Here is a 72089-nt window from a genome sequence, read left to right on the forward strand (position 1 = left end):
GACTTTTGTGTATTTATTTGATATTAATTTTAGAGGCCTTACGTATTTTAAAATACATGAGAATTGTCATGTTCATCTCGAGTCTTAGAATACACAAGAATGTCGTCGATGAAAACAATCACAAACTTATCCAAGTAGGGTCGAAATAGACGATTCATGAGGTCCATGAATGCAGCAGGTGCATTTGTCAATCCAAATGGCATAACAACAAATTCATAAAGACCATAGCGAGTGCGGAAAGCTGTTTTACGAATATCTTCTTTTCGAACCCTTACCTGATGATAACCAGACCTTAAGTCGATCTTTGAGAAGTACAGTGCCCCAACAAGTTAATCAAACAATTGGTCAATCCTTGCCAAAGGATACTTGTTCTTTATTGTCACCAAATTCAACCTTCGATAATCAGTGCATAATCTTAAGGTCCCATCTTGTTTCCTTACAAATAGAACCGGTGTTCCCCAAGGTGAAGTACTTTATCTTACAAATCCTTTATGAAGTAACTCTTCTAATTGCACCTTAAGTTCCTTCAATTCCATCGGTGACATCCTATATGTTGGCAAAGAGATGGGTTCAGTTCCTGGTACCAAATCAATTTTGAACTCCACTTCTCGATGTGGCGGAAAACCTAGTAAGTCTTCTGGAAACACTTCAGGAAATTCATCAACTACCGGGATCATCCTCCACTCATTAGTATTCTCTTCAATAGACACGATGAGTGCATAACATAATAATACCTTATTGTTCTGGAAACAATTCTTCAATAATAAACTCGGTGTTGTGCAACTTTCATTCACCCTTAGAGAGATTTCCATCCTTTCTGGGGTCACAATTCTGACTTTTCTCCTTCCACAATCAATTTGGGCTTGGTATTTTCTTAACCAATCCCTTCCTAGACTCAGTTCATACTTCATCTTTTCTAAATGGTACAAGTCTACTGTAAGAACTTGATCTTTCACCATTAACTTACACCCCATAAATATTTGATTTATAGATATTTTCCCCAGCAACGGTACACTTAGGGTCAAAGGTTTCGTCACTGGTTCAGATTTCAACCCTAAAGAACTAGCCAACCATACATATATAAATGAATGTGATGCATCAGTATCAAACAATATTCTGGCTTTGGTATTTGAGAAGAGAATCGTACCATTCAGCACCATCTTGTTATTTGCGATAGCTTCATCATCTTCAGTCAAAGCATACACTTTGCCACTTTCTTTTTGATGTGAGAATTACTTGACACACAAATTAAACCCTATTGATGACAATTGTAGTAATGATGCAAGTAGGGATCGTTCTAGACCGGGGATTAACTAGGGATGCTAATCAACAAATATAAGACTCAAGAATATAAGAAGAAACTTAAAAACACAAAAGTAGGCTTTAAAACACTAAACTAGACTCAAAGAGTTCAAAACACTTTAAGGCACAAACTAAACAAACTTAAACACACTTCGATACAAGAAAGTAAATGGGAGGTATTGGTTTGGATGAGATTGAGATAACAACAAAAAGTAAAACTAAATAGATGGTTTATGGATTAGCTAGAGATCCATTCTTCACACATGACACACTTGTACATGAATTGATTTCCAATTGCTTTTCAATAGATTATGAAACTCAACACCCCAAATTAACCGTGATGCACGAATTAATCCTCAGATTTTCCTTGATTTATTGAATTGGATGAATGCATACGAAAATCCAAATTATTCTCCAAAAGTCCTCTACATGAATGCATAATAGAGATACAATCAAAGATCATTACGTTCTATGAAAATCATAAGTGTTAACGAGGCATTCGTAACTATGAATGCATGATACGTTTGCCAAGAATTCAATTAACGCGATTGTGACTAGCAACCTTCACTACCAATGAATATAAACTTGTAACGATTAGGTGAAACTCATTTATATCCTAGCATCAAATTCATGCATGAAAACTAAGTATGCATCCATAATCAACATATAAGAATTAGTTTTGAAGAAAGTAGTTAATTGAATTGCATTCACAACTTATTAAATCACAATTGGAAGAAATCAATTCATATCTCAAACATGTTCATGGCTTCGAACTTCACCCTAGCTAAGTAAGGGTTTAGTTCCTCATACTTGCAATTAAACAAAAACAATTGATATTAAACATAGAGAAACAAAGTAGAAGACACCTAGAATGCTCCAACAACTCCAATGGAATGGCTAGCACAACTCCAAGCACTCCTCCTTCTTTGCAAGCCTTGGAACTAATGGAAATGTGTATGAATGGCTGTGTGTCTTCCTTGAAGGCTGAATGGTGTTTATATAGAGGTTGAAAATGTCAAGCAATGCAAGGTAATGGACAAGGCACTCACGGCAATGGAAGGATGTGAAGCTGCCAGCTCCATTTTGCATGTGTGTGTGCTGTTTTTTGTGCTCTTTCCACCTAGAAACAATCATTCCAAAGCCACCCAAAGTTATAAGTGGAAGACCAACCAGAAATCCACCTCATAGTGGTCCAATTTCTATCATTCCTTGCTGTCCATTCACTACCAATGTTGTAGAAATTTGCCAACTCCATTCCATTGCCGTGTGTGTGTGTGTGTGTTGTCCTCATCACTTCCCACTCTTCCATTCTTTAATTTCTGATTCCTTGCTGCCCATGTGGTGTGTGTTTTGCTGTTTTCTTTCCTTCTTGCTGCCCATGTGGTGTTTATACTTGCACATGCATGTTCTTCATCCATTTAGCTAGCAATAAACACATTTTCTGCCATCACATGGCAGCTATGATGTTTGAAGTTGTAGGCCAACACTTTGCACACACACATGCAGATTTCTAGCCCTTTGAATCATCAAATTCGTCCATCCTCATGTCTCCATGTTTGCACCATCCAATCTTGGCCCAAAAATGCTCCAAAGTGCTCCAAAATGCACCTTCTTGCATCCTTGGCCCAAAGAACCTACAAACACACAAAAATGGCTTAAACTACTAACATAACTAAGAACTAAGAACATAAATGCACGAAAACAAACATACTAAGTCGCATAAATATGCTCCTATCAAATTCCCCCACACTTAGCTTTTGCTAGTCCTCGAGCAAAACAAAGAAACAAAACATAAGAACAAAACAAAACCTAAACCTTCCAACATTTACCTTAGGGATTTTCAATGCAACATGACATGCAAAAGATCATCATAACCACATATTTTGGCCTTCCCTGCCCTTGAGCACATACTTAATCATAGTCACCACATACTAGTTCACATATAACCAATTAAAACGATGTTTTGAATGTAGTAACATGCCTTAGAGAATTTGCTCAATTCCTTACAAGATACACTCTTATTTTCACTCCGATTTTCTGACTACTCACCCTACACTAGGTGTATGTGAGAAGATTGATGTAAACATGAAAACGAACACTCACATATGTTTATAGCAAAGAAAGTAATTTCTGGAGTTATTAAGCATGTATAGATATGATCTCATGACTGGAATGCTACTACTTAGATGCGAGAACCAGGGACACCATATGCTCGTACCAATCCCAAACTCCACATATTGAAACACATAACACTCAAGATTGAAGTTAAGGGTTGTAACGGGGTTAGGGGTGATTGGCTAACAATGAAAGGTAAGGAAACAAACGTTTTTAAAGCATAATAAGCAAAGTAATGAAATTGATGCTTAGAATTCCCTTTGAATGCAGCAACTAACTTTAAACACAATGGGGTTATTCATTCAACTTTTTAGGGCCGATTTCAACTTTTTGGACCCTTTCTACAACAAACAACACTTGTGAGCCTTTCCTCACTTATTTCAAACTCTTTTTCTTTTCTTTTTCTCTTTTTCTTTTCTAACCCGTGCCTTATTACTTTCTTTTGGCACACAAAACACAAAAAATCTCATTCCCCCACACTTGTTTTCTGCATAAGGACAATCAAAAGGAATTCATTTTAAGTCATGCTTCATTATGCTTTAAAAACAAGGGTATGGATAGTCCTAATCTAGGCTAGGTAAGGGAAATGTGGTTTAACAAAGAAAACAGGCTAAACAAGGCTCAACGGGGTTAAACTTAAACAAATATGCACGGGATAAGCTTTTTGGCTCTAGTTCACTACACAACTTCATCTTGAATATGTGTGATGCAAATCAATGTCATGCTTTGAATGGAACGGGCATAAGTTCTAGTATTTGGAACTAAATGATGAAACGCCTTCTAAGTAGCAACCAAGCAAAGAATGATTAGATCATGCAACGACTTTAGAAAACAAAAATGCACAGATTAATAACTCTCCAAAGAACGTATTAGGCTCAAGTCTCTCAAGGTTGTAGTGTTAGTTTGAGTTCCTTCCTTCAAGCATGTTACAAAAACTGATTTTTTTCTTTGTGATTACATGTGAATTCGTAAACTATAACTATAACCAAGCATAAATCAAGAGCATATCAAACTTCCATCCATGTTTATAACTTTCTTTAACAGTCATGCAATTAACAAACCAAATCCTCATTATTGTGTTGGAAGGTACCCTAAGACACAAACAAACACACAAAAACAACTCTTTTTGGCTTTTTCAAAACAATTTTTTTTTCAAACTTTTGTCAAATTTTCGGATTTTTATGTCAAAACATACTAACATGCTTAAAAACAGCAAGAAACAACATTGTAAGTGATAGGTGAATAAAATCCCACGAAAATCATGCAACAGCAACTTGTTTACCCCCCCCACACTTAAATCTAACATTGTCCTCAATGTTTCAAACATAAACTTACACAAAAGCAAACAAACAAACAACGAGGAAACATGATAAACATGGCAAAGTAAAAGCAACAGAGATGAGGGTTAAAGAACGCAAACACCTGGTTTTGGAGTCGGAAATTCCTAGGTCTTCTTTATTTCCATGGGTTGCCTCCCAAGAAGCCCTTTCTTTAACGTCGTGCAGCCGGACGTCTATCATTCATCAATGATCTTTGGTGCCCACGGCATGGAGGGATAGATCCTCCACCACATGCTCCTCAAACAGGTCGTAATAGGGCTTCAATCGATGCCCATTAACCTTGATTTCATGTCCTGTTTTCAAGCTTTGGACTTGGACTGCACCATGAGGAAAGACATTAGTAACAATAAATGGCCCAATCCACTTGGAACGTAACTTACCGGGGAATAACCGAAGGCGAGAGTCAAATAGGAGCACTTTCTGCCCCTTGGAGAATGTTTTGGTACGAAGCATCTTGTCATGATACGCCTTGGTCTTGTCCTTGTAAATTCGAGCGTTCTCATAAGCGTCATGCCTAATCTCCTCGAGTTCATTTAGTTGGAGCTTTCTATGCACCCCGGCTGCATCTATGTCCATGTTGAAGGTCTTCACAGCCCAATGCGCCCTATGTTCCAATTCAACGGGCAAATGACATGGTTTACCATAAATGAGGCGAAAAGGTGACATACCTAGAGGGGTTTTGTAGGCCGTACGATAGGCCCACAATGCATCGTCCAAGCGCAAACTCCAATCTCTCCTTGAAGGCCCCACGGTTTTCTCAAGAATTTGCTTGATCTCCCGATTTGAAACTTCCGCTTGCCCATTGGTTTGAGGATGATAAGGGGTGGATACCTTATGCGTCACTTTGTACTTCTTGAGCAAAGCTTCAATGGTTCGATTACAAAAGTGAGAGCCTCCATCACTAATGAGAACTCTAGGCATGCCAAACCTAGCAAAGATATTAGTTTTCACAAAATCTGCAACAACCTTTGAATCGTTAGTTCGGGTGGCTTTGGCTTCTACCCATTTGGAAACATAATCAACAGCTAGCAAGATATAAGTGAAACCAAAAGATGGAGGGAAAGGACCCATGAAATCTATACCCCAAACATCAAAGATTTCAACACTAAAAATGGGGGTTTGCGGCATTTGTTGTTTAGGACCAATATTGCCCGTTCTTTGGCATCTATCACAAGACATGCAAAATGTTCTAGCGTCCCTAAAGATGGTATACCAATAGAAACCACATTCTAACACCTTAAGTGCTGTTCTTTGAGTGCCAAAGTGTCCCCCACAAGCATAAGTGTGACAAAAGGTTAGAATAACATTAAACTCAGAATCGTGTACACACCTACGTATAACTTGGTCAGGGCAATATTTCCATAAATACGGGTCATCCCACACATAAAACCGTGCCTCTTTCTTCAATTTATCACATTGGTGTTTAAGTAATTCACTAGGAACATGTTTAGACACCAAATAATTCACCAAATCAGCATACCACGGTTCACTTACCTTGACGGACATCAGTTGTTCATCTGGGAATGTCTCTATGATAGGCACGACATCCTCCTCATGCACCATACGGCTCAAGTGGTCAGCCACCACGTTTCACTTCCCTTCTTATCCCGGATTTCGATATCGAACTCTTAGAGAAGAAGCATCCAACGAATGAGTCGTGGTTTGGCTTCCTTCTTGGTGAATAAATACTTCAATGCTGCATGGTCAGTATAAATAATAACTTTAGTACCAAGCAAATAAGAACGGAATTTATCTAAAGCAAATACAACAGCAAGAAGTTCTTTTTCAGTGGTAGAATAATTCAATTGTGCATCATTTAAAGTCCGAGAGGCATAATAGATAACATGCGGCCTCTTTTCCTTCCTTTGCCCCAAAACAGCTCCTAATGCATAATCGGAAGCATCACACATAAGCTCAAAAGGAAAGCTCCAATCCGGTGGAACTATGATAGGGGCCGAAGTTAGCATTTCTTTGAGGTGATTGAACGCCTTCTCACACTCCTCGTTGAAGTCAAATGCCACATCTTTCTGGAGGAGACGGCAAAGAGGGTTTGAGATCTTGGAGAAGTCCTTGATAAATCGCCTATAAAATCCTGCATGACCAAGAAACGAACGAATCTCTCGAACCGAAGTAGGAGAGGGTAAGTAGCGTATAAGATCTATTTTTGATTTATCCACTTCAATTCCTCTTTCTGAAACAATATGCCCTAGAACTATGCCTTGTCTAACCATAAAGTGACATTTTTCCCAATTAAGCACAAGGTTAGTTTCTACACATCGTTTCAAAATTTTTGTGAGATTTTCCAAACAACCATCAAATGAATCACCAAACACACTGAAATCATCCATAAATACCTCAATAATCTTTTCCACAAAATCTGAAAAGATACTTACCATACACCTTTGAAACGTGGCCGGAGCATTGCATAAACCAAAAGGCATGCGACGATAAGCAAAAGTACCAAAGGGGCATGTAAAAGTTGTCTTTTCTTGGTCATCCAGCGCTATGACAATCTGATTATATCCAGAATAACCATCAAGGAAACAATAAAAAGAATGACCGGCTAACCTTTCAAGCATTTGATCAATGAACGGCAAAGGGAAGTGGTCCTTCCTTGTGGTGGCGTTGAGCTTCCTATAATCAATGCACACTCTCCAACCTGTTTGGATACGGGTTGGCATAAGCTCATTCTCGGCATTTTTCACCACTGTCACTCCGGACTTCTTTGGAACACATTGCACCGGTGATACCCAACGACTATCAGAGATCGGATAAATTACTCCACAATCAAGAAGTTTGATAATCTCCTTTTTCACAACTTCCATCATTGGAGGGTTGAGACGGCGCTGAGCCTCTCGAGTTGGTTTAGCCCCCTCCTCTAGAAGTATGCGATGCATGCACGTAGTCGGGCTAATTCCCCTAATATCGGCCAAAGTCCACCCAATGGCCGTCTTGTGCTCTTTCAACACTCGAATCAACTTCTCCTCCTCTATGGTCGTGAGTGATGAGGAGACAATGACGGGCAATGTCTCGTTATCTCCCAGAAAGACGTACTTTAAATGATCGGGCAACGGTTTAAGCTCAAGTACGGGTGCCTGAGTTACTGAGTGTAACAACTTATTAGTAGAGACTGAAATTGAAATTGGGTTAGAAGGCTTACCATGATATTAAGGTAGTGACTCAAGGGCAGCCACTATCTCGGCCTCCTCCACACTTCTAGGCACGGCAAAACCAGATTTTTGCCCAATTCCTTGTGCAATTGTTGTTTCAAGTGTATCCCTCTCCAAACAATCGAGAAAATCCTGCGCCAAATCATCAATTATATCAATAGAAAAGCAAGAATGATCGTCTTTAGGAAATTTAATACTTTCAGAAAGATTGAAATCAATGACTTCCCCATCAAATTCCATCGTTAAAGTTCCTTTAAACACATCTATCTTGGTGCGGGCTGTTTTCATGAAGGGCCTCCCTAATAGAATCGGCAATGGGGTGGAATGGGGTGAATCTTCCATGTCAAGCACATAGAAATCCGCTGGAAAAATCAAGTTACCAACCTGCACCAAAACATCTTCCAAAGCACCCTTTGGATATGCATTAGAACGATCGGCTAATTGAATTATCACACCATCATTTTTAAGCTCACCTAAGTTCATAGATGCATAAATAGAGTATGGCATAACATTAATTGAAGCCCCTAAGTCTAACATGCATTGTTCAAACTTAGTATTACCAATAACGCACGGAATTGTAAAACTACCCGGATCTTTGCATTTAGGGGGTAATTTCCTTTGTAACACAGCAGAGACATTTTCACTTACTTGAACCACCTCTTTGTTCAAAATCCTTCTCCTTGTTGTACAAAGTTCTTTCAAAAACTTAGCATACCTCGGGACTTGCTTAATCGCATCAAGGAGCGGGATATTGACTTGAACTTTCCGAAAGGTATCTAGAATGTCCTTCTCAGCTTCTTCCTTCTTTGATTGCCTAAACCTGCCAGGAAAGGGCACATTTAGTGGAATAGAACTAGAAAAAGTTGAATTGGGACTTACCTTGGTGGTTTGGGACGGTTTAGGAGGACTAGATGAATTCGGCAAGGTTTGGTCATCCTTGGCCTTGGGCTTTGCTCCCTGTGCTTCTTCTTGCAGCAACTTGTCCTCCTCGTCTTGACTTGATTTGGATGTATTTGAGTCCGTTCCAACCTGTTTACCACTTTTTAACATGATGGCCTTAGCGGTTTCAAATCCTCCCTTTGGGTTCATAACGGTTGAACTAGGCAATCTGCCTTGTTCTCTAATTTGCCCCATAAATTCTGCAATTTGACCCATTTGCTTCTCCAAATTGTCCACCCGTTTGTCTTGGATTTGTCTCTCCTTATTTTGAGTTTGTACTTCCTGCGTCAAAGTAGTAAGTAACTTAACAACTTGATCATTATCCAAAGACATACCTGAGGTTGTTGGGGCAGATTGCACTTGGTTTTGATTGGGGACGAATGGCTTTGTATAAAAGCCCGGTGGTTGCTGCCTAAATCCTCCTTGTTGTTGGGGTTGTTGAGGATCCCGCCATTTGAAATTTGGATGGTCCCTCCACCCCGGATTGTAGGTATTAGAGTATGGATCATGGCGTGGTTGATTTTGGTTCCCAAAACCCACGGCATTGGCAGATTCCCAACCGCCATTCTCAATCAATTGAGGGCATTGATCATTGGCATGTCCTTGCATAGAGCACACGCCACACACACTTGGTCCATGAATCTTCATTCCCTCAGCCAACTGAGAAACAATAGAAGTAAGGTTAGCTAATTGGGATTGAATTTCGGGCATAGAACTTACCTCATTCACTTGTGGCCATGGGGGGTCTCTTTGTCCAACACCTTCGTATTGTTGTGCATTATGTGCTCGGTTGGCAATTAGAACTTTTGCAGCCCCCGGAGTTTTATCCACCAACGCACATCCCGCCGAGGCATCAAGCATTTGGCGTTCCATGGGAAGGAGTCCTTCGTAGAAGTATTGAATGAGCAGCTCCTCCTTCATTTGATGCTGTGGACAAGAAGCAACAAGTGATTTAAAACGTTCATAATAAGAAGGAAATGATTCACCTCGATCTTGTTGGATGCCACTAATCCGTTTCCTCAAGAGAATGACTCTTGAAGTTGGGAAAAACTTCTCCAAGAAAGCTCTTTTCATACTATCCCAAGATGTAACCGTTCCGGGTGCTAACTCGTAAAGCCAATCCTTCGCCTTTTCCAAAAGTGAGAATGGAAAAGCCTTCATCATCAGAACGTTCCCGTCGACATTTATGGGTGTCATGCTCGAACAAACAACCTCGAATTCCTTGAGATGCTTGTTGGGCTCTTCCATGGAAAGCCCATGGTATTTCGGAATGTGGTGCAACAAGCTTGACTTCAACTCGAATTCATCGGTCTTGCCTTGGGCAGCCGTGGGGTATTGAATGCATAATGGTGCAGCATTGGTCAACCCCGAGGCCGAAAGCTCTTTAATGGTCCGATTGTCTGCTGCCATAACTTCTTCTTTCACTTCTTCAAACTCAGATTCGGCCTCTGAACTTGAACTAGGTTCACTAGGTTCGGGATGCCTCCTCTTTCTTCTCAAATCACGTTCAAAATCGTTGTTAAAGTCCAAGATATGCACAGTTTGAGAACTCCGCGTCATGCATTAGTACCTAAACCAAGAAAACAAAACAAAATAAGAAACTAGGTAAATTACACTAAAAACACACGGCAAAAACACAAGGGATTAGCAATTTTGCTAATCCCCGGCAACGGCGCCAAAATTTGATGTGAGAATTACTTGACACACAAATTAAACCCTATTGATGACAATTGTAGTAATGATGCAAGTAGGGATCGTTCTAGACCGGGGATTAACTAGGGATGCTAATCAACAAATATAAGACTCAAGAATATAAGAAGAAACTTAAAAACACAAAAGTAGGCTTTAAAACACTAAACTAGACTCAAAGAGTTCAAAACACTTTAAGGCACAAACTAAACAAACTTAAACACACTTAGATACAAGAAAGTAAATGGGAGGTATTGGTTTGGATGAGATTGAGATAACAACAAAAAGTAAAACTAAATAGATGGTTTATGGATTAGCTAGAGATCCATTCTTCACACATGACACACTTGTACATGAATTGATTTCCAATTGCTTTTCAATAGATTATGAAACTCAACACCCCAGATTAACCGTGATGCACGAATTAATCCTCAGATTTTCCTTGATTTATTGAATTGGATGAATGCATACGACAATCCAAATTATTCTCCAAAAGTCCTCTACATGAATGCATAATAGAGATACAATCAAAGATCATTACGTTCTATGAAAATCATAAGTGTTAATGAGGCATTCGTAACTATGAATGCATGATACGTTTGCCAAGAATTCAATTAACGCGATTGTGACTAGCAACCTTCACTACCAATGAATATAAACTTGTAATGATTAGGTGAAACTCATTTATATCCTAGCATCAAATTCATGCATGAAAACTAAGTATGCATCCGTAATCAACATACAAGAATTAGTTTTGAAGAAAGTAGTTAATTGAATTGCATTCACAACTTATTAAATCACAATTGGAAGAAATCAATTCATATCTCAAACATGTTCATGGCTTCGAACTTCACCCTAGCTAAGTAAGGGTTTAGTTCCTCATACTTGCAATTAAACAAAAACAATTGATATTAAACATAGAGAAACAAAGTAGAAGACACCTAGAATGCTCCAACAACTCCAATGGAATGGCTAGCACAACTCCAAGCACTCCTCCTTCTTTGCAAGCCTTGGAACTAATGGAAATGTGTATGAATGGCTGTGTGTCTTCCTTGAAGGCTGAATGGTGTTTATATAGAGGTTGAAAATGTCAAGCAATGCAAGTTAATGGACAAGGCACTCACGGCAATGGAAGGATGTGAAGCTGCCAGCTCCATTTTGCATGTGTGTGTGCTGTTTTTGTGCTCTTTCCACCTAGAAACAATCATTCCAAAGCCACCCAAAGTTATAAGTGGAAGACCAACCAGAAATCCACCTCATAGTGGTCCAATTTCTGTCATTCCTTGCTGTCCATTCACTACCAATGTTGTAGAAATCTGCCAACTCCATTCCATTGTCGTGTGTGTGTGTGTGTGTTGTCCTCATCACTTCCCACTCTTCCATTCTTTAATTTCTGATTCCTTGCTGCCCATGTGGTGTGTGTTTTGCTGTTTTCTTTCCTTCTTGCTGCCCATGTGGTGTTTATACTTGCACATGCATGTTCTTCATCCATTTAGCTAGCAATAAACACATTTTCTGCCATCACATGGCAGCTATGATGTTTGAAGTTGTAGGCCAACACTTTGCACACACACATGCGATTTCTAGCCCTTTGAATCATCAAATTCGTCCATCCTCATGTCTCCATGTTTGCACCATCCAATCTTGGCCCAAAAATGCTCCAAAGTGCTCCAAAATGCACCTTCTTGCATCCTTGGCCCAAAGAACCTACAAACACACAAAAATGGCTTAAACTACTAACATAACTAAGAACTAAGAACATAAATGCACGAAAACAAACATACTAAGTCGCATAAATATGCTCCTATCACTTTTACAGGTGCACGATTTCGAGTTCTTCGACCTTGGTTCCCTTGGTTAGTCTTCTGAGATGCCTGCTGATTACGTTGTGGTTGCTGAACTGTTTCCGTTTTAGCTCCTTGCTGAACTTGAGGTTGATTAACAACTACAGAACCAGAGCCTTCTCTTTTGGGAGATTTTAGGCTGATATGCCCAAATTCACAACAAGAATAACATTCGAGGCCAGCTGGCCTTTTGCTTGGTCTTCCACTGCCACTTGAACTTTCAGATTCTTTTCTCACCTTCTTTTTACCCTTGTTTCCCACAGATCCACCAGCTGAGGCTTTCTTCTTCAAAAAGATGAGATGATCTTGCTCAAGTGCATAAGCAGCATCTACAATCTCCCTATAAGTCTTTGTGCCTTGACCCATTATATACCTTCTGATGCCATCTTTCAAGCCCAACATAAACTTTACTACTTTCGTATTTTCATCAGCTACTAGAGCCTTAGCATATTTTCCCAACTCTATATACTTAGAGACATATTCAGCCACTGTCATATTGCCTTGCTCCAGCTCAAAGAATTCTTTAATTCTTGTTTGTTTCAGAGCAACCGGAAAGTATCGATCATAAAAATGTTGCTCGAAATCATCCCAAGTCATTTCTTTATCTGTATTTTGATCACAGATAGTATCCCACCATGAGTCGGCTTCACCTTCCATTACATGAGTAGCTAACTGAATTCGATTCTTAGCTGGCACTTTCAAAATATCAAGCTTCTTTTTTATGTTCTTGATCCATGTCTCCGCCTTGTCAAAATCAGGTGTATAGCAAAACTTCGTAGGCTTCAATTTCAAGAAACGATCAAGATAGGTAGCTTCTCGCTCACTTTCTTTTTTTTCCTCATTTCGTTGGTTTGTTAGTTGACTAGCCAAAAAGGCTTGAAATAACTCAGCCATTTGTTGTGCATTAACTTATGGGTTTGGCTAGACGTTCGGTAAATCGACATGATGCTCTTCAGGGGAACTTTGTTGTGTGCAAGGGTTGTCTTCAGGTTGTGGCGACATCTTGTCAACAAAATCAATAAACTAAAACAAAAAGCATGACTCAAGAAAATGTATATCACAAGAAAACAAATGTATCAAAAAAATAAAATTGTGAAATACCAAATATTTTTATTTTTTATTTTTATTAAAACATGTTATAAGCCATGCTCTGATACCATTTTTGTCTGTAAAACCCCAGACATACATATTTAGCTTTCTGGAGCTTGAAAAGGTTTGTTTGGGTTAAAGTGAGTGTGTAAAAAAAAAAATGGAGAACACGTGTTTGTAAGATGGTCCTTCATCTTTTGGTGTTCGTTGCCCTGTTTCCAAAATGGTAAAAGGGAAGAAATAGCTATGGGTTCTCTTTGGGTGTCGAAGAAAGAAAAAAATGCATAAGTTAAGTTCTAAACATCAAAACTACAGTCCATTTTTGCCTCTATGATCACAACATTGAGCACTACGGATGAAGGTAAGAATTCAAAGCTTATTTGTAGATTCGAAATTATATTTTGGTTGGGGATTTCATGTTAATAACTTTGAAAAATTCATGTTTGAAGTGCTATATGGTTGAATTGAGAGTTTTGGAAGTCTCAAGGCTGGTCGAACAGTATTACTGAAAAAGATTGAGGTAAAATTTTACTTGATTTGGAGTTATAGAATTCAATTGTGTAGTGGTTGTTGGATGGCGTTTGATATATGGCTCCTGAATGGGTTTCATGGAAAGGTCGATTAAACTGCGATTCATGTGATTAAATATGGATCTAGTTATTTTGGGGATATACATGCACTGTGCAAATGGAATTGAGACATGTTAGCTTATGTTGGTGCATGTGAATTGTGTATTGATATGTTCCTTTTCAAATTAGGTACTTTCTTGGCTTAAGCAAGATCAAGAGATAGGAGTGAACAATTGTGAAATGAGTTATTACCTGAAGCTTGGAAAATCAGGTGAGGGGACTGACACCCTGGTTAGTGGTTTTCGGTATGTATTATGTATGTAAATGTGGATATGTGCAAGCTATGCATTGAATTTTATTGTTGTGTTAGAACTGCATGTTAGGGAAAAGAGTTTGATTTTTCTAGCATGCGATTTATGTCGTTCTAAATTGTAATGACGACCTAAGAGTGAAGGGGGCTGTGTGACTACCTTGGACTTCAATCCCCTAAACCTCCAGAGGGTCCTATACAAACGGACTCGTACCATTAACCGTAAGGGGAGGGTACTTGTGTCTATGTGGTATAGGTTGTCAGTGGACACTCTCACTACCCTACCTTGTGTTGTTATTACTTGAGAATTTATTTTAGGTATGGTAGTTGGCCGCATGTTCGGTTGTCAGGACAAATGGAATGCAGGGATCCCACTATAGTTAATTATAAGCATGAAATAAATTTTAACTCATGCCAAAGCATTTTGTTGTGCAAATTATTTCCTTTATACATAGTACAAAGGTATATCTATTTTCAAACCTCGCTAGGGTCCTCCCGAGGGGGGGCAAATGATTGTATGTGATGCTCACCTCTACATTTTTCAGGTGCTGTGCGAGAAACAATGGAAGAGTTGGACTAAGGTGTGCGGTTGTAGCTTGTCAACGTAAAAACTTCGAATTAGAAAATCAACTTTTGAAATGTAAATATTGATTTTTTGGTTTCAGTGAAAACTGTCTGTGTTTATCCTCTTTGCTTCTGTATATATTTGTCTAAACCCGTCACTCATTTGGCTTATGTAAACTAAACTTTTGGGACTTTTGTTGTTAAAAAAAAGGTTGCTTAAGAAAGGGTTTGAATGTTATGGTTTTCACTTAAACTCTTATATTTATTTGATATTAATTTTAGAGGCCTTACGTATTTTAAAGATACATGAGAATTGTCATGTTCTAAGTTTGGAACATACAACTCTCATGCGCTTTTAAGATTCGCGGGGCTGTGTTGACAAAGGTTATGTGAAAGCCTTTGTAGTTGAGGAGTTTGGCTAACTGGAGCATCGGGGTTATGTGACCTTGAGCTGGGAATGGTATGCAAACTCCATGTGGCTTCTCTTTCAAACCATTTGAGTCCATTCTCTCTCTCTCTCTCTCTCTCTATAACAAATCTAACGAAAATGAGATTTGGACCGAGAAGAAAAGTCTTTTACGATACACCAACTGTACATATGGCAATTCACGCCAATGAAGCATCTAACGAAAATGAGGAATGGTATGCAAACTCCATGTGGCTTCTCTTTCAAACCATTTGAGTCCATTCTCTCTCTCTCTCTCTCTCTCTCTCTCTCTCTCTCTCTCTCTATAACAAATCTAACGAAAATGAGATTTGGACCGAGAAGAAAAGTCTTTTACGATACACCAACTGTACATATGGCAATTCACGCCAATGAAGCATCTAACGAAAATGAGATTTGGACCGAGAAGAAAAGTCTTTTACGATACACCAACTGTACATATGGCAATTCACGCCAATGAAGCATGACGTTCGTTAGTGCTAAGAATCTTTGGGACGGCAGTCGAGAGTATATACATTTTCCATTACTCTGACAGGCTGGCATGCATTGATTTTGTTTGTTTGCTGATTCGGTATGATACTAATGTGTTCTATATCAAGAGTCTTGATCCAATCAATTTTTATTTTTATTTTTAATTGTATGTCCTTTTAGGGCTTTTTTATTTTTTAAATTAATTAACAATGAGGGCAAATTTGTCTTTAAGAAAAGATTTTAAGGTGAATTCAGACCTAAAAGGGTATGTGAAAGAGAATTAGAACATCACGAAGTGCTAGTGTAATATTTTAAACATGAGAGGTTTTTTGTGAACACAATAAATCGTAGGAGGTGTTAGTGTAATTAATCCGCTCAATAAATCTAGTACAAAAAGCAGCAATTATTTTCAAAAATAGTAATTTTAGTTATATTGATGTCGTAGGAGTGTACTAACATATAATGCGGCAAAGAGATGAAGATAATTTAGGTGCTTTAATGAATTTAGAAAGGCATATTGGTTGGGGTTCCACCCATCCGTCTCGGGTTTAAAACTCTCCAATCCGTTAAATTATTGTAATAGTTTTGAATTAATTTTTTTTTTAATGAATTAATCGTTTAAGTGACTGCGAATAACATGGTTTTCCAACTCAATAGGTATCACCAACACCAATCATTCATGCATTAATTGATCTCAAGCATCAAGGTAGTCCCTGATATTATGGTTATGTTAAATTTTTGTTCAGACTTGCACTCGTATACAGGGAATACGAATCTAATTAGCAAAACATAGAGTACAATCAAATCATTTAACAAGTTACTATACGCATGCAAGTTTCTCAACTTACAGAGCAAATCGTTGTAGGCTAAAGTTCTCAGCTTAACAAATCATCTAATTGCTAACATGGCAGACTCGACATGTTATTAAGCAACTAAACACTAATTTGATATCAAGCTAAGCCGAAATACAAAGCAATAACTAGACAGAACTTTAAGCAATTCTAATTTACTGGAGATTGAAGGACCTGGCTAGCCATTCTGTCCAAATCAACAAAAGACATGCCATTAGGACTAGTGGTGGCCTCCGTTGCCAACTTTTTCCATTCCAGGGCTTTCTTCCGCATCTCTTTGCCTTCCTCTCCCTCCATTATCTTTCTCACAAGTCCTTCTATGTAATCTCTTTTAACATCGCCCTCTATCTCCATGCCTATGCCCCACACTTCGCAACTGAACCTACAATTCATTTGTTGTTCTGCAAAGAAGGGCCAACAGATCATAGGCACTCCACCACACACGCTTTCAAGGATAGAGTTCCATCCGCTGTGGGTCAAGAACCCTCCGATAGCTGGGTGACTCAGAACTTCTTGTTGAGGGCACCAACTTGCCACTAGACTTCTTTCTTTGGTCTCTTCCGAAAACTCTGAAGGAATGACGGCTGATTCCCCAACAAGAAGGTCAGGCCTAATTACCCAAAGGAATGTTTGATTGCTGTTTGCAAGTCCCCAAGCAAACTCAGTTAGCTGCTCCTCTGTCATGACTGTGATGCTTCCGAAATTGACATAAACCACGGAATTGGGTTCTTTAGAGTCGAGCCATTCAATGCACTCTGGTTCTTCTGTCCATAGGTTTGATCCAATCGACTTCAACTCGTTCTCTGCTGGGATCTGATTAAGCTGTAGATGTAGGGGTCCGACGGAGTATATAGGTGGTAGCAAAGTGGAAAGTGCATCTAACACTTCATGTTCAAAGGCATAAAACGTGTTCAAAATGAAAGCAGAAGCTCTATGATATCGTCCTATTTCAACCCTAAGAAATTCCATCATGACGTCATTTGGGTCTGTGGTTCTAATGAAGGTTGGGATGTCCCTCAGTCGGATACCTCTCATGCCTGGTATCCAATCTATAACCGTGTCCAAATACCCATTCGTCAAGTAGCTTTCATCTGCAAATGAAATTGAGAAACAATTCTAAGGTGTTAATATTCTTTAAAAAAATTAACACGTTTAGTACATAGTCAGTGTTACCAAATGACCACTCAGGAAGGAATTTGTAGTTAGTGTACCTTTAAGGGGTATTAAGCCCTTTTCGATGAGAGGGCCCACCTGAAGGTAGCCCATCAAACCGCAAGCACTTGCTGTTGCAAATATAACAACTGGAATGCCTAATTCTTGGGCTGCTTCAAGCGTGAAGGTCATGCCACCATCAGAAACCATGCAGGTAACTGGAGGGGAATTGGGCAAGGAATTGAGCTTGGACAAAAGGTCTTTGAAAGGTGCTAAGCAATTTTTCGTAGTGGAAAAGCATAGAGCTGTTATGTCTTGAGTGGCGTTGACATCAGTTGTAGGGAGGCCATCAGGAATGGTTTCGAACCTAAAGGAGGGGAGGCCATCAAGAGAGTTGGGACCTCGGGCTTTTAGAAGGCGTCTGTGGTTGAACTCTGTGTTCACAAAGGTTATGTGAAAGCCTTTGTAGTTGAGGAGCTTGGCTAATTGCAGCATAGGGATTATGTGACCCTGAGCTGGGTACGGTATGAAAACTGCATGTGGCTTCTCTATCATACCTTTTGAACCCATTTTTTTCTTTGCAAAAATCAATTAGGACAAAGCTAAGGAAAATGAATATGCTTGGGAAGAGGTATTTACAGTACCAGTTTTATACGAAGGAGAGAGAGAATCAATTAGTTCACAAGCTCAACAATAAATTAGTCACACTCAGACACAAACGATGAGATCCGTGATGTAATGCACTGCAAGTTGGTGCCATTAATTTTTGTTTGTTAATTTATTTTAATCAATTTTTTTTCAGATTTGTTTAATTGTTTGCACGTTCTGATTCCTATTCTATATCCGTAGTATTAAAATAAATTCAGGGTTGCCGCTTGAGCACCATTAACCCACTTCCTTTGAGTATTGTCAAGTTCTGTCTGACCCCTCATTTTCATTTAAGATAGCCCCATTTCTTTGTCTGGCGCCTTAAATCCACCACATCGATTATTGGTTAGTTTCTGTCAGATCTCGGATACCCCTATTAACTTGCCCCAGTTTCCTGCCTGGGTGTTCAGAACCCACTAGGTCGTGGATCAATTGAGGTAATTTCATTACTCAGCCATCTAACACTATTCTAAGATTAATTACTGGGGTCAAGGGGACCTGTCACACCCCGGAGTCGGGAGGCCCTACCGGAGTAGGATTATGTCCCATCCTTTCTATCGGAATAGAATTCTCTCACATTCTATTATCATCTTCTTCCATTTCATCATCTCATGTTCTCTTTTTTTATCTTATTTTCTATATAAAAAATTCAAAATAAGATGTAAATGTGGCGTAAACGCAACCGTTTAAATAGAAAGGGATAAAAGGAAATAGAGATTAAAAAGGAAGATAACCCTACTCTTTTTCTATCTCGGACGCCTGGATACTGACGACTTTATGAATGGGACCTCCATCTCTGCGCTGATTGGGGTTTGGATTGACTTTCACATTGTGATCCCTTTGGCAACCAATGAGTTTATGGCAATATTTATGAGCTCCCAACAACCAAAAACAGTGGGTGGAAGACTGGGTTAGAGCATCTCTAAAGGAGAAGTTAAAATGTTCAAATCATCATTAATAGTAAAAAAAGGCAGCAACATTGTTTTTCAACAGAAAGGCCAAATCTGATGTGGCATGACATGGAATAATAGCTCTCACCCTTGCTGTCAAAATTGACAACAGCTTCAAATTTTTATTGATTAATTATTAAATGCTGTTTATTAATTTTATTATTGTTTGAAAACATTTATCTTCCTCCCACACCCGCACCAACTTTGAAAATATTAGTCTACAAATTGCAAAACCCAACTTCTTGGTTAAAAGAAAACCCAACTCCGCCACAAATCTTTGAAGCTTGGTGTTCTCTCCAACCAGTAATTCTTCATTTTCTTCTTGATAGGCCTATGAAGCTTTTTCGCAAATGGGTTTTAGGATTGGTGTGTAGTACTAAATATTTGACCATTGAATCTTGCAATGCATTTGAATCAAAGGGAAGAGGCTATGTGAAATTGTATCGATTCAATTTGTTTCGAATCCAATTTAAACGAATAGGATCAAAATAGATGGCTTGAAGTTATATAGGTATGAAACTTATCGAGTTGATTTAAATTACTTTGCAGCTCAGAAGTCTCAGTTTTTTATGTCTTGGGTATCAATTCAAATGCCCATTCTGGTGTACATGCTATCTGGGAAATTACGAAAATAAAATAATGGAATAAAATAACAAAAAGAAGATAATGTAATCAAATTTGTAATTATAAAACAGGAATTAAGAAAAGAAATAATATAATAAAATAATATTTTAATTTGACATATAGGGTGGAGAGCAAAACTTAAAAAGATGTCAAAGTGCCACATAGGCCGTCAAATTTAAATTTTTTGTTTAAAATTTGACATCTCCTTTGGAGATGGTCTTAAGTTCCAGATCTGGTGTGTGATTATGTTTTATTTCGAATATGGGATTGTAATTGTGGATACAAAATGGGTGAGCATTTACTCTGCCCCCACCAACCTGAGAACACAAGTGGAATTTCTACACTGTCCATTGCTGCAAAAGTCAGGAATATACCAACTCCAATTCTTTGGATAGTGGTAAAAGGCAGAAATTTGGTTCTCATAGGAGACGTGAAAAGAAACAAAAGTTGAGAAAGGATATGGTGACAAAAGTGGAAGATCTTGTTGTTCAACTGGAGGGTGGAATAGAGCTCTTTAACATAGAGCAATGAGTTAAGCTCATTGCCACAGTGCTGGTGGATTAACATCTCAACAAGTGGGAAGTGAGAAACATACTGAGAAACGCCTGGAAAGAGTTTGGGGACTTGTAGATTAACTAGGTGCAGGATAACTCCTACGTTGTTGTGGTAAGGGATGAAAATGTAGCAACCCGTATACTTGATCAAGTGCCTTGGGCTGTGATGAAACAAAACTTCTCTGTTAAAAGGTGGATGGAAGATCTTGTGATAGAAGAGGTCTCAATGCATTTGGTTCCATTTTGGGTTCAAATGAAGGCAATACCATCGTACTTATGTTCCGAGGAGAATATTAATCGACTTGCTAGTAAATGTGGTGAACTTCTGAAGCTGGAGGATACAGCACGGGCTAAGGGTTTCCTAAGGGTTAGAATCATGGTCGATACCACTAAACCTTTGGCCATCGGATGTTGGGTAACTAGGGCCAATGATAAGGAATCTTGGGTAGAGTTCCAATACGAACGTCTACAGGACTTTTGTTATAAATGTGGAAGAATTGGCCATGCTAGCAATGAATGTTCTTCACTAGCTGATAGAGAAGATGCGGTGAGCTACAAAGAATGGACCAGGACCAAAATGATTAGAGATTTTCTGGAGGTTCATAGGATGATAATTTCTAACCAAAGAATGAGGCGATAGCCGGGTTCAAGTAGGGAGAAAAGGATCCCGACCCAAATAGGATGGAGTGACATCTCTACAAGAGAATGTGGCGGCATGACAGATGAGAATGCAAGGCTGGGACCACCACTGGAGCAAAGTGGAATGTATGTTATTCACAATACGAGGATTGTATATTACCCCATAATGGAGATTTCTGGTATGTCCACTATCCCTATCCACGAAACCACTAGCGGGCCAAGTTGGCTCAATCTTGAAGGTCATATTAATTTAAGGAGGGGAAGAAAAGTCCAAAAGGATTAGGCTGGAAGGATAATTGGCCCACTGAGGTCGGGTGTTAGAATAACAAAAGACAGACTGGGGGATATGGCGGGGGACAATACAACAGCTACCAGCTCAAGAATGGCCATGCCATGTTTCGATGCTTCAAACCACAGTGCCTAGCAAGGTCAAGGGAAGTTGGTGGTTGTCCAGAGTGTGCTAATGATGTAGCAAGAGTTTAATAGTACACACCCTGGAAGTCTCATTATAGGCTAAGGAGAGGGAGGAAGCTTTTTCCAAAAGTTGAGCCTGCTGAGAAATGCGAGTGAAAGGACTATCAGTAGAGCCCAACGACCATGTAAAATACCAAAAAGAAAACTCGGCTTCCTTGGTCGGCCTAGGAGAGAGGGGCGTAGAGGAAGTTTTCAAATGCATAGGGGACACTGGAGCTTAAGTAAGTGAAGGAAGTCTCATTTCGAAGGATAATCTGTTGGATGTTCCGGTTGAAGGGAAAAGCTTATGGCCTCACCTGGAGGAAATTGTGGAAGAAAAAACGGCAAAGAGAGATGAATGGTTGGCAAAGAAAAGCAGTGACGGTGGCGGCTAGCCCGATGCAACCACTAACTAGTCATGATACACCTAGTATGGAACTACCATGGTCTTGGGTCAGACACGGTAGTTCAAGCCTTACATGGGCTCATTAGACGGTATAGACCTTCTGTGATTTTTCTATCTGAAACTAAAATGAAAAATCACATAATAAATGGTGTGCGTAGATGGATGAAATATCTGAATAGTTGTGATGTATCTCCGATTAGGTCGACGGGAAGATTGAGTCTGTGGTGGGATGATAATCTGGAGGTCAAGGTGGTGTCTTCCAACAGAAATTTGATACATACGGAAATGCGATTGGTTAGGGACGAGGCTTGGTTTCATGCTTCCTGGATTTATGGAACACCCTACAAAGCTGAGAATCAAGAATTTTGGCAGTGGCTAACGGATGAGTTTCTTATGACGGATGCTTCGTGGATTTATGTTGGGGTCCTAAATGAAATTTTATCAGAAGTTGAAAAGGTGGGCGGAAGTCAGTGGCCACGGCCGGCCCCACCCTTTATGCAATCTTTTATGACCTATATAGAACTTTTGGATCTTGGGTTCTCGGGACCTAAATACAATGGAAGGGAACTCGAAATGGGAATCTTATGCAAGAACGGCTGGATCGTGGGATGGTTAATTGGGGATGGAAGTCTCGATGGCCAAATACCTCAATCCTTCATGACAATGCCAGGGCGTCGGATCATTGCTTGCTAATAATCAACACTGACTCGCTAGCTCTTAAATGCAAACTGATTTTCCGTTTTCAGGCGTTTTAATGTAAGGAAAAGAAATATAAAGAGATAATTGACTGGAGCTGGAAAACGAGATGTGTCAGGGGGTGGGTAGAGCAATGGCAAATGAAGTTGCATACTACGAGAAGAAGTCTCATAAGGTGGAGCTTAGATAAATTCAAAACAAGAAGAAAGAGATCAAAATGTTGAACTATCACCTTGGGGCCCTCCAATTGAATTGGGAGGAGAATCATAGCGAAATTTATACGGTTTCGAAATCCATTAACCATCTTGAGGTGCAAGAGGAAGCATATTGGGCAGCATGCTCTCGTATCCAACGGTTGCAGGTGGGCGATTCGAAAAGAAGGCATCTGGGTAGAAGAGTCTACGAGAGTTAGACAGATGGTGGAAGAACATTTCAAGAAATTATTTACGTTTGATGGTCAGCGTTATTAGGGTTACATCCTTAACTGCCTGGGTCCGATTGTAACGACATATATGAACGGGATGTTATGCAGCCCAATTTCGGATATGAAGATTAAGGAAACGATGTTTAATATGGGTGGGGCTAAAGCACCTGGTCTGGATGGGTTCCAAGGGATTTTCTTCCAATCTTATTGGGATATAATAGCTATGGAGGTCAAGGGTATAATAACCGTCTGCTTGGTGGGCGATGAGTGTCATTTTCCTATCAACTCAATCAATATTGTCATGATTCTGAAGGTTCCCAACCCAGAAGTAGTCAGTTAGTTCTCACCAATTAGCCTATGCAATTATTCTTTCAAAGTCCTGTCTAAGATCTTGGCGAATCGATTGAAGTCGCTATTGAGTTTCATTATTTTCACCAAGCCAAAATGCTATCATCCAAGGAAGACAAATACAAGATAACATCATTTTGGCTCAAGAAATCTTCCACTTCCTTACACTACGAAAAACCAAATCCAAGTTTGAGATGGAAGTAAGCTTGATATGAACAAGGCTTATGACCAGTTTGAGTGGGATTTCCTTGAGGCAGTCATGGTGCAACTTGGTTTTCAGAGGAGGTGGGTGGACATGGTTATGCGATGTGTGAAAATGGTTGAATTCTCTATCCTTATTAATGGTTGGCCGAGAAACAGTTTTAAACCAACAAAGGGGCTCCGTCAAAGGGACTCCCTCTCCCTCTATCCATTCTTTATCATCGGTGAGGTGCTATCCATGGCTATTAAACAGGTGGTGGAGCAAGGATACATTAAGGGTATCAAATTATCGGCATCAGGTCTGGTGCTTTCCCACTTGTTGTTTGCAAACGACACTCTAATCTTCCTTATGGCTACCAAGGAAAACAGTAGGAATATGTCCAGCTTGCTTGAAGCCTATTGCAAAGCTTTGAGGTAACAAGTTAGCTTACAAAAATTGGTCGTTTACTTTAGGCCTAATACTCTGGCCCAGTTGGCTCTTGAGTTGTGCAACATCTTAGATATGCCGAAGGTGGATGACCTGGGGAAATACTTAGGCATTTTGACACTCTGAGGGAGATCAAAATGTGATACTCTCGCGTATGTTAAGGATCAGGTTGTGGGAAAGGTTGCAAGGTGGAAAAGGTGATTCCTATCTCAGACTAGGAAGGAAGTTCTCATCAAAGTTGTGACCTAGGCAATACCTATGTATCTTATATGTGTCTTTCGATTGCCGAATAAATTGTGTATCGAAATCGATGCGGTGTTGGCTACATTTTGGTGGGCTATGGTGGACAAGAAGAGGGGGATTCATTGGATTAGTTGGATGGAGATGAGCCAATCGAAGCGGGATGGTGGAATAAGGTTCCATAATCATAAAGATTTTGACCTAGCCTTATTTGTGAAGCAATGTTGGCATCTGATTCATGACCCGAACTCCCTTTGGGCTCAGGTTCTAAATGAGCGGTATTTCCCTAACGTCTCTTTCCTAGATGCTAAGAAAGGATGAAGAGCCTCTTGGGCATAGAATAGTTTACTTGAAGGAAGATACCTCATTCTTAAGGGTGAAAGATGGCAAATTTTGGGCAGGCACAAGGTCAGATTTTGGTTTGACAAGTGGGTCCTGAGTATCCCTGCAAGGCACCCTACCCTTCCCCTTAATTTGAATGTCAACAAGGAGATGATGGCAACTGAGTTTATTGAACCAGTTTCGAGAGGCTGGAATCTTGCTCTAGTTTCGGAGGTTGTTTTGGTGAAGGAGTGCAATACCATTTATATAGTATTCATGCTGGGCCGCTTCTGAGTCCAGGCAAGCTTATTTGGCTATTCGAGAAGAATGATATCTATTCGGTAAAATCTGGTTACCGCTGGCATCATAACCTTCATCCTCCTGTTATGCATGACCGCCCATCCTCATCTCGTGACACTGATACGCAGGTGTAGGGGTGGATCTGGAGGTGCAGGGCCGCCCTTAAGATGAGGTGTTTTTTGTGGCGGGGTATTCGCAATGCTTGCGCAACCAAGTGGAATCTTTTTAGGCTGCGGTGTGTTTTGTCTCCCTTATGCCCCAGCTGCACTGACAAAGATGAAACCATTGAGCATATCCTCATTCTTTTCCCGTGGGCTTCCCAGGTGTGGCACGGGGGTCTGCTGCATCTCCAAATTAATTGGGATACCATTACCACTTTGTTTGATTAGATTTGCTCGGTCTTCAATTTAGCTTAGAGGAATAAGGAGGACCTGGATCGTATTTTGTCACAGTTGGTTTTTCATGTTGGTTTATTTAGAGAGCTAGGTGCAATACAGTCTTTAAATCTGTCCAACCTTCCTATTCCAGGACTTTGAGGACCATTGCTATTGCTATGAGCTCTTTTGAGTCGGCCTTTGCCCCAATCCGGATGCTGGGGATTGGCAGGCCCAGTTCCACTCTAGGTTTATCCCGGTCTACTCCGTGATCACCCCCCTTTGTCAATTGTGTGAAGATCAATGTTGATGCCTGCTAGAAAGGGGATACCCAATGCTGCTCGGTCGGGGTTGTTATCCGTGATAATACCTCGGGTTATCTTACAATTCGAAGTGTGATGGTGCCGACTTCTAATGCATCTATGGCGGAGGCTTTGGCCATTTTGGTGGGCTACTTGCTTGCAAAAAATTTACATTTTCATGAGGTGGTGATTGAGTCGGATGAGTAAGGTATTATTCGTTCCCTCAACTCACCATCTCTGAGCTGTACTTGGGACCTCCTACCAATTCTTAGTCATGTATGGGAGGTTGGGAGGACGTTCCAAACATGCTCTTGGTCTTGGGTCCCAAGATCAACAAATATGGCGGCAAATTTTGTCACGAGGAACATATCACTGGAGATGTGCGCCTTTGGCTGGGTTGCAAGACCCCCATCTTCTCTTGTGGGTATCTTGAATGATGACAGCCTCCCATGTATGTCGTTGTAATGGAATAGGGGGTTTTGTTGGTGGTTAGGTGACACTGGTCCTTGGCGGAGGCGCTTTCCTATTTCGGTGTTGGTCGTTTGGCTTTTTGTTCTTGTTTGGCCTTGTGCCCTGGTTTTTCTATGAATCCCAATTCCCCACCCCCCTCTAAAAAAAAAAAGATTCAACTGTACTAAAATCTCAAGTATCACCTTTTAATTATTAATTAAATAATGTTAAGCTTAAATTAATGTTAATGTTACAGGACTACAGCCAGTGGCGGATCCAGGATTTTAACATTGGGTGGTCCCAATATAAAAGCTTTAAAAAAATTAGATGAAAATATTATTAAAAAACTAGACAATAAACTACCAACAAACTTTTCATTCATAATCTTCGTACAAACAACATATCAAGCTACAAAGACTAAATGCAATTTATGTGCTACATACTACAGTTTGGGGTCATTTTCAAAATCGATCACAAGGTTTCAATTTCAACATTTTATACCTAATTAAATGTCTTTACTTTTACTTTTATTATTGGTTTAAAACAAAACAAATAATTCAAGTGGGTTAGGGCTTTCCTCTTTAACCCACTGTGTCCTAGGTTCAAACTTTTTTCTTCTCTTATTGTAAAATAAGTGTAGAATTATCCTCTTAGAAAACAAAGGAAACAAATGAAAATGAAAACACAAAAAAAAAAAAAGGAACTAAAGAGAAGAACACATAGACCACCAAGATGAATTGATCAGGAATGAAAAATTAGACTAGAAAAGGGAAGGAGGATGGGGGAAGGTGGTAGAGAACCAAAAGGAAATAATTTCAACAAAAAACAGAAAAGCAAAGACATAAATAAAGTGATGCGGCATTAGTTTCTTTACGCTAGGGCCCAAAAACTAACAGCCTCACAAATACTCAGTAAATGAATAGATAAATCTCTATAAGTCAAGGCCCAAAAACAAATGGCCTTGCAAATACTCATTAAATGAATAGATGAAGCGACACCATCTAGTCGAGGGTTAAGAAAAAAACAGAGCAATTTTTCTCCTTCTTCTTCCTCAGGCTGCCTCCTGGTTCTTCTTCACTAGCCGTCATTATCTTCACACACCCAGACTTGGGTGGTCCTCGGAGGTCCTTACAGCCACTTATTCTGATTTCCGAGTGGTCTTGGGACCACCTTGGTCCCTTAGTAGATCCGCCGTAGTATACAGCTATTTAGTTTTGGTTTGATATCCCATGATATTTAGTTATTTACATAATGCTTTTACCCTAGATTGAAAATTTGGAATGATTGGCTTTTTGCTTTTAACCTAGGGTTCTATCTTGCACAATCTCATGTTCCCTTGTTGATGCATTTTGTTCGGGGGATGTTCAAAAATTTGGTGCTAGTTTTCATTTCCCTCGGTGTGTGCCGACAAAGGCTCTTCAAAGTTATTACTTTTTAGGAGACGTGTCATAAAATATTTTATTTTCATTTTTTGGAAAACTTTCGGTAGCTGTTGAAAAAAAAAATTGAAAATTAGAGACTGAAAGCAACTTTTTGAGATTTCAAATTTTCACTTGCTTTTAGTTTTTAATTTTTTTAGGGACGTTTTAATATAGACGCCTGATTTTTTAATTTTTTAGACTAAACATTTGTTCATTTTAGAAATTTGATTAAACATTTTCCTACAAATTTGGTGCCACATGATTTTATGTGCCCATTTTATAGTACTTAAATTACAAAACCTGCCATAGATTTTATCAAAGCAAAACACAGATGCCCAGAATCCTAAATTCTTCACGATAACAAAAAAAAAAAAAAAAGTTTCCTAAATTCTTGCCTAACTTATATCTCAGAGTTTGAATCAAAACAAATATTGCATAATGCATATCCTCCCTACAGATAAGAAGCATTTGAATTTCATAATACAAATTAATCATAAATATTTCCTACCAGAAAAATTTTCCACCTCCATGATAACTTATGTCCCTTGTGCATGATTTTGTTTTTCTTATGAAAAAAAAGGTCTTCCACTCCTCTTCTAACCTTCTTAATTTGTAGCTGCAATTGAACTATTGCTTAATCATGAGCTCATAATAGAGGTACGCTTTGCCTTGTGCTTTGGTACGTTGTTTAATGTACATTTTGGTATGTATGTATATTTGGTACGACATATAAAACGAGTTTGTAACGTAGCAGTTTTTTTGCGCAATATGTAATGGTAATTTAGTCCGTAACACTTATTTTGTACTTAAAGTAATATTTATTTTGAACGTACTAGTCATTTGGTACATAAAGTAATATTAATTTTAAACGTACCAGTCATTAATTTAGTACGTAAATAATATTAATTTTGAACCTACCTGTCATTTGGTACATAAAGTGATGTTAATTTTGAATGTACCACTTATTTGGCATGTAAAGTAATATTAATTTTGAACGTACTGGTCATTTGGTACATAAAATAATATTAGTTTTGAACGTACTAGCCATTTGGTACTTAAACTAATATTTAGTTTTGAACGTACCAATCATTTGGTACGTAAAGTAATTACCGTAACAAACGTGTTTGTTATTGTAATTAAAATCGTACTAAATATTGTTTGTGCAATGTGAGTTTGGAATGTACCAAATATTGTTTGTGTTTTTTGTAGCACACGAACCAAGTTCGCACTCCATTCTCAAACAATCATTTAGGAAAAGTTATAATTAGAATCCCCTACAATTTTTTAACAATTTTTAGATCAAACATTTGTTTCTTTTTAAGATTTGATTAAGACGCTTTAACTAACAGCCACGTCAGCCTTTTTTGTTTATTTAAATTATATATCTTTTTAAGCTAAAACTCTAATTATCAGTTTCCAAATATGTCCTTTTAAGAGTTTTTTTTAACTATCAACAAGCAGAAAATATTCCCCTAAAAAAGAGGCCACATAAAAAAAATAAAGAAAAAAACTCTTAAAAGGACATATTTGGAAACAGATAATTAGAGTTTTAGCTTAAAACGATATATAATTTAAATAAACAACAAATGCTGACGTGGCTGTTGGTTAAAGTGTCTTAATCAAATCTTAAAAAGAAACAAATGTTTGATCTAAAAATTGTTCAAAATTGTAGGGGATTCTAATTATACCTTTTTTTTTTTAATATTTATGAAATAATAATTAAACAATGCAGTTAGTGTTTTTTAATTGGTGCTTAGTTTTCTTAGTGTGTGATTTCTTTAGTGTGCAATACATATTTCGATATAGTGTTGGGTTTGTACCCAATATGTTCATCACAAGCACTTAAAGGAGAAAGTTTACCAAAAGAAAAGCACTTAGAGAATGTGGTGCATTTAAAACATTTGATAAAATACCTATGTACGCAGATGGTGTTTCATCGCAGGCAAAAAGCAATCATGCTTATTCCTCTTCCTCTAACAACTAACAATTTAATTCAATAACACTAATAACTGATATAACAGAAAGGGATATTATTGTAATTAGGGTATTATTGTAATTAGGTTATATGGCTATATAAGGGATTGTTTAGCTATCATTTCTTTAAGTTCTTTTGTATACATTTTCTCCATTTTAATCAATACAATCTTTCTGGTTTTTCTCTCTATCATCTTCATCTTTCTTTGTACCAATTCTTCATCTTTTACAATGTAGTTAATATGGTATCAGAGCCACCAAGGCTCATGCCGGATCTTGGTGGTCGATTCCTCTTTTCTCATTACTTTCTATCTTTCTTCCTTATTTTTTTTTTGTTTACGCTTATTTGATTAGTGTTTAGTGTTTAGTTTTTGGGGTTTTTCCTCTGGGTTTCAAGCGCCTTCCTTTCATCGCCGAGAGGAGCCAGAGCAACCAAGCCTTGGAGTTGGAGGCTCTCCGCATGGCCTAAGACGAAATCAAGAAAGGGGAGAACACCCAGGTGCACAGAGAGGTCGTGCAGATGATCTCTGAGACTAATCTTGAAGAACTTCAAGAAATTCCCAATTCTGCGAATGAAAAGCTCGTATCTTTGGATTTAATTTTTGGGATCTTGATCCAAGCATTTCCATGGAGAACAGGAATCAAGAATCTTAATTTTTCATCTGGGTTTCCCTGGAAGTGACACAGAGCTGCTTGATCTCTGACTCCGAGAGCTAAACCTGCTTTCCCAAAGCCCAGAACCTGCGTCGTTTTAGGCGGCTGAGGCTTCCTCGGGCGATCGCTCGTCCTCCGGCTCTTGAATATCAGACAGCGGATCGTTCGCATTGCTGATTCGACTCAGTCTCTTCGGAAAGCGGATCGTTTGCGTTGCCGATTCGACTCAGTCCCTCCAGCTCGATCTTTCCGAGTGAGACTCCTTCCTCTCGCAAGCTTTCTCCTTCGGCCGCGCTTCCTTACACGGCGTCGATACCGTGATAGCATCCACACCTCACGCAAGCTCCCCCATCTTCTCGATGACCAAGATACTGACGATGACAGCTACCGGTCTTCGAAGAGGGCAAGGGCAGATTTCAGAGTGTCAATCAAAGTGTTGGATTCTTCTGGGTTGCTCAGTGTCCCCGTGATTGTTTCAGGTGTTGTTATTTCTTTAATTCGAAGATTATAGTCAATTTTTGATATCTGGGTTGCTAAATTCTCAAGATATTGAAGTGGGATATTTCTGATTGATCTGGGATATATGTGTTGATTTGGGTGTTTGTGTTCATCTGCATATATTGTATTGGATATGTTGATGTGAAGAAATACGAAGTTTTGTAGTTAAGAGAGTGTCAATCTTTCAAGACAGTGTTATTCTTTCTGCATCAACAATGTGTGGGAGTTTCTGTGATTCTGATGATCTGGTGAAGACATTGGGTGTTTGGTGATCTGAAACGCTTATTTCTTGAAGTTGTGGTCTTTGATGTACTTTCAAGGTTTAATTGAAGTGAAGTTGTGGTCTTGATGTGTTGATCTCTGCAAGTATTAGTTTTCTTGTCAATTTAAAGAAGAAAGTGTCATTCTTTCTATGAATCTTGGAGTTTCATTCTCCTAAGTTGCAGTATGATTTGGAGTTTCATTCTCCTAAGTTGTAGTATGATTTGTGTTCATGGAGTGTCAGTCTCCTTATTTGGTATTTTTAGTAGAAGTGTGAGATTTGTGTTATGCTTTGGAGTGTCATTCTCCTTGGCTGATTTGGTTTCTTGGAGTGTCATTCTCCTTGGTAGATTTAGTTTCTTGGAGTGTCATTCTCCGTGGTAGTTTAGTTTCTTGGGAGTGTCATTCTCCTTGGTAGATTTAGTTTCTTGGCAGTGTCAACTATGGATTCTCAGTTCACCGTCGAAAACTTGTTGGATATGTTCAGACCAAGACCAGATTAATATGACAATTTGGGACTTCATTATTCTTGCACTTCCTACTGTTTGTGGCATATCTGATACTGTAATTGAAGATCGTTGTGGTGTTGAACATGGCACTGATGAGTGGTATGAGGCATTGGATCAGCATTTTAAGTGGCTTCTTCAATACAAAATCAGTTCATATTTTTGCAAATTTCAGAGATGCTCACGGAAGAACAGGGCTTCATTGGGCGTCCTATTTTGGAGGAGAGGAAACTGTCATTACGTTACTTCGATTGGGCGCCGCTGCATCTTTCCCAGATCAATCTCACGTGGCTAGTTCAAACTTCACTTGGATACTCTAGAGTTCAGTTTGAGGGGGGAGTAATAACTGATATAACAGAAAGGGGTATTATTGTAATTAGGTTATATGACTATATAAGGGATTGTTTAGCTATCATTTCTTTAAGTTCTTTTGTATACATTTTCTCCATTTTAATCAATACAATCTTTCTGATTTTTCTCTCTATCATCTTCATCTTTCTTTGTACCAATTCTTCATCTTTTACAATGTAGTTAATAAACACCACCGTTTGTTAAAAAAAAAAAAAAAAAGGACAACTATATAATGTTTTTCGTTAGTTTTACTAAGTATTGTCTCTCTGTTTCATGTCTTTCGCTTACCTGAAGCTTTTTATTTTTTTATTTGTCGAAAAAGTAAATTTCATTGCATTTTAACATGGGTTGTGCCTGGGCCAAAACAATAGATGGCCCTTAAATTGTATCCTACTGTTCGTCTTAAGACTCATTCTAATGAATGACTGAAATATAAACGATTCTATTGGCATTAAACAAGATTCTGATTAAAATTATCATTGTTTATTCTCATAAAACACCAATTATTGAGTCACACTGGAAAATTTCTAAGAAAGTGTGCTTCATATATATAGCATAGATTTTTAATCAGTTCTAATTCCTCCGAGATAGAAGCACCTGGTTAATTATTTTATCCAAGTCCAAAAAAGATAACCCATTGGGACCAGTGGTGGCCTCTTTTGCTAACTTCTTCCATTCCAAGGCTTTCTTCCTCATCACTTTGCCCTCCTCTCCCTCCATCAACTTTCTCACAAGTCCCTCTACGTAATCTCTTTTAACTTCACCCTCGATCTCCATGCCGACGCCCCACTCTTTGCAACAGAACCTACAATTGGTTTGTTGCTCTGCGAAAAAGGGCCAAATGATCATGGGCACTCCACCACACAAGCTTTCAAGAGTTGAGTTCCATCCGCAGTGTGTTAAAAACCCTCCTATAGCCGGGTGGTTCAAAACTTGTTCTTGAGGACACCAACTTGCTAATAAACTCCTTTCTTTGGTCTGTACGAAAAACTCTGCAGGAACCACAGATGAATCCCCACCAACAAGGTCAGGCCTAATCACCCACAGAAAGGTCATATTGCTGTTTGCAAGTCCCCAAGCAAACTCAGTTAGCTGCTCTGCTGTCATGACTGTGATGCTTCCGAAATTGACATAAACGACCGAGTTGGGTTCTTTAGAGTCAAGCCATTCAAGACACTCTGATTCGTTTGTCCATAGGTTTGATCCAATTAAATTCAGCTTGTTATCTGCTGGGATCTGATTGAGTTGTAGATATAGGGGTCCTATTGAGTAAACGGGTGGTAGCAAAGTTGAAAGTGCATCTACAACATCATGCTCCAATGCATCGAACGTGTTTAAAATTATAGCAGATGCCCTTCTTTGAGCTCGTTCAAGCTCAACCATCAGAACATCAAGCATTATGTCATTTGGATCTTTGGTTCTCAAGAAGCTCGGCACATCCCCCAATCTAATATTTTTCATGCCCGGTATCCAGTCTAACACAGTGTCCAAATAGTTTGCATCTGCAAGTAGTATTAGCACCAAAAAAAGTGAAAGTTCTAATTAGAAAGGTAACATGTCTCCGAAATTAGACTCATTTCTTAGACAACTTCTAGCCTTGCAAGTTTAAGTTGTTGGGGAATGAGCCAGCATTCAACATCATGCTTACCCTCTCTCATGCGCTGAATGGAGGTACATAAGATGATAGGAGAGAGACAAACAAATAAATACAACCCACCTTGTTGGGCATGGAGGTACATAGGTCCTCATGCAATAGAAGGCTTTATGATCTTGTTAGGCAACCACGAGCGTAAAAAAATTTAAGGCCTGTTTAATGACCATTTTGTACTTGGATTTTAGTTTTCACTTTTTGATTTTGAAATATGAAGAAAGAATATGAGAGAAAGTGCGTGTTGAGGAAGGGTGGTGGGAAGGTACAAACAAAAGAAGGAATGAAAACAAAATTTGGAAAGTAAAAACAACTTAAAAGTACTTTTTTAGACATTTTATTTCGGACTAGGATTCTCTCCCCTTCTATTCGCATCCTCTTCCCTCCCCCTTGTCTCACACTTGAATTGTAGTCTTATTGTGTCTATAAAAAAAAAATGAAATGTTGACTTGTTTAATCGTAGCCGTTCAAGTAGGAGGGAAGAGAAGAGAGAGACTAGGAGGGGAGAGAATCCTCCTCCTTTTATTTCTTTCATGCATTTTCCTTCCATCTGTAACATGAAAATGAAAACTACAAACTACAAAGTAGAAATAAAATGGTTATCAAAAGAACCCTCAAGGTAGATAGTTTTGTTTTGTCAAACTCACTATATCCTCATTTTGATTTATAATTAATAGTACCTTTAAGGGGAATAAAACCCTTTTCAATGAGAGGGCGATACTGAAGGCAGCACATCAAGCCACAAGCACTTGCTGTCTGGAACATAACATCCGGGATGCCCAATTCTTGGGCTGCATCAAGAGTCAAGGTCATGCCAACGTCAGAAACTATGCAAGTTACAGGGGGGGAGTTTGGCAAAGAATTGAGTTTGGAAATAAGGTCTCTGAAGGGTGCTAGGCAAGTTTTTCTAATCGAAAGGCATAGAGCGGATATGTCTTGAGTGGCATTGACATCAGTTGGAGGGAGGCCATCGGGAATGGTTTCGAACCTAAAGGAGGGAAGACCGTCAAGAGAGTTGGGACCTCGGGACCTAAGCAGGCGTTTGTGGTTGAACTCTGTGTTGACAAAGGTTATGTGAAAACCTTTGTAGTTGAGGAGTTTGGCTAACTGCAGCATGGGGGTTATGTGACCTTGAGCTGGGAATGGTATGCAAACTGCATGTGGCTTCTCTTTCAAACCATTTGAGTCCATTCTCTCTCTCTCTCTCTCTCTCTCTCTCTCTCTCTCTATAAGAAACCTAACGAAAATGAGATATGGAAGGGGGAAAAGTCTTTTACAATACACCAGCTTTATAGGATACATCGTAGAGGACAGGGAATCTCGACATTTTATATAAACTTATAAACCAAACACGTACGTGCAACAAATTAGGCACTGTACATATGACAATTCACGCCAATGAAGCTTGATGTTCGTTAATCCTAAGAATCTTTGGGACGGCAGTCGAGAGTATATACTTTTTCCTTTATTCTGATCGTCTGTCATGCATTGCTTTTGTTTGTTTGCCGATTTGTTTTGATACTAATAGGTTCTATGGTAAGAGTTTTGACCAAGAGGGGCTTAACCTCATAAATGAGATTAAGTATTTGCTTCATGTTGGAGCGACCAAGCGAGGCATGGTTTTCAGGGTTTTAGTGATGCATGCAAACATATATAGTGTTTTTTTGGATAATGCTTCCCCTCATTGGGGGAACTTACTTGTCCTTACACTTTGGATTAACGAACCTTAACGTTCCGAACATCATGATTGGAACCGTTCATTCTCTTTATCATCTTCTAAAGATCATATGCAAAAAATTATTCAATTTGGAGATCTTTTAGCCATTCATATGCAAAGAAAAATGGACAGTCCATCATGAGATGCTACTTATTACAAAAATCGTTGATTGGTTGAACATGTATGGATAACTAAACAATCTCTAAATTGAATGATTTTTCGCATATATGATCATCAGAGGATGATAAAGAGAATAAATGATTCTAATTATGATGTTCAAACTGTAAAGGTTCATTAATTGTAAGTGGGCGGACAAGTAAGTTCCCACAATGGGGGGACACAAGCATTATCCCATTTTTTTTAGGATAATGCTTGTGTTCGCCCATGGGGGAACCCATTTATCCCCTCATTTATAATTAACGCATTTCCACAATACAAGTAAATAATTAAACAATCCATCTAATTTGACAAATCCAATTATTTTATTATTAATATTATTGTTTATACAAGTTTTTTTTAACTCTCTTTTTTATTTTATTTTTTCCCATCTACTCTTATTTTCACGTTTGGTTTTACGCCCACCTCAAGAAAAACAGTGCATTCCTAGACACTACAAGAGAAAATTTGAAAGTTGCTTCTCATATAAAAATTGAACTCGATTAAAATCTATAATTATACATATATACAAAATTCGCAATTATGCCACAAAATAAAACACAAACATCATTTCAAGCATTCTCGAGTGTTGTTATAGCTACCAACAGTTTCATGTCTGGAATTTACTTGCCCTTATAACATATAAGAAAAAAAAAATAATAAGAGGCATACTAATTTTTTTATTTTTTATTTTTGAATAAACGATATTATCTATACTAAAGGGGAGGACACAATACAAGTAAATCATTAAACAATCCATCTAATTTGACAAATCTAATTATTTTATTATTAATATTATTGTTTATACAAGTTTTTTTTTTAACTCTCTTTTTTATTTTATTTTTTCCCATCTACTCTTATTTTCACGTTAGGTTTTACGCCCACCTCAAGAAAAACAGTGCATTCCTAGACACTACAAGAGAAAATTTGAAAGTTGCTTCTCGTATAAAAATTGAAGTCGATTAAAATCTATAATTATACATATATACAAAATTCGCAATTATGCCACAAAATAAAACACAAACATCATTTCAAGCATTCTCGAGTGTTGTTATAGCTACCAGCAGTTTCATGTCTTGAATCTACTTGCCCTTATAACATATAAGAAAAAAATAATAAGAGGCATACTAATTTTTTTTTTTTTTTAATTTGTGAATAAATGATATTATCTATACTAAAGGGGAGGGGGTTGGACTTAGCCTCACAATATGGCTCAAATTTAAAAGGCATACTATTGAATTATCTATAATTTGCAACACAGCACAACTATTAAGTTTCGTATTAAGAGAATAAAAAGACCTGTAAAATCCTTTGGCATACCTTATTTTTTTTATTTTAACTTCTTTTGTTGCTTTTTTTCAATTCTAGGCTTCTTTTAGGAGCTCTTTTTGTACTTGAGACTTTTGGATCCAACACATTACTATTGGCATTCTCTTTGCCACCACTATTAGGTTCTTTAGAACCACTAGGAGAATGATTCGTCCTTATACACTGTTTCAAAGCTTGCTCCAATGCACCATTTGCAATATCATAGCTTTGATCACATAGAGAGCCCTCATCACGCTTCATGGCTTTCTCAAACAATTCATTGAAACGCTGCCTCTTAAGATTAGAATTTTTTTACAAAGTTATACTCTTCTGCCCATCTTTTGCATCTTCTGTCCACCGTTTTAATATGTAACGATTTGGTATATTAAATACTCCAAAACCTTGCATTACAGCCATTCCATGCCTACAAAGGTAGCCACTATATTCAAACTTACCACATAAACGAGAAACACTGTTCACTCTTCTATCGAACTCTACCATCATATCTTTTTTCTTTTCAAAATCTTGAAACCTGCTTTTCTTTTTTAGAATAACATGCTGATACTCCCAAAACCTCTACTTGAAATTTTTTATAAATTTCAAGGTGTAAATCTTTGACATTTGCTTTTCAAAAGGCGATGGAGTCTTTAAAGATGGCTTCTTGTCGAAATTAAAATTTGCTCGGTCTTTTGCTTCTTTTCTACCTTGTGCAGCTTGCTGGGTCTTTTGCCTCTTTTCTACCTTGTGCAGCCTGTAAACCATCTGAGGTTATTGAAGGAAAGAATTATACAGAAGCAAGAAGGAAGAAAGAGATAGAGAGAGAAGAAGACTATCGAAGATATTAGAGAGAGAAAATTGTTGAGAACTGTTGTTTCTTTTCTTATTAGTTACAATGAATTGTTACAAGCTATATATTCTAACACTTTGTAGCTTACACTCTAAGTAACAATATAACCAGCTTAACTATCTTCATGATCTTTTGACACTTGTCCATTTCCTACCCATTGGATCTTAATACTCCTAACATCCCCCCACAAGCTTAGGGGCAGAGTATGTGAGCCTGAGATTGGCACAATGAGTCTGAAAGAGAGGAGCAGATAAGCCTTTGGTAAGTATATCAGCAAACTGCTCGGTGGAAGAGACAAAATGCACCTGCAGTTGCTGTTTTACTACTCGCTCGCGAACAAAATGCACATCAACCTCTATGTGTTTTGTACGTTGATGCTGAATAGGATTTAAGGTCAATGCTATAGCAGATAAGTTGTCACAGAAGAGAATTGGCTTTTCAACAACTGGAACCTGCAGAAAATGTAACAATTGTTAAATCCAATCAAGTTCAGTAGTTGTAGTAGATAAAGCTCGATACTCAGCTTCTGTGGATGAGCGAGAAACAGTTTGTTGCTTCTTAGATGACCATGAAATAGGATTAGATCCTAAAAATACAACCATTCCAGTAGTCGATCTCCTATCATTAGGATCCCCAGCCCAATCTGCATCACTATATGCAGTAATATCCAGTGAACTCTTGATATAATGAATGCCACAACCTTGAGTAGCTTTTAAGTACCTAAGAATTCGTTTCACTGCCATGAAATGTGACTCCATAGGATTTTGCATAAACTGACAAACCTGATGCATTGCAAAAGCAATGTTAGGTCGAGTGAATGTTAAATACTGTAACGCGCCAACTAAACTCCGATAAAGGGCATGATTATTATAAGGTTTGCCATCATCTTTGAGCAACCTATTGTATGGCAAACATGGAGTTGCACATGGTTTAGACAGTAGCATATCAGCCTTAGTTAGCAAATCTGTAACATACTTCTGTTGAGAGAGAAATAAACCATCATTCTTCTGCAAAATCTGAATACCCAGGAAATAGTGGAGGGGTCCCAAATCTTTGATATCAAACTCTCGTGTAAGGGAATGAATGACCTCAGTAATTACTTGTGTAGCCACTACCAGTAATAATAATGTCATCCATATATAAGAGTAAAATCACCACAGAGCTGTCAACAACTTTTACAAATAGTGAAGAATCTGCATATGTGGATTTGAATCCCAAGGATAGTAGAAATCGAGTAAATCTCTCATTCCAGGCCCTTGGTGCCTATTTTAATCCATATAACGATTTATGCAACCTGTAGACATAATCTTCATGCTTTAAATCAACAAATCCAGGTGGTTGAGTCATGTATACTTCCTCTTGCAAGATACCATGAAGAAAAACATTTTTCACATCTAATTGCCGCAATGTCCAACCAAAATGTGTAGATAGAGCTAGAACTAGTCTTACTGTTGTCGGCTTCACAACCGGACTAAAGGTTTCCCCAAAATCAATACCTTCTTCTTGATTAAACCCTTTAGCTACGAGGCGTGCCTTATACCTCCCAATAGAACCATCAACATTCTTTTTTATCTTAAAAACCCATTTATAGCCTACTAAGTTTTTATGTCTTGGTAGAGGTACCAGAGACCATGTACCTTGATGATGCAATGCTAAAATCTCATCTTTCATAACCTCATGCTATACCGGGAACTTTAATGCAGACTTATATGTGGCAGGCTCAACTTGATTCAGATCAACCCCTCCATGTTCATGTATAGCAGCTAAAAAAACAATTTTCTTGGAGATACCACTCTTTGACCGTGTCTGCATAGGGTGGAGATTCATTGGTAGGATAGATAGAACCACTTGTAGGTGTTCAGGTTGGAATTCAAGGACCACAGGAAGTGTAGGAGGCAAGGGTGGTGTAATTGCTGCGCCAATGGATTGATTAGAGACTAATTCTGCATAATGTGAACTTGTATCTGCAGCTGGTATAGAATTGAGCTCGGGAAAGACTTAATGCATATTAGTATTTGACAGATGACTCATTGTAGCATCGGAACTTGGGTGTGGAGAATCGAGGGATGAACCAAAGATGGATGAAGTCTAAGTATCCGATTGATACTTGAGAACCAAAGATTTGTAAGGAAACTCAGTTTCATAAAAAATTACATGTCTTGATACATAAACTTTCTTTCTAGACACATCATAGCAGAGATACCCTTTATAATTAGAAGCATAGCCCAAGAAGACACATTTTGTTGTTCTAGGTTCTAATTTTGTGCTAGTGTATGGTCTTAACCAAAGATAACAGGAACACCCAAAAACTTTCAAGTGTTTGATCTCAAGGAAAGTATTATGCAGCAACTCAAATGGTGATTTATGATCTAATGTGGATGAAGGCATTCTATTAATCAAATATACTGATGTTTAACAGGCAAAGGACCAAAACAAGGATGGTAATGAAGCAGTTTGTAACAAGGTAATGGATGTTTCAATTGTGTCTTTATGTTTTCTCTCTGCAGTGCCATTTTGTTCTGGTGTATGTGGGCAAGACATTTGGTGACTTACTCATTTATTAAGAAGAAACTTTTGAAATGCCTTACTTATATACTCACCACCACCATCACTTTGAAGAACTTTTATGGATGTATGAAACTGATTGAAAATAAAATTGTAGAATGACACAAAAGTTGGGAAGACATCACTTTTATTGCAGATTGGAAAAAGCCAACAATACTTGGTACAATGATCAATGAAAGTCACATAATACTTGAATCCCTCTAAAGACACACAAGGAGCAGGGCCCCACACATCACTATGAACAAACCAAATGGGTTTACAGACTTAGGAACTAAAGGATAGAATGGTAGTTTACTAAACTTACCCTCTAGACAAGTTTGACACAAGGAAGGAATACTATCAGCAACACAAAAATTTTTGGAATTGTTTAACATCTGAGAAACTATTTTATTTGACGCGTGACCGAGCCTCTTATGCCAAATATTGATAGTGACTTGTTTGCCAAGAAACGCTACAGGTTGTCCTTTATTGTTAACTGGAAGGAAGCACGATGAGATGATGGGATACAATCCATTATTACACAGCCTTTTGTAGAGAGTCCTCCCTGTGGCTCTGTCTTGAATCCAAAATAAAAATGCATTGAAAATCAACCAGCAATTATTATCCAAACAGATTCTATGTACATACAACAAGTTTTGTGATAGTTTCGGAACATATAAGACAAAATTGAGCTTTATAGGCTGCATTAGAGTTGTTAAGAGAGAGGAACCAATGTGAGAGATAGCTAAACCTTCACCATTAGCGGTATGGATTACTTCATTTGCGGGATATGTGGTGGCTAAGGAAAGATTGCTTAACTCAGAAGTCATATGATTATTTGCACCTGAATCAGTAAGCCAAACTTGTTGCTGTGTAGGTGCAAATGGCACTGAAAATAGAGAAGTAGCAGCATGCATTGCATTCATTTGTGAGTTAGAATTCTTCTGAAAACAAGTTTCTGCACTATGATAAGGATTGCCACAAATCTGACAACTTGAAGAAGCAACTGCATTCCTATATCTGCAGGTATCAGCAAAGTGATTGTTTTTACCACAAATTTGACAGCCTTGAAATGTGGTTGTATTCCTAAACCGACAAGTAGAAGCCAAATGATTATTCTTCCCACAAATCTGTCATGGTTGATTTTGAACACCATAATTTTGAGCCCTTGGTGGAGATGTACCAAGAATTCCAGAGGCATGGTTCAGATGAAAAGTTTTGTTGTTGCCAAATTTCGGAGTAAAGTTGGAATTGAACCGATTTCTACCCTTATTGTTATAGTTGAATGCCTTGTAGCCAGTAGAATTAGAACTGCTATGATTAGTACCAGAACTAGAGAAAGACTGATTCTTGGAAAGAAAACTATTGCTTTGTGCCATGAATGCAAATAACACAGGTGAATTAGAGCCATTCTCAAGTAAATTTTCTTCAGCAAGTAATTGAGATCGAAGATCTTTCAATGATATCACAGTTTCACGGCCCCAAATCATAGATTTTATGGTATTGAATTCGGCAGGTAGCCCATTGAATGTAAGAATCACAAAGTCATCATCACAAAAAAATACACCAGCAGCAGACAATAAATCTTTTGCTTCTTTAATTTTCTGCAAATATAATGTGACAAAATCATTACCCATCTTAATTGTCTGAAGCTTAGATTTGAGTTGAAAGATACTTGTTCTTGTGACTGTAGAAAATTGGTATTTGAGACGATTCCACAGTTCTTTAGAGCTAGTACTTCCAATTACTTAAGAAACTGCAGCAGGAGACAAGGTTGCAGTAATTAATTGCATTAAAGCTTTATCATGCATCTTCCATATCTTGTAATCATCAGTTGGAACCCTTGTAGAAGAATCACCAGACAAAATTGCTGAACTATCGGAGGAATCTTGACTGAATTGAGCAGGACAGGGCATTTAACCATAAACAAAACCAATTATGCTATGATCTTCAAGAAGGAGCTGCATTTGAAAATGCCAAGCTAAATAGTTTATCTCATCCAATTTCACATTGATCGAACTTGAAATAGATGAAATCAAAGAAGTAATCGGAGATTGTAAGATCTGTAACTGAGCAGTTGTCACCATTGTTGCAAATTGTAAAGAAATCACATGAAATCTTGACAGAAACCAAACCACAAACAGTTGGTAGGCACGTTTTAGAGATTGAAGAACCAGATTGAGAAGTGCAGAGAAAATACCCCAAATATCAGAAAAGAATCAAAGCCAATCACAATATACTAATATACCAGAAACCAATCACAATAGCGGAAGCAATCAAAACCAAGATCGACAAATCCGTCAAGCAATTATGCTTGTTCCGGCGATGATACCATGTAAACCATCTGAGGTTATTGAAGGAAAGAATTATACAGAAGCAAGAAGGAAGAAAGAGATAGAGAGAGAAGAAGAATATCGAAGATATTAGAGAGAGAAAACTGTTGAGAACTGTTGTTTCTTTTCTTATTAGTTACAATGAATTGTTACAAGCTATATATTCTAACACTTTGTAGCTTACACTCTAAGTAACAATATAACCAGCTTAACTATCTTCATGATCTTTTGACACTTGTCCATTTCCTACCCATTGGATCTTAATACTCCTAACACAGCCAACTTGTATTGCTCAACAAACTCTTTTAATGAAGTCTTCCCGTTAACATATTTATCAAAATAAAGAATTTATACTTTCTGACCTTTGTATTGTAGACATCCTGGCAAAAGAATATATCTCTCATATAAGTAGGAACCCAATATTTGCATCTTTAGACAAAGATTGCAGCCAATCACTCTCATCCCCATCAATCTCAAAAAGCTCAACCATATTCTGCCATTTATCCTCAAAATCTTCCTCTGTCCATGAATTGTAGATGGAATCATTAAATTCAACTATAAAATTTTCATATTTACTCAAAACAGAACCAAGCTTGTTAGGAACATTCCTTAATATATGCCACAAACAAAACCTATGTTTCACATTTGGAAAAACCTTTGCAATAGCAGCTTTCATGGGTTGATCTTAATCAGTTAATATTGCAGGAGGAGGTCTTCCACCCATTGCTTTAACCCATGTTTCCATTAACCAAATAAATATTGGGGTAGTTTTATCCGCAAGTAGTATCCAAGCAAAATAGATTGAAAATGATTATTTTATACTTAGTTATGATATATGTCGTATCAAAAGAAATGAAATCTCCAAAAATCTTGTAGTCTTCTCAGCTTTTTGCATCAACCCAAATTACGTTGCTCAAGCGTTGCTCTTTATCTAGATCCATTGCATAAGAAAGAGAGCCCCCAAAAAATGAAACTTGTATAATAAACTCTCATCTATAAGTGAGCGTGGCATCCATCAAGTGGAAAAGGCAAATAGGAGAAGGTAAGTGGGGAAGGTAACTAGCATTCCTCATCTTAAGAATAAACTCTCATCTATATGTGAGGTTGGTTTGTATTCGAGAGGTTGTTTCTTGTACTTGTCCGTGAATGCAGTGCATGTGTTTCATGTTTTTGAAATACCAACCCCACCCAAAAGGCCACATGGACGGACAAGGACGAGAAATTTCTGGTAAGAGATGTGTTTTGGATTTTGAGGGAGGATAGAAAGACATCGACGCCTTCATTGTGTCGGTAATTGTGAAAGATGATGGGCAACTGTTAAAAAAACAAATACCTAGTTGCACAATCTATATCAACGGCCAATATTGTTCCGTCGAATCCGGGCCCAAAGGTCTAGAGCGGATTCGAGTATGTACTGGGGTGGTGGGTAAAGGGAGGGAAAGACCCAGGTGGAGGCGAGAGAGGGTTTTTTTTTTTTTTTTTTTTTTTGTTTTTCTTGATCCAATCAATATTTATTATTTTTAGGGCTTTTTTTTTTAAATTAATTAACAATGAGGGCAAATTTGTCTTTAGAATTTTTTTAAATTATTTTATTTTATTTATTTATTTATTTATTTATTTTTATGGTGAAGTTAGTCCTAAAGGGGTATGTGAAACTGAATTAGAACCTTATGTGGTTAGTGTAATATCTCAAACGTGAGGGTTTTGTGAAAACATGATTAACCTTAGGGGGTGTTAGTATAATTAACCCAACCAATAAATGTGGTACAAAAAGCAACAGTTGTTGTAAGCATAATTTACTGAACAATTATGAAGCCCAGGGAGAGGGAGTGCATCATAGAGAGAGAAGAGAGATGTGAAATTGTGAGGTGTGTGTATTCCACCCCATTGTACCTTTATTTATAGTAGTAGGGAATGTTAATTCCTTACCCTAATAGGATTACAACTCTAATAGGAATTTAACTATTAAAGGGAATATTCAAAGATGTCCCTAGATACATTAGGATTTACACAATCACATTCCTAATCCAATAGGACTGCAACACTCTCCCTTGAGTGTGTAAATACTCAAGTGAGTGGCGAATTAGGTCTTCAGCGATGACGTAATTACAGTTGATGAAGTCATTGACACAATGAGCGAATGCGAAATTAACGGAAGAATGCATAAAAAGGTAAAACTCACAAAACTTTGCTATGGTAAAACCCTAGAAGGGAGAAAACCCATAGACTAAGGAGAAAAGTGAGAAGTTGCAGTAAATCAAAACTATAAGCCTTCTGGATGCAAGTAAAAGAGTTCACAAGGGTATGATCAGCATAGGATGGGTACCTCGTTAAAACCTAGTTAGGTAGCAAAAAGTGGGAAAATTGCTCATAATCATAGGGAAAATAGTACATTAAGATCAAGTGAGTATACTTCTGGATACTCCTCCTGAGTTTGACAGAACTTCCAAATGAGAATGACAAGCATAGCATATGAATAGTTAGGCATACCAATTCGTCGGATAAGTTTCTGGAAGGTTGACTTCGGCAGTGATGTCGTGTAGAGGTCGGTAAGGTTGTCTGGGATCGGGTTACATGAATTCAATCTCTTGATGCTTTGCTGATATGATGTAAACGCAATATGTCTTAGTGTTGACTTCGTTGATGTATCATGTCTTGGTCGGGTGGATACATGCGGCATAGTCTTCATGGATCATCGTTGGGACTTAATAATGGATGAAAACATCAAGTACTTCGAATATGCTCAACAAAAACTTTCAACGTTGTCTCACGTGTGACATTAGTGAGTGAGGTGAGCCTTGGAACAATTCGAAGATTTCGCAACTAAGGTCATATCGTGGACCTCCAAGATATTGTGATATTCCTAACGGTAAAGAAATAACCATTTGGGGATGTGCCTTGTGCTGGTTTGATAAGTAACCAGCGTCAGCATAACAAACAAGGCAAGCATAATTATGATGATCAGGGGGGTTGGATCCACTTAAGATGCAATGGGATTATCCTAAATCCATAGTACTTTTCAGGGTGGCGGAAAACGTCTTTAATACCAATTCAGTGGATGTGTGTAGGCATGGTGTTACATCTTTACCAATAAATCAACAGTGAAGGAGATGTCATATCTAATTGCAATGAGCTAAGTACAACAAGTGCAAAGTTGAACTCAGATATGGAACTTCGGATTCCATAACCTCTTCAAGGTTCTTATTTGTATATAGCGTATGGAAGATCATAGGTATACTCAAAAGGGTTTGGGGTGTAGTTCGACTAGTAGACCAAAGTATCATCAGAACAACACTTAAACTTCAAGTCAAGGCATAAATGAGTTTTCCCAAGATCCTTTATCTCAAATTCCGTCTTCAGGTGCGAGACAGCTTTCTCAAGCTCTTCCAGAGTCTTAGTTGTTGGAAATGTGCCCTAAAACCAATCATGTGATGATACTTTACGGACATTTCACATGTTAAACTAATCTAGTTTAATATCAAGGGCCAAGATTATGTTAGAGCCGTCTCATATAAATGTTATACGCTTAAACGATAAGTCCAAGGAATATGTGATTGGGAGAATGTGATCTAAAGAAGTTAGATTCATGAGACCATTCTTTCGTAGACACATCCTAAACGTTCTTGATCATAGGATTGCCAATTGGGCATTGACAATCCGTTAAGATCAGTACGTGCTGTGTCTTCTCTCAGGAAGAGTGACTAGTCTCGAGTCATTGGTGTGTGTGACATCAAGAGAAGTACGTAGGTGCTCAATAGCGAATGAGTCCACTGAACACGATCAACAAAGAGTTCTCATACTCATGTCACATGAGAACTCATGGTTGGGATAATGCAAAGTAGTCCTTTGACCTGAGGCATCATAGTTATCTTGTGGTTAGGTCCTTGATCTTTGATTATGTCAAAGTCACTCCATTCGCGGGTGTCCACGACATAGTTGGGGTTAAGCCACTTAGTCATGGGGGCAAGTGAATGCGCAACAAGGGATCTATAACCTTCAAACCTGTTTGGGGGAGAATACTCTATGATATGATTAAGAATCTCTGGCCAGAGTATGAATGAGATTTAGGAAGTCGTTCCAAATCACATTCAAGGTAATCATATAAGCACACGAATCACATTGGATAGTAGACATGAATAAACTATCAAACCAAACAATGTGGTCAAGAGTATTGTATTAGAGAAAGACCGTATTGCATTTGTAATCCTAAACTGAATAGGTTCTCCACCTCTTCTGATTAGCTTGGGTAACCATGATAAGCTGCTAGGTGTCACTCATGGTTTGTGGAAGCCCTAAACGTGTATAAAGGGAGAATTGAAAGTAAGTTTCAATTCACAATCGATTTGAAATGGTTTTAATCGCCCACTGCCTCGCTAAAAGGAACCTAATGGATCGTACACCGTGTAAGGTGGAGATTGAAGAAACAATGGAGATGAGTAAGAATAATTAAATGGTTTAATTATTTATGGCAAGGATTAATTAATATGTTAATTAATCAAACGAATAAGTTCGTTAAAGACCTCGGGATAGTTTTGGGCCTCAAGGCCCAATGGGCTTCGAACGTCAAGCCCATTGACTTAAGTTATATGACAACTTAATGACAAATAATTCACAAAGGCCTTAAAAGCCCAATGAAATCCTATGGCTGGCCATTTTGTTAAAGGAGTGGGTTTTGGACTTAATTACAAGTTTGCCACTCCAATGAATAAAGGTATAAATATGACTTTATAGCCAAAATTCATTTAGGGTTTTTTTTTGGGGAAAGGATGAGAACATAAGCTTTCATTTCTCTCTAAAGTGGCCGGCCTCCTTGGAGGGTTTAGCTAGCAATCCTACTACTCCAAGGTCACTCATTTCTTCTCCAATCTAACCTTGGTGAAGAGACTTAGAGGTTCTCAATTTTGGGAACTTGGAGAACCATTTCATTCATCCAAATCCATAGATCTAAGATGCAAGGAATGAAGGCCCTATCTTTGGGTGATTAGCCTTTGCTTATGCAAAGAGGAATCTACAAAGGTATAATTTCTCAACTAACAAATGTTGTTTTAAGTTGAGTCAAGGTTCACCAATCTACCAGGCTTTGAATTTCATGGTTAATGTTTTGTTTTTAAGTGCATACAAGCATGATTCTGCCTTTTAATTGTTAATTGCATGCTATAGATGTTGCTTAAATGAACATGTTTTTCACAAAATTTCCTTCAAGTGGTATCAGAGCCTAGGTCTAGTAGTTGGTGAATCCTTTTGGGTTTTGTAGTTCATAGTCTTTGATTTAAATGTTGTAATATGTTACAAGCTTTATTCTTGCTTCTTTGAATGTAAATTTTGTTAGAAAATTTGCCATCTCAAATGTTATAGATGTAGTTCATATGAGCATGAATATTGGAGCTAAAATTTGGTGCCATGTTTTTGGGAAAATTCGGCCAAATCCAAAGGGTGGATTTTTGGGTTCATGTTTGACTTGTTAAAAGTGTTTTCAAGTAACTTTTGGAACCCCTATGTACCCTAGTTTGGTTATATGTTATTTCCCTTAAGTTTGATTGGTTTTGGGATGTTTTTGGGTGAAAAATGTTCATGGAAATTTTTTGAGTTTTTCATGAGTGTTCTTCATTGTTCTTGACATTTTTGCCAAGAACAAAAAGTTTGGTGTTTTGATTCAAAGTTTTGATTTATTTCATAAAGTTTATGTTTTATGTTTTTCATATGTTTAAATGTATTAGATATTTGTTTAGAAAGGTGATGGAATTATTGGTGGGTGTGTAAGGATTAATTCTCTTTCACACACACCACTTGCACCACTTGCATGCTTTATGTCAAACTTACCAATCAACACACACATCACTCCTTTCACCTCTCCAAAACCGGCCACCCTACAAGTGGGGTGTTTTTGGGGCTTTTATGCAATTACATAAAGTTTTGGTACTTTTGTGTATTTGCACTTTGGCCCAAAAGTTTACGTTTTTACGTAAAGGCCCAAAATCATTAAAGGACAAATTGTTTTGTTCCTTTAATGAAGTTTTTGTATTTGTAGAAATTTTTGGGTTCTAGTTGTAATTACATGAAGTAGTGGACTTTTGTGTTTTTACAAAATGAGCTCAAAAGTTTAAGTTTTGCAACATAGCCCAAAAAGTTGAGGTTATTGCATTTTGGCCCAAATTAGGTTGAGAACAAAATGGTTTTGTCTCTTTAAATGAGAATTGGATTTTCATTTCATTTAGCTCCATTTAAATCAATTCTATGGATACAAAAAAACCAAATGAAAATGTTGCATTCAATTTAATTAGTTAAAGTGTTAATTAATTAAAAGGTGATTATGAACCTAAGCCTACGATAATTGAGCTATGTGAAAGGCCATTTCAAATTTGTTTGAACCATGGGAATGTGTAGATTAGATTTTGGTTGTAATTTGATTTGATCAAATGTTGTAAAAGAGCATAAGCTCTTCTTTACTTTAAAGTAATTTGTTTTATTCAAATGTTGTAAAGAGCATAAGCTCATCTTTACTTTGAAGTACTCCTTTCTTGTATTATTTGATATGCATGAAAATGGAGTAGAGGGTCCAATGCCCCTAAGACAACACACCTTAATGTGATTAAACGCGTAACTAAAATCAATCACCATCCCTAGACCAAGATTCAACACTAGGCTCGTGTTGAATCTAAACAAAGGTTCATAGTCATCCTAAGGCCCTAAGGCAACTATATAGTTCATCAAATGAATGCAAAGTTTATGTTAGTAGTATCATATACTCTTCCTTTAAAAACCGTTTTATAAGCATAGTGGGAGTATTATATACAACTAAATTCAATCAAATGGACCAATAGTTGTAATAGGACCAAAATTGTTTTAATAAAGATTAAAATGAATATTTATATGTGATGAGACCTAAAAACCCTCAACCAAACCATTATTAAGTTGAGAAGCGTGAGAGTGCTTTGAACACTCTTTCGTGGCCTTCCACCATGGTAGGCTCCGATCGTTTGTGACTCGTACACCGGCTTCACCCTATCATGGGGAAGTACAAAGTGCGTGCTTACACTCAGGAGGAGTCTATATGCATACTTGATGTTGTGAAAGATAGGCAACGAGAATAGCCAACATCATATCATTGTGAGGTTGTTCTTGAACCCCTACCCGAACTTGCATGGTGGGAATGACTTAACTAAGTGCAATGGAGCCAACATCGTATCATTGTGAGGCTACATTCTCTAGAGGCCAAATAAGATGGGTACTTGCAAGAGATGCAAATGAGTAAGCATACTTTCTCATTATTATTAATGCTAGCCAACATCATATCATTGTGAGGTGGGCTTGGTAATAGTGAGTCTCCCATACCCTACTAAGAGTTACATCCAAAACTCTCGAATTCCAATGAGGGATATGGAATTTGCCAAAAATAGTGGGTGGTGCTATTTGATTTAAAGACCCGAATCAAATGGGTTAAAATCAATCAATTTATATTCGATATGTATTTGTTTACCAATATATTTGCAAACGCTATCCAAAACTTGACAAAGAAAAGCCGAATGCTTTAGTTTCCGGACTTGGTACAACAATCCCAAAGATTGTCTTAAATGGATTGTATATGTACCTAAGTAGTCTCATCCTCACAATCTTCCTATTGATAATGTACCATTGGAAGAACATGTTAGATAAGTCTATCATAAAGAGGACAACACTTTTAAAGTCATAATTCTTCAATTACAAATCGTTGTATGAAAAAATAAGAGTTGCTTTGAACAACCCTTAACTAACGCAAATATTAGTGCTTGTTTCTTTGTTACATGAATAAGGAACTTAAGAAGAAAGCACAAAGGCATGGACACTTTATGTGCCATGATTCTTCACTTACAAATTGTTGTATGAAGAAATGAGAGTTGCCTTGAACAACTCTTGAAAGTTTGTAATTATGTTTAGAACATAATGGTTGGTTGACAAAAATAGTCCATCGACATGGACTTATGATGATTTTGAATCATTGAGTGTTGAAGTGTTAAACCACTTCTAGAAACGGAAACTAGGCAAGGACTTCACCTTTGTGTCCCTATCCAAATGGTTCACTAAGTTTATTGTAAACTATATAGTGAACAATAACCACACACTCTCCAAATCGTTTGATGTGTATAACACAATTGAAATAAGTTTCAAGAGAGATAGTGGGAGTTTAGGGACCATGACTATTGTAGTCAAAGGAGAAGTCAAATGAAGAAGATAAAATTAACTCCAAGGGAACAAATTTTCTTTATGAAAGGATGGACATTGGAAGGGGTATTTGCAAGAAATGTCTTGCAAGTGTCAAGAACACACCTTTCAAAGGTGTTGTAAATTGTTCTTGAATAGTTCAAAACAGTTGGTTATTCTACTTGAATGCTTGATTCCGTATTAGTAACTATGTTTTACAATCGTTGTAAAAGTGTGACTAATAAGAAGTGGAAGATATATGAGGGAAGAAAAAGGTGCTTCACATTCGGAACGTGAATAAAATAAACATCTATGCGAAATCAGATAGTACTTACTTCCTCATATGAACTACCAAAGAAATTGGAAAAACCAAAGATTGTCTTTACATTCCAATTTTAAGGAACTTAATTCCGTCACTATAGTAGAGATGGATGAATGTTTTGTTTGACAAAACATTGTTCTTTATTAATCAATGATTCGATTATAGTAATCTAATTGATTGTCTCTATGGTGTATTCTTGCAAGTGCACAAGATAGTCGTAATATAGCGTGTTGCAAGTCCAAGTATCGTTCCCACGAGGATTCTAATTAAATCTCCAATTTGATAAACTAAACCAAATCTAATAATATTAATGACACACAACCCCAAACAACGAACTAGACTCGATCTTAATTAATAAATCAATCAAGGATGTAAAGAATTTGTTGTGATGATTTTATAAATGAACAAAAACAGAACCTTAAGTAAAAACTGAAATTAAAGAGAAGAAAATGTTGTGTTTTAAGGCAAGTGATGAAAAGTCTAGGGATTCGGAATCAACCACAAGCAATCTAATTTAGGTTTCAATGCATTCAATGGATCTTTCAATTCTTTAGATGATAATTCCCGTATCTAAGTCCTTGTCAGGCACATTAGACCATAGTTTTCCTTAAGTGAATGATTCTCTCCTAGTTCAGGCAGAGGTCGTATATCCTAACATGCAGTCTATCCTGGTTAAGGCATAAATTTAACAAGTAGGACTCTTTACGCTCTAGAAAACAAGGGAACCAAGCAAACCATTATTCTTTGTCAAGCAATAATGTAATTTACCACACTTAACCACAAGAAGCTAATTGAATTATATTGCTAGTTCAGCCTCAAATTCATCTTCCAATCTTACTAGATGCAAAGTCCTAAGGTGATCAATCAAAGAACTCAAACAAACAGTAACAATTCAAACAGTGATTAAGCATTCATCTAAAAGAAACTAGAAATCCAATGAATAACATTAAAAACCATAGACATTCATGCTAGGGCATCATCCTAACCCTAGAAAAAGAGTTTAGTTACTCATAAAATAAGAAAACATAATTAAAAGTATTAAGAACATGAAAAACTTAGGAAAGATGGAAAGCGGCTGCTGCTCCTCCAAAAACACGCAGAGAATCCCTCACCAGAGAACCCCTCTTTGCTTCCTACAATCTCTCCCTTATAGATTCGTCAAAATCCTAGCATCCTTAGGTCTTTTTTTTAATCTTTTCCTCATTTGTATTGGATAATTGATGATGTGGCAGGTAAGTTTACCAAGTAAATTACTCCAGACCCATTTGAAATAGGACTAAAATCATCTCCAACGTTTTCTATCTTGGGCTTTGGGCTTCGACTGAATTATGACTTGAAAAACCCAACAGACTTTGCAATTTCCGCGTAGACTTGGCTGACCGACGTCTTGTACAAAAACTTTCATAACATCGTCTAGGAAACTCGAAATCACAGTCCGTAAAATTCCTCTGAAAGCTAACATCCATATCTTTCCAATGGTATAAGGCTCAACAGCTGGTTCATTCTGAGGAAGTACAGTTTATTCCGTCAAGTTGGCTGATCTGCACAAACAGCTTCTGCTTCCAGGGCACATAACTCACTTCAATCGCCAAAATGCTCATTTTTCTTCTTTCTTCATCTTCACTCTTCAAATCTAAGAAAAACATAAAACTAAATGAAACAAACTAAATTCACTCAAAAACATAACAAAAATCTAAACTAAAGGGCATTAAAATGTATGCAATATTGGTCGTATCACTCTATAGTAGAGATGATATGGTAGTGTTAACTGTTTAGAATATAATGATGCTTAAAACCCAAAAGGTTGCAAGGTAGTGACTAATCCCAACTGAGTTGTGATACCTCAAAAACATAAAATACGAGTTGGTCATAGATGGATGCTTTGGATCGTTAGATCCAGATCCAACACCTTCTTATTAAAATTGTATAGAAGCGAAATGTTTGAATCTTTATTATTTTGGAAAGAAGAAAGAATCACAAAGTTGTTGAGGTTAATTCACTTGGATGTTAGTGGCACTTGTCCACAACATAATACTACTCATGTTGTATGACATTCACCGAAGATCACTCTCGGTTGGACTATAGTTTATTTTGAATAAACACAAGTCCGAATACTTTGCAAAAGGTTTCAAAGAATTCAAGAAATGTAAGTTGATGAGTAAGACGTCTAAAGTATTTGCCTCCTTAGATTTGATCCAGGGAAAGATAACACTTTAGAACAGTTTCCTTGAATAATATCAAGGAAAGAAGCATCAAAAGATAATGGATTTCTCCATTAGGAGAAGAACGAACTTGAATAAGATTTAGTTCGTTGGATGTTATCAATTACCCATATATAGGATATATGCTTCCAAGACAATATGATTGTCAATTAGAAGATCTTCCAAAATTTTCATGACTCCATAAGATGTAGTTGGAAAGAAAGACAAATCTTAATCATGTTAAGATTTGGGGTTGCATGGTAATAAGCAATATTTGTTTGAGAATTATCTTGTGGATATCCTTAAATTAACATTTGGATATCACTTCTATAAACCAACTAACAAATGTTGTTTGTTGGGTAGTTCATTGTAATCCTACACTAGGATTTGCCCAAGATAGAGCAAATGAACGAGGGATAGAACTCAAAGAATGGTTCTTTAAGAAACAAGATAGTGATCAACAAATATAACAACCTAGTTCCTATACCACAAGCTCCAAGGTAGTCGAGAAGGATTTATAAACTGTCTCAGTTGAATGGTTTGAACTTTATGACTATGTCATAGAGTTACACCTCTTAATTCGAAAGAAATAAGAATGAAAATCCTTATGACTACATTGAGTGTATATACGATATATACTCAAGGAAATGGTAAAGTACCATTTAACCCGAATAATGAAACCTTAAATAGCTAATTGGTAGCTTAAGGTGACTACAATCAAAGAGAATGGTTGACTTTGAAGAAACCATCTTTGACGTAGTCTTGTTTTCAATTAATTCGAAGATTGCTAGCTACAACTAAATGGTGATTCAATGTTTGGACATAATATAGATTTCCGAACCCATTATTAAGATAGTCTTGATAATATATGTCTAAAACTATGAATCACAAGACATGTAAGTTGTAGAGATCCAACCATCATGGATCTTAGCAAGCTAGTGGGAGCTGTAAGCGTCTTATGAGAGAAAGATCAAATTGTTTGATTTCTCATAAAGATGTAAATGAATCTTTTGTTTACTAGGTTTACAAAAGATTAGTGGGAGTTAATCATGTTCCTAAATTTGAATATATATATATATATATACAAATATATGATATATTAATTTTGGAAATGAAAAGAATACTTCTTCGTTAAAGTTATGACTTTAAAACATTATATGAAGATAGAATGTATATGGGAGACATAATCTATATACATGGGATGGAAATCTATATTGATAGATTTTAGGATATAATTGGATTATATCAAGCCCTAATAATAGACAAGAGATGCTAGGAAGTTTCTCATATGATGATAAACTTCAATTAGAAGGACGACTCTAGTGAGACTAGCAAGTTGCCCTTCTCAAAGGGAACGTACCCTTTGACTCCCAAAGAAATAATGCGTAAATAGAATCCTTTATGCATACGCAGAAAGGTGATTTATGTATTTCATATTGTATGAAAAACATTGATATGAGTTGTACCTAGAAAGGTACAAGACGATATCAGTGCAAGCCCAGGATCAGAACCATGGCAACTGTCAAGTGAGTCCTTGAGTATTTAAAAAATACTAAATGATAGATTCCTTAAAGAATGAGGAAGAATTAGAGTAACGTAATGGAAGCGTAAATGTATTAGATTATGAATCTAATCCATCATTGGATGTTTCTTCATTATGAATGAAGAGATATTCAGATATCTCTTTATTATGACTAAAAGAGATATTTGGATGGAAACATTAAAAGTAATGACTTTAATGTGTTCTATTGTGAATGCAAAATATATTGCCATATAGAAGCTTACAACAATGTTGTTTGGATGGGAAAGTTCATTTATGAACTCTCTATTCGGTTTCAACCAGAAAGTGTCTCTAGTGTACTGACACTATGACACTAATGGGGCGATAGCTCAAGCCAGGGAATAAAGGTCTCATCAAGATCCGAACTCAATTAAGAGACTGAACCACATGATTGAGAATCATGTATAATGGTGACGTCGTGATTCTCAAGGTTGCTTCTATGGATAACATATAGATATCCATTGTCTAGGCCTACTACTCAGCCATTTTTTGAAATGACTAAAGAAGAGGTATCATCACTGATGACCAAGCTGATTGGCTCTAGTGCAAGTGGGAGATTGTTGGAAATGTGCCCTAAAACCAATCATGTGATGATACTTTACGGACATTTCACATGTTAAACTAATCTAGTTTAATATCAAGGGCAAAGATTATTGTTTGAGCCGTCTCATATAAATGTTATATGCTTAAACGATAAGTCCAAGGAATATGTGATTGGGAGAATACGATCTAAAGAAGTTAGATTCATGAGACCATTCTTTCGTAGACACATCCTAAACGTTCCTGATCATAGGATTGCCAATTGGGCATTGACAGATCGTTAAGATCAGTACGTGCTGTGTCTTCTCTCAAGGAGAGTGACTAGTCTTGAGTCATTGGTGTGTGTGACATCAAGACAAGTACGTAGTGTTGGAAATATGCCCTGAAAGTCAATATTTGGAAGAAACCTTTCAGGACAAATGAATCGATGTATGGATGACTCTTATACATCAAATGGCAAAGATACTAATTAGGACTATCTCAATAAACGATATATGTCCTTATTAATGAATCCATGGACAATGGATCGATTGAAGAAGTAATCTAATGATGTTAGACTACAAAGACCTTCTTCACATAACCATTATGTCCAAAAAGGTTCCTGGTCATTGGATTGTCGGAGGGACACTGACAATGCTTAGACCGGTACATACTGTGTCCACTTCAAATGGAAGAATGGAAAGTCTCATCCCATTTGTGTAGTGACACTAAGACAAGTATGTAGGTGCTCATTAAGGGAATGAGTTCACTGAACACAATCGAACGAGAGTACTTGCATGGAGGTCTACTCACATGTCAAGCAAGTAATTCTAATGGTTGGAATAATGTAAGTAGTCATTTGACCTGAGGCATCGTCGTTGTCTTGTGGCTAAGTACTTAATCTTTGATTATGTCAAAGTCACCCCATTCGCGGATGTCCACGGCATAATTGGGGTTAAGCCACTTAGTCATGAAGGCAAGTGAATGCGCAACAAGGAATCTCTAATCCTCGATTAGAGAGGAAGCATACTCTAAGATATGATTCGGGAATCTTCGGCCGAAGTATCGAGCGTAATAAAGGAAATCGTTCCTATACGACTCAATTGAATCATATAAGAAGGAATAATCACATTAGGGGTTTGACATAATATATCCATACCCTAGTAATGTGATTGAGAGTATTGTTTTAGAGAAGGATCGAATTACATTGTAATTCCAACTGAATAGGTTCTCCGAACAACTTCTACATTAGCTTGGGTAGCTATGACATATGGTTAGATGTCACTCATAGCTTGTGAGTTCTTCTAGATGATTAAATGTAGTCATCAAAGAAGAAAGGTGAATTAAAAGGAAGTTTTAATTCACTAAGTGATTGGATTAAATATAATCAATTGGATTGATGTCAATCACCTCACTGCCTTGCTAATTAGAACCTAAAATGATTGTACACCAATACACTCTTGTGGTGAGAAATTAATGGATGATGGAAATAATTAATTGGATTAATTAAGTGTTGTGATTAATTTAGAAAGTCTAAAGAAATCATAAAAGCGATAAAAGATCGTTTTGGGCTTAAAGAAACGTTCGGGTTTAATTGGGCCCATTGGGCCTAAACCCATTGGGCTTTTATTCAAGCATTGGATGACTAGAAATAAATAAAAGCCCAAAGCTCAAACCAACACAAAGGGGCCGGCCCTTGCAAGTGGAGAGGGAGAGATATTTAGTCAAGTTGTTGACTAGGTTTCTTTTTGTCTATATAAGGAACTTTATAGAGATTTAATCCTTAGGGTTTTTGTGTGTTTTAAAACAACAAAGAGGCAAAAGAAAACATCTCTCTAAAACCACAAAGGCCGGCCACCTAGAGGGTGAATTAGCTAACAATCTTTCACCCTTTTGGTTATTCCTCCATCCATCTCACTACACTAGTGGGTGTGGATATTTAGAGGTCTTCTCCTTTGGAGACTAAAGGAGAACCTTGGAGCACTCTTACTAACAAAGTGGAGGAGGCAAGGAGGGAGGCTAGGCTCAAGGACTTCAAGGAGCAAAGGACTTGGAGGTGATCCATCCTTGGTCTAAAATCAAGATCAAGAGGTATAGATTTATTCTTTCTCTTAGTTCTTTACTTGAATGTTTTAGATGCATTATATATAAACCTATGAACCTTGAAGGGGATTTGCATGACTATAGCTTTGATATTATTTGATAAATTGCTTCCGTTGCTCATGTATATAAATTTTGAATTGTATATGCATGCTAGTCATTTAGAAATCCCATGTGTTAAACTCATAATTTTCCCTTCAATTAGTATCAGAGCCAAAGGTTTATGTATAATGTGTCCTTTTGGATTTTATGCATATGGGTATTAATATTATGCATGACATAATTATTGCTTCATTCAAAATAAGTTTATCTTTTGTTTTTCAATAGTTGAAAAATGTTAGTCAATAGTTGAGAAAGATATGTATGCTAAAGATGTTTTGTATGCGTGAATGAAAATTGAGTTTTGAACTAGTTTGACATATTATTTCTTCATTTAAAGTATGTTTATTTTTTGTTTTTCAATGGTTGAAAAATATAAATCAAGAGTTGAAAAAGATATGCATGTAAAAAGGTGTTTTAGATGCATGAATGAAGAGTAAGTTATGGACAAAATTTGGGGTTTTGTTCCTTGTGGTAGGCACGGCATTAAGGGGGTTTTTGGGCATGTGTTTGTGTTTTATTGTAAGACACTCACACATCATTTTAAAGCTAGAAAGTAGAAACCTTGTCACTTTAGTTTTTGGGTTTGAAAAATCACCAAGAATACACAAATCTTGAAAAAGTGTTCACGGTTTTGTTCTTGGTGTTCATAGTTTGGTTTTGGGTGAAAATGGTTTTATTTGGTTTTCATGCATAGTTTTATGGTTTTGGATGATGTTCTTACCATCCATAACCATATTAAAACTTTTAAAACCAAAACCAAGTGACATGCAAATTTGGATTTTTCTACCTTGCATTGAATTAAAGCAAGATGGGTGAGACTTCCCATCTCCCCTTAATGTGGCCGGCCACCCTAGTGGATTTATCCACTTGGGGGTTCTTTTGTAATTTGGAAAAATATATTTTATACTTGTGAGTATTTACGGTTTGACCCCTAACTTTTTCATATTTGCATTTAGGCCCCTACTAACTAGAAAGTTAAAATATTTGATTTTAATTTTGTTAGTTGTTTAAACTCATAATTCTATTATGCCCATATGCACTAAATCTAAATGTTCATGTTGTATTCCATTTTGATTATTTAATGTGATTAAGTAGTTAGAAAAGGGTGACTATGGACTTATGCCTTAAACGATAATTGAGCTATAAGATAAGGCGCTAAAATCAAATTGTTTGAACCTTGGGAATGTGTTTTAATTACTGTTTTTGTTGGACCTTGTCACATTTGACATTAATCTATCTCTCCCTCTTAGTATGTGTAATTTGTAGGAATTTGTACAAATCGGTTTGTAATTCTTATTATTTCTTAATCTCTTTTAGTTAGTTGATTCCCTCTAGTGCTAGACTAGAGTTTCTTTAACTATTGGTAAGGAGACATAACTAAAAGAGGGTTTTGACATGAGATTAAAGATTAAATGGGTCCAATGCCCTAATTAGCAATGAATGATTGTCTTTCATTTCTAATGGCTCAATGAAAATGTTTTAATTGGATTGAAAAGCACGTAATTAAATTGACACAACCTCCCCGAGTTTATATTCGACAATGTTGGCTCATTGTTGCAATAACCTAATAAGTCCACGGTCATCCAAGAGCCTAAGATAACTATAAAGTCCAATTTCAAAGGAATGCAAAAACCTTAGTAGTAGTAGTTACTTCCAATATTTGAAAAATTAGTTTTTGATATTGATTTGTTTTTCTTAAAACAAATAGTGGGAGTATCATACGCTACTAAACTATAATGAAAACAATTAGTAGTTATATATATCTCCAATATTTCGAAAAAATGTTTTGATATTGATTTGTTTTATGAAAACAAATAGTGGGGATATCATATGCTACTAATTTCATTAACTTTGGACTAGTAGTTGTAATAGGACATTATTTATTTGAATATGATTAAATAAATAAAATTGATGAGACCTTAAAATCCCTCAAACAACATACAATATTAAGTTGAAAGCGTAAGAGTGCTTTGAACACTTTTTCGTGGCCTTCCACCGTGGTAGGCTCCAATCGTTTATAACTTGTACATCGCCTTCACCCTATCATGGGGGAGTGCAAAGTGCATGCTTATACTCAGGAGGAGTTTATTTAAAACATTTGATGAGGTTAAGGTAGGCAATGAGTGTGGCCAACATCGTATCATCGTGAGGTCATGCTTGAACCCCTATCTAAACCGGCATGGTGGGAAAGAACTTAACTAAGAGAAATGATGCCAACATCGTATCATCGTGAGGCATTGCTCTCTAGAGGCCAAAAAGATGGGTAATCATAAGAGGTTGTTGTGAATGGGTAATTGTACCCTCTCATTATTATTTTTGCTAGCCAACATCGTATCATCGTGAGGTGGGCTTGGTAATAGTGAGCCTCCCATAACCCGCTAGGAGCTTTCTTTGAAAACTCCCGGATTCCATCTTGAGGGATATGGAATTTGCCAAAAATGGTGGGTGGTGTCATTCGGTTTAAAGACCCGAATCGTTTGGCTTAATCAACAATCAAACTAATTATTTTATTGTTTATGTATTTAGATATGGTTGGAAGCACACTCACGAAAATACTCGACAAACATTGCCTAGAGGGGCACAATTTCCCATCGTGGTATCGTAATGTCAAGATTCTCCTAACATTGGAGAAGATTGTTTACGTACTAGACAAGGCTCCACCTCACATACCTCTTGGCCCTGAGGCTACTGAGGATGAACGTGCTAAGTTTGACAAGCATGTTGAGGATGACACACAAGCCAAGTGCTATCTGTTGGCTTCCATGAATGAGGAGCTACAGAGACAGCAAGAGGGCATGGACAGTGCATCTTCCATAATACTCCATCTTACAGAGTTATATGGTGAAGGGACGCGCAACCGTCACTTTAGCACTGTTTGTGAACTTGTGAAGACCAAGATGGTCAAGGGGGCTCCAGTGCATCAACATGTACTGAAGATGATAGGATTCATTGAACAATTAGAGAACCTTGGTACTCCACTTGACGGGGAATTGGCCCAGGACTTCATATTGGCTTCTCTTTCTGATTCATTTTCTCAGTTCGTAATGAACTACAATATGAATAAGATGGATAGTACTCTCTCTGAGTTACTAAATATGTTAGTAACTGCCGAGAAGACTATGAAGAAAGAGAACGTTGTAGGGACTTCTGCAGTAGTCTACAACAAGCCATCTCCTTCCAAGGCCAAGCCGAAAGGCAAAGGCAAAGGGAAGGAGAAGAAGTCACCCACTCCTAAGCCGAAAGGAGGAGTGAGGAAAAAGAAGGCAAAGGAGCCCAAAGGGACTTACCACCACTATGGAAAGGAGGGGCATTGGAGGAGGAATTGCAGGTTATACCTTGCAAGTCTTAAGGACAAGCCACAAGGTATGGTTTATGTTCTTATCTTCAATTCTAAATGTTAGATCTTCTAAATATTTATATTTGATATAAAGAGCTACTCACTTGTATAATTGTATATAGGTGGATAAGCCAAGTAGAAGATGAACAAGCAAGGAAAATGTGGTGAAGGGTTCGGCCACTATGTTTTTTGCTTACTACTTAGGAAGTTTGTTAGGCATTAAAGATTGTCTTTAAACTTTCTTATTTTGTTAAGAACTTATTATGTGGCTTCATATTATGGAAGATCACTATTAGTGCCTAAATGTATAAAGGTATTTATATTAGTCTTTAAATGTATAGAGCTAATACTTTTTTGTATTAAACATTATGAATGTTTGAAATATCATATTAATGTAATGTGAAGAATGCCTTTTTAATATACTATTTCCTTAAAGTAGTGTTATGAATTGAAAATTGTCTTGTTGTATCCTAGATGCGATACAAGATTTATATCACTTATTGTAATGTGATAACCAAACTTTAGACTTATCAATTATGGATAGATCTCACATGTAGGACATAAAAGGATACAATGAATCTTTAGATTTGGTTCCATTTGTCTACTTATGAGTTCTATATGAATTGACAAAAGTCTAGAGTATCCTTTCTTGAAGAAAAGGAAGATCACATTATAATGATATGAGTAATAAGAAAAACGTTTCTTATATGGTCATCACTTGAAACACAATGATCGAGATCACTCTTGATTCAATTAATAGTTTTGAACAAATAATTGGGCATTCTTTAAAAGGTTTTAAAATGTCAATTGTGTTAGTGATTAAACCAAGAAAGAAGTGTCTAAATCTATAAAAAGTTTAAAGACTTTAGTCAGTTAATAACAAGACATTAACTTAGTGAAGATTGAAACAAATGAGCTTGAAATGTTTTAAAGCTACTACACAATGTCTTCTTCTAATATACTCCACTTTTATACATTTTGAATGTATGAAATGATTTCTCATTAAAGTCATGAGAAATAGTGGGAGGTGTGAAAATGGATATAAACTTGATTATGATTGGTTTATAGTTGTCTAAAGGATAATAGTACTTGACTATTATTAAGAGTTTGTAATTTTAATTGTTAAAGAACTCAAGCTCTTCAAACGTTAAAATACTATGTTGTGAGACATTCTAAAGAATAGTCTTTGAATGTTGGTTTCGTCAACCTAGCATAAAATAGTTATATGTTGGGAGTTGTCCATCATTCTCTTTTATGAGAACAAGCTAAATAACTAAGCATATGGACAAGTTGATGAAACAAAAGGGAAATAGTTTCAAAATGAGTTACAACATATGATTTAACAACAAGACAATCCAAATTCAACATCTCATGTAACAATATTGCTCTATGTAGTTTTAATAAAGAATTATATCAACCACCTAGAAGGAATGGTTGAGTTTCTATATCCTTAGTAGGAGCCATGCTTCCACTAAAGACTTGGATAATTCTTATATGACTACATTAAAGGTCTTAGTAGGACTAAAACTTGAAGTATGGTGTATGAAACCATATAATTTAAATGAATAGACTTAATGGAACAAGTCACACATTTCAAATGGAATTACTTGAGAAGGAATTCTTTTGTGTGTGATTCATTTAAGTTAGTGGGAGCAATATGCATTCAAATCAAGAAAATATAATTGTTATTTTGAATGAATGCTAAGTTACAACAAGACCAGTGGGAGTGATGTCATAATTTGAGCAACAAGATGTGAATAAAATCTATTCGATAGACTTGATAAAACATAGATGTTACTCGAGAAATGACAAAACATGACATGGTCAATTTTGAAGTATAGACTTGAAATTGGACTTATTGATATAGCAAGGCTATCTCAATAATGTTATATGGGAATTGAATCTCAAATGTTGTAGATTTAAGAAAGCATTTTCCTATGTGATAGGAAATCACTTTCATAACCCTTATAATGAATGTGTCATAAAATCACAAAAGGGACACATGTATTGACTTGTGAAGTAGATATCCAAAGGTGAAGAACCACAGGGGTTGTCACTTTAAGAAATTACTATATCCCAGGATCAGAACCAAAGCAACTGAAAGAGTATTATTGCCTTTAAGAAAGAAACATCAGAGTGGGACTCTGGAAGCGTGCATTCACTTAGGTTGTTAACCAAAGTGAAAATAAGCCATTTTAACAAATGGAACTTCATAATGGATGAAGTACTAATCATATGAATGAATTGTTAGTATTGTACTACAATGGTCTCAAGGTTGGAGCAAAGTTTGTATAAAGTATACAAACGAAATATATGTCGATATATAGTTTTAGAAACTGCTTCAAAAGGTGTTTTGAATGGAAGGGGTTCTTTTAGAACCAATGATTGAATCCAAACCATAAGGTCGTTAGTAGGATACTATGACGTAATGGGGCGATAGCTCAAGCCATGGAATCAAGGTCTCATCAAAGTATTTGAACACAATAAAGAGACATCATCAAATGTTTTGGAAACATTTGATAAGAAAATCTCTTTTAAATAATAAAAGGGATTAATACATAACCAAGTTAACCTACGAGCATAAGCTCTCTCAACAAGATGTATAAGATACACTAGTGATTGACTTTAGTGCAAGTGGGAGATTGTTGGAAATATGCCCTGAAAGTCAATCTTTGGAAGAAACCTTTCAGGACAAATGAATCGATGTATGGATGACTCTTATACATCAAATGGCAAAGATACTAATTAGGACTATCTCAATAAACGATATATGTCCTTATTAATGAATCCATGGACAATGGATCGATTGAAGAAGTAATCTAATGATGTTAGACTACAGAGACCTTCTTTACATAACCATTATGTCCAAAAAGGTTCCTGGTCATTGGATTGTCGGAGGGACACTGACAATGCTTAGACCGGTACATACTGTGTCCACTTCAAATGGAAGAATGGAAAGTCTCATCCCATTTGTGTAGTGACACTAAGACAAGTATGTAGGTGCTCATTAAGGGAATGAGTTCACTGAACACAATCGAACGAGAGTACTTGCATGGAAGTCTACTCACATGTCAAGCAAGTAACTCTAATGGTTGGAATAATGTAAGTAGTCCTTTGACCTGAGGCATCGTCGTTGTCTTGTGGCTAAGTACTTAATCTTTGATTATGTCAAAGTCACCCCATTCGCGGATGTCCACGGCATAATTGGGGTTAAGCCACTTAGTCATGAAGGCAAGTGAATGCGCAACAAGGAATCTCTAATCCTCGATTAGAGAGGAAGAATACTCTAAGATATGATTAGGGAATCTTCGGCCGAAGTATCGAGCGTAATAAAGGAAAGCGTTCCTATACGACTCAATTAAATCATATAAGAAGGAATAATCACATTAGGGGTTTGACTTAATATATCCACACCCTAGTAATGTGATTGAGAGTATTGTTTTAGAGAAGGATCGAATTACATTGTAATTCCAACTAAATAGGTTCTCCGAACAACTTCTACATTAGCTTGGGTAGCTATGACATATGGTTAGATGTCACTCATAGCTTGTGAGTTCTTCTAGATGATTAAATGTAGTCATCAAAGAAGAAAGGTGAATTAAAAGGAAGTTTTAATTCACTAAGTGATTGGATTAAATATAATCAATTGGATTGATGTCAATCACCTCACTGCCTTGCTAATTAGAACCTAAAATGATTGTACACCGATACACTCTTGTGGTGAGAAATTAATGGATGATGGAAATAATTAATTGGATTAATTAAGTGTTGTGATTAATTTAGAAAGTCTAAAGAAACCATAAAAGCGATAAAAGATCGTTTTGGGCTTAAAGAAACGATCGGGTTTAATTGGGCCCATTGGGCCTACACCCATTGGGCTTTTATTCAAGCATTGGATGACTAGAAATAAATAAAAGCCCAAAGCCCAAACCAACACAAAGGGGCCGGCCCTTGCAAGTGGAGAGGGAGAGATATTTAGTTAAGTTGTTGACTAGGTTTATTTTTGTCTATATAAGGAACTTTATAGAGATTTAATCTTTAGGGTTTTTGTGTGTTTTAAAACAACAAAGAGGCAAAAGAAAACATCTCTCTAAAACCACAAAGGCCGGCCACCTAGAGGGTGAATTAGCTAACAATCTTTCACCCTTTTGGTTATTCCTTCATCCATCTCACTACACTAGTGGGTGTGGATATTTAGAGGTCTTCTCCTTTGGAGACTAAAGGAGAACCTTGGAGCACTCTTACTAACAAAGTGGAGGAGGCAAGGAGGGAGGCTAGGCTCAAGGACTTCAAGGAGCAAAGGACTTGGAGGTGGTCCATCCTTGGTCTAAAATCAAGATCAAGAGGTATAGATCTATTCTTTCTCTTAGTTCTTTACTTGAATGTTTTAGATGCTTTATATATAAACCTATGAACCTTGAAGGGGATTTGCATGACTATAGCTTTGATATTATTTGATAAATTGCTTCCGTTGCTCATGTATATAAATTTTGATTTGTATATGCATGCTAGTCATTTAGAAATCCCATGTGTTAAACTCATAATTTTCCCTTCACGTAGGTGCTCAATAGCGAATGAGTCCACTGAACACGATCAACGAAGAGTTCTCATACTCATGTCACATGAGAACTCATGGTTGGGATAAAGCAAAGTAGTCCTTTGACCTAAGGCATCATAGTTGTCTTGTGGTTAGGTCCGTGATCTTTGATTATGTCAAAGTCACTCCATCCGCGGGTGTCCACGGCATAGTTGGGGTTAAGCCACTTAGTCATGGAGGCAAGTGAAAGCGCAACAAGGGATCTCTAACCTTCAAACCGTTTGGGGGAGAATACTCTATGATATGATTAAGAATCTCTGGCCAGAGTATGAATGAGATTTAGGAAGTCGTTCCAAATCACATTCAAGGTAATCATATAAGCACACGAATCACATTGGATAGTAGACATGAATAAACTATCAAACCAAACAATGTGGTCAAGAGTATTGTATTAGAGAAAGACCATATTGAATTTGTAATCCTAAACTGAATAGGTTCTCCACCTCTTCTGATTAGCTTGGGTAACCATGATATGCTGCTAGGTGTCACTCATGGTTTGTGGAAGCCCTAAACGTGTATAATCACTAAAGGGAGAATTGAAAGTAAGTTTCAATTCACAATCGATTTGAAATGGTTTTAATCGCCCACTGCCTCACTAAAAGGAACCTAATGGATCGTACACCGTGTAAGGTGGAGATTGAAGAAACAATGGACATGAGTAAGAATAATTAAATGGTTTAATTATTTATGGCAAGGATTAATTAATATGTTAATTAATCAAACGAATAAGTTCATTAAAGACCTCGGGATAGTTTTGTGCCTCAAGGCCCAATGGGCTTCAAACGTCAAGCCCATTGACTTAAGTTGTATGACAACTTAATGACAAATAATTCTCAAAGGCCTTAAAAGCCCAATGAAACCCTATGGCCGGCCATTTTGTTAAAGGAGTGGGTTTTGGACTTAATTACAAGTTTGCCACTCCAATGAATAAAGGTATAAATATGACTTTATAGCCAAAATTCATTTAGGGTTTTCTTTTGGGGAAATGATGAGAACATAAGCTTTCCTTTCTCTCTAAAGTGGCCGGCCTCCTTGGAGGGTTTAGCTAGCAATCTTACTACTCCAAGGTCACTTATTTCTTCTCCAATCTAACCTTGGTGAAGAGACTTAAAGGTTCTCAATTTTGGGAATTTGGAGAACCATTTCATCCATCCAAATCAATAGATCTAAGATGCAAGGAATGAAGGCTCTCTCTTTGGGTGATTAGCCTTTGCTTATGCAAAGAGGAATCTACAAAGGTATAATTTCTCAACTAACAAATGTTGTTTTAAGTTAAGTCAAGGTTCACCAATCTACTAGGCTTTGAATTTCATGGTTAATGTTTTGTTTTTAAGTGCATACAAGCTTGATTCCACCTTTTAATTGTTAATTGCATGCTATAGATGTTGCTTAAATGAACATGTTTTTCACAAAATTTCCTTCATTAGTGAGATTCATGTCAATAACATAAATTGTAACTCTAGCAATTTGGAATAAGACTTCATAGTTTAAAATGCGAGGGCATTCTTCATATCCCTGAATGATCAAATAATCACTTAGATGGGTATACCACATTTGCCAGGTTGCTTTAATCCATAAGTGAACGCCTTAAACCAGTTGAAAGGGTGTTCTGTGGTTCAGAACTATTTGAACCAGTCCATGTAATTCTTCGGGAACTTACATGTAAATCTCCGTATCAATATCCCTATGGAGAAACACTAACCATATTTCATAATGCTTCAATTAATCACAAGGCGTTTGAGAGAAACCTTGTGCTGTAATGCGTGCATCATATCGCACTATTTCATTTATCTCATTACACTTCATTTCCCACATATAACATAACAGGGTTACCTTGGTCAGTGTAGGAATGATAGGTCCAAACACACTATGGTAAGGAATTTATCTTGGATTGTAATTTCGGTTGTCCAATCAGTTTACATTGTCACTAATCAATGGAACATGGTTAGATATCGTCGTTTTTCATTTATGTCGGTAACTACCATATAAGTGAAAACATTATTGATGATAATCTCATTCCAATTCCATTAACTCATCCAAATAGTATACTGGACCAAGAACTTCAAGTCTTGGGAGTAATCTAGATTAATCTCATGAGATGAAAATGATTTGAGACAACGATCGAGTATGGATTCATTTTGTGCTCTGAATTTCCTCTTTTAGGGAAGTGAATCCTATGAACCAAGTGATATATTATGCTTTAGGCCAAGACAGATTGATTGGCTATCCGCTGGTGTACCAGACCATCTAACAGGGGTGGCCAAACTGTCCAACAGGGGTGGCACACCTTTCAGGGATGTTAACACGATGTCCATTAAGTACGTATATCCTTACAGTCATGTTTGTAGCTGGTATATGATATTGTCACTTTAGCTAGATCAGTGGAATATGTCTGGAGCAACATTATGAAAGCTAGGATTCATCACACTTGCTTATCACACTTATGAGGTATGTGGATCGAGATGAGACATAATGGGTAATGTCCACGCAAATTCGTGTCGTTCTATAGGAACGTTGACGTTCTTATCTCATTCTAACGGTGGGAAAACTATCTCATTGAAGTGACAATCTATAAATGAGCGGTAAAGAGATCACATGCAAGGGTTCTAAGATAGCTAATGTGAAGGAAAATCATAATCAACGAAGATTCACATCCTTCTTTGAGGACCCATGTTGGTATGTTGTGACGGGGCAACTTGGCATATGGAATGCACATCCAAATGCGTAAATAAGAAAAGCGTTAGGTTCATACCCAGTAACCAACTGTAACGTCGAAATGGTTGGATGGCAATGGGCCTCAAGGCAAATCAACATAGCTACGTACAAGATTGCATAGCCCTCGGCAAAAATAAAAAATTTGGTGCGTTCACCAAGGTTTGGGCGATCATTTAAATTGCGTTTTACCATGTTGTTTTGGGGTGAACATGGGAATTTGATGTTCAATTATAAGCCCAAGAGACATGCAATACTTTATAAAAAAAACCGTCAATATAAACTTTTCGACATTATCTAGTGTCCCAGACTTTATGGGTTAATTAGGGTGGTGAACCTTTAAATGTGACCAGTTTGTCGATTCATCAACCAAAACCATAAGTATTTATATGGTCCGCATTTTGGTTGGATTAGTCCACATATATTCCCTTGAATCCACTGTGAAAAGATGGTTGTTTCGTATTGATCGGATCATATTTATATATATTTTTACTTCGAATTCACTCGTCTTTTCTTAGTTAGTTCCTTATATTTTTGAGCTATTTACGTTATTTTTGTGTTTATAGAATTTGTTATGCAAAGAAAATAAAAATAGCACAAATGAGTTTTAAATAATAAATTCGTCGAAAATTGCTTTAGTCGTTCTCATTCTGTCATGGATTATTGGTAGAATTATGTCACGGCATAAACAAAAAAAATGGGGAGAGTCGGTCAAAGAGGGAGCAAGAGAGCATCATGATTTATATTTATTTTTACCTCGTTGACTCCCATATTCTTCACTTCTGAAAACAACAGGATGCTGCTTTGCAGCTGGAAAGAAAGGAATCCAAGGTGGAAACGTGAGGAGTGGAAGGCAGAAAATAAAAGGAAATCAGAAGGCAGCTGTAGAAGGGAGAGCGAGGAGAGAGGAGGCGCGGGAGAAGGGAGCTGCCTTTGGGCAGCTCGCAGAGACGCAAGAGACGTGGGCTTCGCAGGGGCAGAAATAAAGAGAGAGGGAAAGGTCAGAGAAGAAGAAGAGAATAGCTGCTTTGCAGCTGGAGGAAAGGGGGGGGCAGCGCCAGAAAAATAAGAGTGGAGAGAGACTGACAGCGTGAGCATAGAGAGAGTGAGAGGTCAGGAGGGCGTGACTGGAGAGGTAAGGACAGCAGCAGATCTGTCTTTGCAGCTGGTAGGGAGGTCAGCACGCAGGGAGAAAGCTGCCTTTGGGCAGCGTATGTAAGAGAGAGGGCAGCGGGGAAAAACAGAGAGACAGAGGAGAGCCTCGGCACAAGGAAACAGGGAGCTGCTGTGCAGCGACAGAGGAGGACAGAGAACAGAGAGCAGCTCGCAGGGGTTCAAAGGCACAGACAGAAACACTCTTCTCTCTCGGTTAAATCTTTCCAACTTATGTTTTACTTTCGGTTTAATCTTTCCAAACTTCTCTTTTATTTCTGTTTTTAATAATGTGTAATTAAATTTATTTTGGCTAGAGGTTAATTCAAAGCTATGAATATATTTGTAATATGAATTGATTACCTTCGGTTGTGATTTCATAAGTTGTGATTTCAATTTACTTATCCGTTCGTATAAAAACTGAATTGTGTATGTTGGTTAAGAGTGCACGCTTAATTTACATGCATGAATTTGATGCTAGAATATAAGTGAATTTCACCTAATCGTTATGAACTTATTTTCACAAGTAGTAAAGGTTGCTAGTCACAATCACGTTAAGTAAATTCTTGGCAAGAGTATCATGCTTTTCATAGTTACGAATGCCTCGTCAATGCTTATAGTTTTCACAAAGTTTAATGATCTTTGATTGTATCTCTATTGTGCTTTTCACGTAGGGGACTTTTGAAGAATGTTTTGAATTGTTGTATGCGTTTTTCCGTCCAATTCAATAACTTAAGGAAAACTTGAAGATTAAAAAAGTGCTGTTCACGGTTAATCTGGAGTATTGAAATTCACAATTTATTAAATGAACAACTGGAAATCATTTTGTATGCAAGTATAACATGTGTGGAGAATAACCCTCTAGCTAGTCCGTCATTTATCATTTTACCTTAATTTTATGTTTTTATCAATTCTGTAATTTAATTAAGTTTATTTTACTTTTCATCAAAACCAAACACCCATCCATTATTAAATTATATTATTTAGTTAGTTTTCTTTATTGTTAGTCTTTTAATTCAATTTCCGTCCATTTCAGTTCTTAGTGTTTAATCAGATCATTTTCATTATTTTGAGTCATCCTAAGTGTGTTTCGAGTTATTAGAGTTTTTAGCCTAGTTTTGTATCATTGAGTCTTGTTTAATATTTTTAAATTAATTTAGAATAGATTAGCAATCCCTCCTAATCCCCGGCCTAGAACGATACCCTACTTACATCTATACTACAATTGTCAAAAAGAGGGTTTAATTTGTGTGTCAAGTAATTCTCGCATCAAATTTTGGCGCCGTTGCCGGGGATTAGCAACTTTGCTAATCCTTTTATTTTTGTTTTTGTTTATGTTTATATTGGTGTTTGTGTATTTTACTTTTGATATTTGATTTATTTTTCTTTCTTTGATTTTAGGTTCAAATGGAGCCGAGGGAAATTTAAAGGAAAGATGCGTCCGGCTAAAGACGTTAAATCAAGCGCTTCTTGGGAGGCAACCCAAGCATTCAACGAAGGGAGACTTTGGAATCACTAACCCAATCAGCTTTGCATTCTTCCACCCTTATCTTTACTGCTTTCATTTTGTTTTGTTTAGTTATTTGTGTTATTTGGTTGATTTCAGTGAATTTGTGTTATTTAGTTTAAGTGTGGGGGAAGGTTAACCAAAGTCTCTTTACATTAATTTACATATATAAAAAAAAAAAAAAAAAAAAAAAAGATAAAAGTTAAAATTAATGCAAAAAAAAAAAAAAATACATAAAAAAAAAAAAATTTAAAAATTAAAAAAAAAAAAAAAATACATAAAAAAAAAAAAAAAAAAAAAAAAAAAAATTAGTACAAATATTTTACAATGATGTAAACTAATAGTATTCATTGGTCGGGTGGTGCTTCAGTAGTAGGCGGGGCTTTAGCAGTCGGCGGGGCCACAGAAGTAGGAGGCGGCAGAGGTTGATCAGTTGGAGCTTCACTACGCGGTGCCGCTCCAGAAGACGAAGGCAGATGTTGTTGGAACAAACCCACAAACCTCCGATGATCAAGTAAAATTTGACCATCGGTGTCCTGCATCTGGTCAATCTTCCTCTTCATACTGGTGGCATAGCTGTGTGCGAGCTTGTGCAATTCCTTATTCTCATGCTTGAGCCCTTTAATCTCTTGCTTGAGACTCTGTATTTCAGCCACCAAGGATTCAACGTGACGGGTTCGGGCATATAGGCGTTGGGCCATGTTGGATACGGAACTCGCACACTGCACACTGAGAGCCAGAGACTCCTTAACCGCCAATTCATCAGACCGTCTAGCGAGCAGTCTGTTATCTTTAGGAGTGACAATGTTCCGGGCCACCACCGCTGCTGTCATATCGTTCTTCATCACCGAAGCCCCAACGGTAAGGGGACCAGTGGGGGATATGAAAGAAGGGCGCCATATGTTGTCTGGTGAAGGAGGAGCTGCCTCTTCACGAATGTTCAAGTCAAAACGTCGATCAGAAGGGCCTGCCATTTTCTGAAGATGTTGAGAAAGAAGTGTCGGACTGATCAAGATTTCGGAAGTGCAAGAAGGGAGTGTTTACTGGAGGGATAAGTGTGTTGTGGAGCAAGATTAACGCCTCTATAAAAAGGAAGAAATCAAAGAGGCGCTCCTCAGAAATTGAAGAGGCGTCCTCTCGCAAATCGAAGAGTCGAGGCTCATTTCTCAAACGCCTGATTCTTTTCTCAAAAGAGGAGTTTCCTTTCTCAAAAGCCGGATTCTTTTCTCAAATGAGGCGTTTAATTTCTTAAAAGTTGGGCTTGCTCAGAAACCACGAGCCGAATCCCGGATTTCGAAAGATCACTTTGTCCAGACGTGTTGTCACTCGTCACATGCAACCGGTAGCTTTGCGGAAATCACGGGCAGTTTGTCGAA

General features: G+C 37.3%; 5 protein-coding genes across 5 annotated transcripts; all 5 read right to left on the reverse strand.

Annotated features, from left to right (window-relative positions):
* Positions 1-4940: 4940 nt before the first annotated feature.
* On the reverse strand, positions 4941-5333 carry LOC126631443 (uncharacterized). Its single transcript, XM_050301570.1, has 2 exons — positions 5138-5333; positions 4941-5074 (listed from the first exon to the last, which is right to left on the reverse strand). The coding sequence occupies exons 1-2, from the start codon at positions 5331-5333 to the stop codon at positions 4941-4943; spliced, it is 330 nt and encodes a 109-aa protein (XP_050157527.1).
* A 2563-nt stretch (positions 5334-7896) lies between these two features.
* On the reverse strand, positions 7897-12127 carry LOC126631998 (uncharacterized). Its single transcript, XM_050302211.1, has 2 exons — positions 11497-12127; positions 7897-10436 (listed from the first exon to the last, which is right to left on the reverse strand). The coding sequence occupies exon 2, from the start codon at positions 10424-10426 to the stop codon at positions 7925-7927; it is 2502 nt and encodes an 833-aa protein (XP_050158168.1). The 5' UTR covers positions 10427-10436; positions 11497-12127; the 3' UTR covers positions 7897-7924.
* LOC126631444 (uncharacterized) lies at positions 11435-13293 on the reverse strand. Its single transcript, XM_050301571.1, has 2 exons — positions 12399-13293; positions 11435-11439 (listed from the first exon to the last, which is right to left on the reverse strand). The coding sequence occupies exons 1-2, from the start codon at positions 13291-13293 to the stop codon at positions 11435-11437; spliced, it is 900 nt and encodes a 299-aa protein (XP_050157528.1).
* Positions 13294-16606: 3313 nt separating this feature from the next.
* On the reverse strand, positions 16607-18548 carry LOC126631999 ((R)-mandelonitrile beta-glucosyltransferase-like). The gene is made up of 2 exons (XM_050302212.1): positions 17910-18548; positions 16607-17789 (listed from the first exon to the last, which is right to left on the reverse strand). Exons 1-2 carry the CDS (start codon positions 18418-18420, stop codon positions 16849-16851), a joined length of 1452 nt encoding a protein of 483 aa, XP_050158169.1. The 5' UTR covers positions 18421-18548; the 3' UTR covers positions 16607-16848.
* Positions 18549-32445: 13897 nt separating this feature from the next.
* Positions 32446-34711, reverse strand: LOC126632001 ((R)-mandelonitrile beta-glucosyltransferase-like). Its single transcript, XM_050302213.1, has 2 exons — positions 34201-34711; positions 32446-33374 (listed from the first exon to the last, which is right to left on the reverse strand). Exons 1-2 carry the CDS (start codon positions 34709-34711, stop codon positions 32446-32448), a joined length of 1440 nt encoding a protein of 479 aa, XP_050158170.1.
* Positions 34712-72089: the final 37378 nt, after the last annotated feature.

Source organism: Malus sylvestris, chromosome 8, assembly GCF_916048215.2.
Source record: "Malus sylvestris chromosome 8, drMalSylv7.2, whole genome shotgun sequence".
Taxonomy (NCBI): Eukaryota; Viridiplantae; Streptophyta; class Magnoliopsida; order Rosales; family Rosaceae; genus Malus; species Malus sylvestris.

Bases quoted from the DNA above. Each gene is read 5' to 3' on its own strand.
- LOC126632001 (XM_050302213.1), bottom strand. From the start codon at position 34,711: ATGGACTCAAATGGTTTGAAAGAGAAGCCACATGCAGTTTGCATACCA. The intron at 33,375-34,200 runs GTACTATTAATT...TACTACTTGCAG, and splicing joins GGGTTTTATTCCCCTTAAAG to ATGCAAACTATTTGGACACT.
- LOC126631443 (XM_050301570.1), bottom strand. From the start codon at position 5,333: ATGGACATAGATGCAGCCGGGGTGCATAGAAAGCTCCAACTAAATGAA. The intron at 5,075-5,137 runs GTAAGTTACGTT...CTCATGGTGCAG, and splicing joins TCGCCTTCGGTTATTCCCCG to TCCAAGTCCAAAGCTTGAAA.
- LOC126631444 (XM_050301571.1), bottom strand. From the start codon at position 13,293: ATGGCTGAGTTATTTCAAGCCTTTTTGGCTAGTCAACTAACAAACCAA.
- LOC126631998 (XM_050302211.1), bottom strand. From the start codon at position 10,426: ATGACGCGGAGTTCTCAAACTGTGCATATCTTGGACTTTAACAACGAT.
- LOC126631999 (XM_050302212.1), bottom strand. From the start codon at position 18,420: ATGGGTTCAAAAGGTATGATAGAGAAGCCACATGCAGTTTTCATACCG. The intron at 17,790-17,909 runs GTACACTAACTA...TTTCATTTGCAG, and splicing joins GGGCTTAATACCCCTTAAAG to ATGAAAGCTACTTGACGAAT.